This window comes from Capsicum annuum, chromosome 1 (assembly GCF_002878395.1).
Source record: "Capsicum annuum cultivar UCD-10X-F1 chromosome 1, UCD10Xv1.1, whole genome shotgun sequence".
NCBI lineage: Eukaryota > Viridiplantae > Streptophyta > Magnoliopsida > Solanales > Solanaceae > Capsicum > Capsicum annuum.
In genome coordinates, this window is record NC_061111.1 from 141,583,512 (window position 1) to 141,655,600 (window position 72,089).

At 36.6% G+C, this 72,089-nt stretch overlaps 1 protein-coding gene across 4 annotated transcripts; it reads left to right on the forward strand.

Annotated features, from left to right (window-relative positions):
- The first annotated feature begins 35,465 nt into the window (after positions 1-35,465).
- LOC107880050 (eukaryotic translation initiation factor 2 subunit gamma) lies at positions 35,466-50,470 on the forward strand. Of its 4 annotated transcripts, none has more exons than XM_047407654.1 (9): positions 35,466-35,670; positions 40,382-40,492; positions 40,615-40,676; positions 47,230-47,342; positions 47,420-47,522; positions 48,527-48,754; positions 48,842-49,060; positions 49,265-49,525; positions 49,795-50,470. In XM_047407654.1, exons 2-9 carry the CDS (start codon positions 40,387-40,389, stop codon positions 50,095-50,097), a joined length of 1,395 nt encoding a protein of 464 aa, XP_047263610.1. In that variant the 5' UTR covers positions 35,466-35,670; positions 40,382-40,386; the 3' UTR covers positions 50,098-50,470. The 4 variants fall into 4 exon arrangements, with proteins under 4 accessions (XP_047263610.1, XP_047263612.1, XP_016582455.1 ...); XM_047407656.1 differs by having other exon boundaries at positions 35,559-35,670; positions 40,314-40,492; XM_016726969.2 differs by having other exon boundaries at positions 35,562-35,670; positions 40,377-40,492.
- The last annotated feature ends 21,619 nt before the right edge of the window (positions 50,471-72,089 follow it).

Genomic DNA, 72,089 nt, shown 5'->3' on the forward strand with positions numbered 1-72,089 from the left:
CCTCTATGAAAAGATGAGATCAGGGGTTAGGACTAGATTTGAGTAGGCAGAGGCCCGATAGGAGGCTGCACAGAGAGCTGTATTATCTGATCTACATACTTATTTCCAGATACATCTCAATGAGTTTAAGATATGGGTTACAGCCCGATTAACAGAGACACATGCATTGAATCTAGCCCAGATGAGGAAGGAGTTTGATATATTATAAGGTATACTTTCTCGCAGAGAAACATATAGAAGACAATCCCTCGATTATACCTTATGTAGTCCAGATATCACCTCCATATGCATTGAGATGGTTTTATTTCTTCATGGAGGGTGATGAAGAGATCCCAATAGTTGGGGCCAAGAGATGTCACATAGACGTCTTATAGGATCCTAATTTTCCATATGACCAGGCTAATAGAAAGGCCAAACATAATTCATTAGAGACTGTATTTATTAATAGGTAGAGGTACATATCTATAACAGTGAGTGAATCATCTACTAGTGCACCACTACCACCACCACCTCTGCCAACTAATATGCCTCTATTTAGGAATGCTCATGATTTGGGCACCTAGTGCATCCCAGGTATGTTCTTACTTCTCTCTATTTTGTTTTAGCACATTGAGGATAGTGCATAATTTGTAGTTGGGGTGGGCATACCCTGCCACCATAGGTTTTTATTTTCATGCTTTTTTTCCTATCAGCTGTGGTATGGTTGTAGAACCGGCATGTCTAGGATAATTTTATGTCGTATCATATTTTATTTTGTATTGTATTTTGTTTTTTGTGTAATTAGGAGATTTTTATGTATTTAGGGCAGTATTTATGTTTTGATTGATTTTTAATACCCCTCTAAATTTTTGTGTTTTAGAACTGTGTGAATATATACATATGTGAACATTGTGGATTTTGTTATGGAATTAAGATTAGGGATATGATAATCACTTGCTAACAATTGCATGAACTAGATAGGCAATAGCGTGTGATGTAAGTCTGCACCATATGTGTGTGAGATACTACCTAGTTACCTTTGTGTGTTGAATACAAGACTTGCCTTGTTAGTCTTGCTTAGGTTAAAGGATAGTTGGTTAGGAAAGGATCATAGGCCATTTTTATTTTAGTCTACTTTTAGTCTAAATGACCTTCCATGTGTGAATTATATCCCTTGATCCCTGTTTTGAGCCTTATAACCCTATTTTTTTGTTTTACCATTTACCTTCCTATTTATGTTACAATGAACTTATTTTGGCCCTGGTTCTTCTTGGAAATTGTACACCTCAACTCAGTCAAAACGCCTAAGTTGAGTGTGTCTATCATAGGGGTGCACAGTCTAAAATGGGTATGAAGAATGGTAAAATAAGAGAAAAGTTAGTAGGGCTGGGTGTAGTAGAAAAAGAAAAGAAAAATAATGAAAAAGAGAAAAAAGAAAGAATAAAAGACCACACCCAACCTAAATGTGCAATAAAGAATGAAAAGGGAGAAATAAAGGTGGAATAAAAAGAAAATTGGCTAGTAAGTGAGACGCTAAAGTTAGTGTAGTGCCAAGGAGGCTTAGTCACTTGATATGTCCATATGTACCATACCATCCCCCCAAGCCTACATTACAAACCGATGATCCTAATCTAGATTATCTGAATGTTAAGGTAAAGAAAGTAAGGGCAAGCCTATGGTATATGACATGCATTGATTGGAAATTCTCTCCTGAGTACGAGTGTCTCTTGATCTTCCTTGCATTGACATACATTATTTCATATGAGTCAGTGGAACATCCTTATTGTGAGGGCACTTGAGTAATATTGCTAGCTATTTGCTTGTTTTAGGTAGTGTAATTTGTATATATGAGTGGTTTTCTGTTGCTAATGTAATTGACATACCTTGATCCCATTATGTCACATTATTGTGCTTCATGATCATATACAGTTGGTGTATAAAAGTGAGATAGGAGAGGGATGTTATAATTTGAGCTTAAAGTGTTAACTAACTGCCTTAACCAGCTTTTATTATCCTAGTTAAGCATCATTTTTGTTTTTGTTGTGTTTTGTTGCCTGAGGGCATGCAAATGTTCTAAGTTGAGAGTGTTGATGTGCTATAGAAATATAGCACTATCAATGCTTAAAATGAGAAAAATATACAGGTTTCTAATGTTATTTTGATAAATATTATACATTTTGGGTTGTTGCAGGAAATCATATTTGGGATGCTAAGTTCATAAAAAAGAGGAAAAGGGTGTTTTTGGCTACTTTTTAGAGAAATTATGGATGTTCAGGACACTTTTTATCTTGATCATGATCAAAGCATATTTGAGAATTGAAGAAGAGCTGAAAAAATAACACCTAGTACTTACTAAGTCAACATGTAGACCGTAAGTAAGACCTATGGACCGCAAGTAGGCAAAGCAAGTACTAGAAGTCAAAATATCAAGAGCTAAACTTGTGGTATTTTTTCATCCACTACCTGCGCCCTATACTTGCGCCCAGGGTCAGAATCGCAAGTACTACCTGCGCCCAGGGTCAAAGCGCAGGTACAAACCACATGTGGCCACCAATCCTGTTTTCTTCTATTTTATTTGGGCTTTGGTTTTAGGGTTTCCTCATGTACTATAAATACCCTTTATGTGAGTTTTAGCATGAGTTATGCACTTTTGGTACTCATAAACATATTTTGATTCCATGATTTGATTTTGATCTTTGGATTTTGTTGTATTGACTTCAGTAGATTAATTTAGTTACGGTTGTGGGTTTTATTACTTCTTATCATTATGATTTCATCTATGCTTTAGATTATGAATGATATTGATTTCTTCACAAGCATGAACTGCTAAAACTCATAGCTAGGGTTGTGGAAACCTTGGCGGATTGACGAAGTAAGGGAAGTGTGTTGTTATTCTAAATCGATACCCATGCATACATTGCTTTATCTTTATTATAATAGCTTTCTTAACGAGTTCACATGTTAAGATCTATCCAAGATATTACTACTTACTCCAAAAGAGTAGTGACTAGTAAAAGATACAGACAATAATAATTTAGAGTTTAACTATCGATCCACCTACTAGGTAATATCTAAGTAAGATGGTTGGCTTTCATATAATAACTAAATACTCAAAAGATAATAGTTAATTGGGATCAAGATAAGGGTTAGTGAGGCGACATCCTGAGTCTCAAATGGTAAAGGGTGAAATCCTTCTACTCGTCCTAAAGCCTACAGAAAATACATAACTTATCAATTCTGCATGCAAGATATCGGGTTGGTTCAACAAAGCATGATAATCCTATAGAGTTGTGAAGCCATAGGGAACACAATCCTAGTTTCACCTATGACTGATTACAACCAAAGTTAAATAGATGCTTTCTTGAGATTACTATACAAAACCCCCTATTTATTTTTCCTGTTTTGCCTACTGACTACAATTGTTGAGATCTATGATTCCACGTGTTCCCTTGGGATTTGACCCCAACCTCTATTGGGTTGCTATATTTTGAAAACAATCATATTCTCTTCTGAGAGAAGGTGTAGTTTGGACATCATCAGGTAGACCAAGAAAGAAGACTCTAACATAATTATTATAGGTATCATCCCAGTTTGACATCGACCTGCTTTAGTATTATCTAATCTTGGTTTGACTTTATCCTATGTGTCTACATATTTGACTTTATCCTATGTGTCTGCATATTTAGTAGCGGGTATGGATATAATGTCTAAGTCCATTATTTTATTATTTGTGATATTATCCTAGTAGGTGATTCTTTAGTGATAGATCGAGTATGTCGGTCTTGTATTATGACCCTTTGGGGTATGATACTTGGGTGATCTTGATTATTCTAGATATAGTAGATTTTGATATAGTTTGGGGTATAGATTGATTCTTCTTATTATGTTGTCTTATATTATCATGTCAAGATAGTTATATAAGTTATGATGGTCATGCTAAGGTTAGAGTGGAAGGTTACCAAAGGTTTCTATCCTAAGAGAGTTATTTTTTTTCCTTTGGGCTTAGCATATGGTTGAGAAGGGTTGTCTTTCTTATTTAACTTACATATGGGATACTAGTGCCAAAATGCCTCCTTTAGAGTTAGTTGGGGTGGTTTGGGAGTTTATGGATGTGTTCCCTACTGATTTACTAGGTGTTCCTCTAGATAGAGATACTAACTTTGGCATTGATTTGGAGCCAGGCACTCAGCCCTTTTTTGGAGCCAGACACTCAGCCCTTTTTCATTCCTTCTTTAATGATGGCTCTATTTGAGTTGAAGGAGTTAAAGTATCAGCTACAAGATCTGTTGAGTAAGATATTTATTAGACCTAGTATTTAACCGTGAAGTGCTCCCATGTTGTTTGTGAAGAAAAAGATAGGCCTATGTGCATGTGTATATTATCAATAGTTTAAGTAAAAGTGAACATCAAGAACAAGTATCCTCTTTTATGTATCAATAATTTATTTGTTTAACTTCAGGGGGTCTTGGTATTTTAAAAGTTTGACTTGAAGTTAAGGTACCATCAATTAAGGATTAAGGCTTTAGATATTCCTAAAACAGCCTTCAGGACAAAATATGCTCATTATAAGTTCTTGGTGATGTTATTTGGATTGACCAGTGTCCCATAAGTATTTATGGAGTTGATAAATAGAGTTTTTTAGTCATATCTTGATTTTTCTATGATTGTGTTTATCAGTGATATATAGATGTATTCCATAAGTGAGACACATAATGTGAAGTATTTGAGGATCATACTTCAAAGGTTGATAGATGAGAAGTTGTATGTTAAGTTCTCAAAGTGTGAGATGACTTAGTTATGCGGCATTCTTAAGGCAGTTTGTGTCCAAGAATGTTATTATGATTGATCCGACCAAGGTTAAGGTAGTTTGAGATTGGTCCAAGACTACTTGTAGAGATTGAAAGCTTTGTTGAATTAGATGGCTATAGGTAGTTCGAACAAAGTTTTCTCTTCTATTGCATCTCCTTTAACTAAAGTAACTCAAATTATTGATAACTTTAGTGGCTTGATGAGTGTGAAGAGATTTTTTAAAATATCAAGGATTTATTGACTTCAGTGCCAATCTTAGCCTTACCTATGGAGAGTGAAGGTTTTACCTTATATTGTGATGCTTTTTGAGTTAGCCTTGGTTGTGTTTTGATGTATAAGAGAAAGGTGATATTCTATGCTTTGAGGCATTTAAAGTTTCGTGGAAAGAATTACCCCACTCATGAATTGGAGTTAGTAGTGGTAGTGTTTATTTTGAACTTGTGATGGCATAATTATATAGGGCTCATTATGAGGTGTTCATCGATCATCGTAGCCTTCAGTACATATTCAACAAGAAGGATCTAAATTTGAGATAGTGCGGGACTTTGGAGTTGTTAAAGGACTATGACATGACTATCATCTATAATTCGAGAAAGGCTAATATTGTGGTGGATGCCTTGAGTAAGAATGTGATGAGTATGGGTAGTCTTGCTTTGTTGGTGGTTGAGGAGAAACCTTTGGCTATGTATGTTTTGAGTTTGGTCAATAGTTTTATAAGATGATATTTATGATCCTTGTTAGGTTTTTCCTTATATTTAAGCACGATCCATATTGATGAAACATATTAAAGGTATCTAGTTAGCGGATAGGAAGTTATTCATATTTGGCATAAAGTGTTGAGTGGTGAAGTTATGGAAGCAATTTTGATACGAGGTATGTTTTGAGAATCAAGGGTAGGATTTATATTCCTAAAGTTAGTGACTTAGTGCCCAATGAAGGTGAACTACAATATAGAGAAGTTGGTAAAAAACTATATTTGAGAGATAGTTTGGTTGTATAGTGTACCTATTTCCATAATTTTAGATAGAGGTACTCAATTCACTTCATATTTTTTGAGTTCTAATTAGTCAAAGTTGCACACTTAGTTGGAGATGAGTACATCTTTTCATCCACAAATAGATGATGAATAAAAGAAGACTAGTCAGGCTTTAGAGGATATGTGTCTAGCTTGCATGACTGATTTTGATGATTGGACTAGTTCTTTCCATTAGTAGAGTTTGCCTACAACAATAGTGTAATACCCCAAGTTTTTGAGCTCTAGACCCCCAACATATAGTTAATTGAATTAGCTTTCCAATGCCACCAGTTTTGCCTTAATCCGATGTTGTAGTAAAGAATTATGGCTAATTTACTTAGGCACTGTCAAACTGCCAGTGATGATGACTCTGACAACAACTCGTCATCAAGACACCACGAGTCATAGTGAAGACTTATTGTCATAGCAGTGAGGTATAAAATGTTTTAGTCCAGGGATGACGACTCGTGGTCAGACTAAATGAGTCATCAGGAAGGATTTGTTGTCATAACAGTGAAGAACCAAATCCTCGATCCTCTAGTCACAAATCCAGGCCATGACTCATGACCAAACCCTACAAGTCGTAGCTTGAGCTATCGCCATTGTTTCTAGAAAATTGTAAACAAATTCAAAAAGTTTGTTTGGTCTTTTCACACTCTTTAAACACCAAAGCTATGTTATTTTGGGTATCCCAAGGCTGATTATTGTGGTTAATATTCCCCTAAGTCCTCATAAACTCAAAAATTCAATCGACACTTAGAAAAAGGAGCAACTAACTTCTCCAAAGGCAAAATTAGGGTTCTCCAATTTCAATCTCAAATTCCAAGGAATTCTTCAAGGATTTTATCTCCAGATATATGGGTTTTCATCAATGGGTTCCTTCCACCCATTGAGTGCTAAAGATTTCTCCAATATTCAAGTTAAATTCACCCTTCAAGTTTAGGGTTCCATGAAAAGCATGATTTCTATAATTCTTTAGCTTATTTCTTGAATTAAACCATGAATTTGTGTTTCCCATAAGTTTAAGCATCTTCCCATGCCCAGAAATATGAAATCCATTATATTTATGAAATTGTTAATTTTTGGGTTTGAGTTATGAAATTCCCTATCATGTTTATATTTGTATACTGTCATGCTTAGTTGCATTCCTTAGAGATGGTGGGTTATAAACATCTGATACTTAGGAATTCATGCATACATAAATTTACATGTTTTAAGTACTTCAGATTTTGCATATAATGTTATTTTCATATTACTATTATATTGAACATATCAGTTATCAGTGTCTTTCAGTTGGGAGTAGTACTTGACACCAAGCGAACGCAGGAATGAAGGCTTACCCATTAGTTAGGACTGATAGCTTTAGTAGAAGTCCCTAAGTTCTAGAACTATAGTGCCACCATAGGTTATAAGGAGTCACCTGCCAGATTAGGACTGACACCCTAGTCCTTTTGGACACGAGTTTATTGGATTCACGCTAATCAGTGTTCATACCCTTTGCAAGGTACTGAACACCCATCCAATTAAGGTTATAGGTTAGACCTTGATTAGCTCAGATTAGGGTATGTCGGTTAATGATAGCTTCCACAGTCAACTGTTTCAGTTTTAGTCTCAGATTTTGCATGACCTTATATTCAGTTATTCAGCTTATCATTTAGTACATATTTATACTTGGTATTGTATCAATTCACCATGTTTCATGCATTATTCTCAGTTTATGTTAGTTATCTCCCATCTTACATACTCGTCCTATTTAAAGCATTGATCACATACTTTTCATGTGATATATTGTCTTATAATATAGGTTTTGACACTCAGCATCCAAATCAAGTTTAGTACGCTTTCGTACTATTAGCTACAGTATTTGGTGAATACGCATCATTCGAGGACTAGTTATAAGTACTATTTTTCATTATTCTTTTAGCTCAAATAGTGGAGTTAGTTGAGGTCTTGTCCCAAAAACTCATATGAGTTAGAGGCTTTCAGACAGATGTTTAGGTTTTCAATATATTGAGTATACTCAAATAGTCTTATTTTTTATATTTAGTATTTGATATCATTATTATTTATTATCAGTTTATTTTAGTTTAGTTTCTAATCAGTGCATTGCCTCTCCAGTATTCTTACTGTTATGCCAGGCCATGGGTTAGCTTGGGGTCAATCATGACCTTGAGCACTATGTTACGACTAGGGGCAGTCTTAGGTTGTGACAAACTTGGTATCAGAGAAGTCATTTTAAAGTGTCCTAGGGTGTCTGAAAGCCGCGTTAAGTAGATTCTTGTTCATGTATGTGAAAAGTGCCACACTTATGAGTGAGAGGCTATGAAATGTATTAGGAAAGTTTCACTTCTTTCATTATTCATGTAGTGAGATAGAGTGTGAACTCTATTAAAATTATTTTTCTAACTCGTCCTCGACCCGCATATAGTAAATGTCTTCCAAGAGAACTAACAGAGGGAGGAATGGGAATTAGCAAGAACTACCTCTAGCCCTAGTGGCCCCTCTAAATGAATAGGTCTCCCATGCTGATTTTAGGGTCATTTTTACAGCATTAGCCCAGTCAATAATAGCTCAAAATAATCAGCAGGTTGTTGCCCTAGCCAACCCAATCGTGAGTACAGTAGCAACTAGAGTCTGGGACTTTACTCAGATGAATCTTTCGATGTTATTTAGGTCTAATCCTAGAGAGGATCCACAAGAGTTCCTGTATAGTATTCATAAACTCACTGAGATCATGGGTGTCACCTTAACTAAGAGGGTTGATTTAGCTACTTATCAATTGTAAGAAGTGGCTCCCACATGGTTCAAGTAGTGGAAGGAGAATAGAGGTATAGATGTAGGGTCGGTAGAGTGGGGTGATATTCTTGCTACATTTCTAGATAGGTTCTTCCCACTTGAGTTAAGGGAATCCAAAGTGTAGAATTTAATAAACCCAAAGTAGGGCAATATGAGTGTGAAGGAGTATTTACTCAAGTTTACTCTGCTGGCCTGGTATACTCCAACTATGGTTACTGACTCTAGGGCCCGAATGAGCAAGTTTGTGTTAGGTATTTTTGAGGATGTGGTCAACAAGTGTAGTACATCCATGTTGGTTAAGGATATGGACATCTAGATTTATCATTCATGCTCAATAGATTAAGGAGGATAATGATATTGGGTGTATTTATGCATTCTAGCATGACTATTCTAGTCTTTTTAGCCTTGTTTTGAGGATTATTCTATACTATATTGGTAGATAATGAGGTAAATATGTTTAAGTATATGTTTATAATGTTTACAAGGGTTTTCCAACAAGTTGGTATTTAAAAGGGTCAATTAAAGTTCAATAGAGAAAACTAGTCTTTCTAGCTTGAGTTAGCCTCTTGTCTATTTTATCTCATTGGATTCTATTGTGTTCTGTGTGTTTTTTATGGTTTTAAATGTGTTATTATCTATGGAACAAGTTTATAGGAGTGTATAAATTTCAAATGAGTCAAGGGAAGAGTGGAAACTTGAAGTGAAAGATCATGGAAATCATCCTAGTCTAAGCTCTTATTTTTTATTTGTCGTTATAGATATAGTGTTGTTTATGCATTTAATTCGTGTGGTGTTATCCCATAGTATCCTTTATGAGATTAATTTGATGATATATGGATGATATATAGTATTGAAAATCATTGGAAAGACACCACAAGACAAGGGATGGAAGGAGGAAGGACCAACACTTGACCAAAATTTGGAGGACAATTTCCATAACATCTTGCTATTAGCATACGTCGCATGCTCTATTCTTGTGCAATACTAGGTACGACGCATTCTCTAGTCCATAGAAATAGAGGGTGCGACGCATGCTTCACTCCACACCTGGGCGTTTCAAGCTAATTAGACTCCTACACGGACTTGGCTTACCTTTATGCTATATATACATGTTGTATCACATTTTTACACATCTTTTAACATATTTTGGAGATCAAGGGGATACTACAACTTCATTATTAGGTTTTATTAATTTATTTAGTTCATACATGTTTTTAGTTGTTAATTACAACTTTGTGATTATGATTATGACTGTGTGGCTAAATGCCCTTTTTCCGGGGTTGAAGCCAAGAACATGAGTATTATTGTTATGGATTAAGTTTGTTTTCTTTGATTATCGCCACTGGTTGTTTGTTTATTCTTGTTTTAATTATTTTAAGGATTGATCACTCTTAGAATACATATATTGTTGACCTTTTGATCTCGGGAGAAGGAATAGGGAGATAGAACATGGGAATAAACAAAGTATGGTTTGTATTTCTTTGGAATATAAGGAATTCAAATTAGTATCTAGCATAGGGATGTACTTAGATACCATACTTGATTCATATAAAGGATGATATTTATAAAGAATTTAAGTGAACTATTACATCCCCGCTCAACGATGTAGTAAAGGTTCAACTTAGATAAAGGATTAAAGGTTGGGAAACCATAATCATGCAATTAACCCTACGAATCAACAACCAAGATAAGAAAGTTAACGAATGAAATCCAATAGCATAATATGATTGTTCAGAATGCTTCAACCCTGGGTTTTCTCCTATTTATTGTCGCAAGACCTTTACTTTTCACATTTTTTAGTTTTAATTTACAATTTCCAAACTCTTTATTTTGTTACTCTTGCATCAATTGAATATGAATTTTGTGGAAATCAAATCATTGCCGAATTAAGTCTCTATGGGATCGATAACTTGTCTTTCTTGAAGGCCACTATATTACTTGGTAAACCACATACACTTGTGTCTGCGCTTGGGCGCTGTCAAGTTTTTGGCGACGTTGTCGGGGACTTTTTTTTGGCAATTGTTTATTTTAGTTTTACTTAGGTTTATTTGGTGTTTTTATGCTTGGTCTTAGTTTTGTTTTTGCAGGAAATATGTTTTCAAAGTAGAAAGCTGGCAAGGGAATGAGAGTTGGTAGAACCAACCTTCGAACCTAAGCAAGACTTTTACTAACGTAGGAGAGAAGCAATCCTACTCCCGAGAATTCCTCAAATCGAAGAAGACCAAGAGAATACTGCTCCAATGGCTAAAGAATAACTAGCCCGAAGGATAGTTAGGGAAGTGTCAGCCTGCTTCCAACGAACTTGACTTCCCCAATTCAAAGACCGGCAGCTGGGGGGAATTTCGAGTTAAAACACAATATGGTGCAGCTTCTTATTAGCAGTAGACAGTTTTTAGGGCTTTCAAACGAGGATCCACAAGTCCACTTGCAGAATTTCATTGAGCTTGCTGATACATTCGCTCTGACTGGGGTGACTCCAGATTATGTGAGGCTAACACTATTTCCCCATTCACTTTTAGGGGAAGCTAAAAGGTGGTTGAATGCGGAGCCATCCAATTCAATCACATCATGGGATGACTTAGCCAAAAAGTTCCTCATCAGATTCTTTCCATCAGGCAAGACTGCGACACTTTGCAGTGAGATAGTGAGCTTCAAATAAAAGCCTAATGAAAATCTCTATCATGTTTGGGAATGCTTCAAGGATCTTCTTCGGGAGTCTCTACACCACCAACAGTCCAATGAGGTACTTGATCATACTTTTATGGAAGCTCTTGATCACAACACGAAGATTTTGTTAGACTCAATTGCAGGTGGTCAAGTGTTGGAGTTGACTTATAATGAGTTGTACACATTACTGAACTGCATAGCACAAGGAAATCGAGAGTGGCATTTAAATTCTAGAAGTTCCATGAAAAGAATTGCCGGGCGTACTAGAGGCGGACCATTTCACAGCCTTACCAGCATAGGTTTATGCCTTATAAATTTGATCAACATATCATTCAGTAGCATGAATTTAGGAGAAACACAACCTGTAGCCACAGTCAATGCCATCCAACAAGCTATAGGATGGTGTGAGGTCTGCAGAAATAATGGTCATGCAGCGGCCATGTGTTCTTTAAATTCAGAATCTGTGATGTATATAGGTAATTCTTAAAGGCCAAATTACGGTTATACCTACAATATGAAGTGGCAAACTCATCCACCAAATCATTCATGGAATACCCCACAACAACTGGCCCAATCAAATCAGTCAACGAGCAACATGGAAGAGATGTTGAAAAAACTCTTAGCTATTCAAGCACAATTGTTTACGGATATGAAAAGTCAACAAACAGAATTAAAAAATTAGCAAGCGGCCATAAGAAGTTTAGAGTTGCAAGTAGGTCAATTATCATAGGTACTGAATATAAGACAACAAGGTGGTTTGCCAGCAAATACAAAAAATCCAAAGCAGATTATGGCCATCACCTTAAGAAGTGGTAACGAGCTGCAAGGAGAACCTCCCAAGGAAACAAAGGAGGTAGATATTGATATGGTGACCCAACAGGTAAATGACAGAGTTACTAAAAATTTGAGAAAGTCTGAGTACTTGAAAGAAAAAGTTATTGAATCAGAAGTGAAGAAGACACTACCATTACCCTTCCCTTAGAGGTAAATAAAAGTAAAGGGGGATGTAATGTTCAAAAAGTTCTTTGACACATTCAAAGAGCTTCATATTAATTTACCTCTTTTAGATGTTTTGCTGAGTATGCCCAAGTATGCAAAGTACATAAGGGATGTGGTGGCTAAAAAGGTGAAATTGCAGGATGTGGGAGCTATAACACTCACTGAAGCATATAGTGCTGTGATGACACAAGAAATCCCAAACAAATTAAAAGATTAGGGAAAGTTTGCTATCCTTATTCAAATTTGAAGTAAAGTGGTCCATGCACTGAGTGACTTAGGGGAAAGCATAAACTTGATGCCCCTATTGCTGTTTAAAATATTGGACTTGGGAGAACCAAAATCGACCACTGTGGTGTTGCAACTAGCAGATGGGATTTTTACACATCCGGATGGAATAATTGAGGATGTCCTCATTAAGGTTGGTAAATTCTTATACGACTTTATTGTTCTTGTTTTTGAGGTGGATGAACAGGTACTAATCATTTTAGGGCGTCCATTCTTAGCCACTGATGGGGCCATGATTGATGTTAGAGAAGGCACGCTCAAGATGAGGGTATATAATGAAGAGGTAGTATTTGATATTTACAAAGCACCCAATGTAATTTCCCAAGTTAAAGATTTGTGTATGATTAATGTTATTAAAAGGCACAAGTGTGGGGTGGTTGAACCACAAAAGACCTCTTCAAATTACCTGATTGAGCGGCCCAAGTGGAATCCAATATTTCCCAATATGATGAAGGTTAAAGAGAAGAGATATGTTGACCTTGAGAGTGCAAACTCAAGAGGTCAAAAACAAATAAAAAAATAGCTCCCAAAAAGGAGTAAAATGGTTAAGTTGAGTTGGGTCGTGCCATGACACTAAGTCAGGCACAACTTAGGAGGCAACATAAGTTAATTAGGTATGTTTTCTTTTCAGGTTTTAGTTTTTATTTCATGTGGTTTTTATTTTTGGTGGAATCACAGGTTGAGAGAAAGTCTGAGTACCGTAAACTTAAGCTAAGAAGTATGGCAAAAATTGAGTGTGGGGTCCCATGGATCTCCTTTATGTGTAAAGATGCTACTAGCTAGGCCTAGAGGCCTCAGGGAGTATTTCTATCTCTTACTTTAAATTCACTTTGGGGAAAAAATAGGTTTTTAAGTGTGGGGTGGGGAAATTCCCAAAATATGGCTCAATTTAAAAAGTTTTGTGTGAGATATTCTTGTTGGTGCTATATTTTATTACATGATGCAAGTGGATTTGTTTGTAAGAGCATGTCAATTTATGTGAATGACTATTTTTTAGACTCTTAGGCTCATGTTTGTGACTCTTGTACTAATTGGCTTAGTTTTAAATTTGTGCTACTGTTTAGTGGGGAGTCTATTATGATCCTATTGAGCTGAGCATGTATAATTTGTGATGTGAGATTATTGTATATTCCTTGTTACATATGATGTCTAAAACTTGCCCGGTGTGTGTGTAAAGTGAAATAAAGAATGTGGGTTTAGGAGATGATTTAGGCATTTCTTTGATTGCCTTATTTTATACCTTTTATTTGTCTTACCCGTGTGCATTATCCTAATTAACCCCCATTGAGACTTTAGCTTTTTTGTTGGCAACCTTTTAAGTATCCTAACCCCTTCTTTGATAGACCATAATTTGATCCAAAGAGCTCCTAAGTGCTTTAATGAAAAATTAATTGTGTAAGGAGTTTGAGAAATTGAAAAAGAAAAAGGTGAAATTGATGCCTTAAGATAATAGTTATTGGTGTATAATTGATGTGGGGTGGATGGATGTGATATAATTTTTGCTAAAAATACTGCCATGATTGTGAAAAGGGAAAAAGTTGATTCTTGTGGTAGTAAACTATGCCTCCACCATGTGTTTGTGAAAATGCTTAAAAGAAATGGGACAAAAACAAAAGAGATGGGTAGACAAAAATAGTGTAATTTGGTTTTTGGAGAGTGGTTTTAAATGTACAATGTAGTGTATTAAAGCGCTTACAGTGGTTAGTCACTATTCCCAAATAGTTCCTACCCGTTCCTTAGCCTACATTACAACTCGGAAAAGTCTTAATTGATCCTAAGCTTTACATTCTGATATTAGTAAAGTATTACACTAAGGGCAAGCCTATGGTTCATAATGTGTAACTTGTGAATGTTTGTGAGAGTGAGCATAATTTAATTCTTGTACCCACTGTGACAAATTGCATTATTAAGAGTGATTATGGGTAACTTTCTTGTTGTGAGGGGCACATGTTTGATAAATGTGGGTGACTTGTAGGATAACCTTAATTGAGAAATATGCATGATTTTTCCACTAGGTGAGTCAATTCTTGAAGCTCGGATGTTATATAGTAGTGTTCATGAGCTTTTAATCATGTAAATAACATGCTTAGTGTAGTAACTTGCATTCTGTGTAATTATTATAGTACTATCTTAGATTTCTGGCATTTAGAAGAAGTGTAGAGTCTTCATAGTTGATAATTATTATAGTTAAGAGTTGTTCGAAGACGAACAAGGCCTTAAGTGTGGGGTAGTGATGTTGGGTGTATTTATGCATTCTAGCTTCATAATTCTAGTCTTTTTAGCTTTGTTTAAAGGATGATTCTATACTATATTGGTATATAATGATATAAATGTATTTAATCATGTGTTTATAATGGTTACAAGGGTTTTCCAACAAGTAGGTACTTAAAAAGGTCAATTAGAGTTCAATAGAGAAAACTAGTCTTTTTAGCTTGAGTTAGCCTCTTGTCTAGTCTATCTCATTGGATTATATTATGTTCTATGTGTTCCATATGGTTTTAAATGTGTTATTATGTGTGGCAAAAGTTGTTAGGGGTGTATAAAGTTCAAATAAGTCAAGGGAAGAGTGGAAACTTAAAGTGAAAGATCATGGAAATCATCCTAGTCTAAGCTCTTATTTTTAATTCGTCGTTATGGATATAGTGTTGTTTGTGCCTTTAATTAGTGTGGTGTGTTCTTGTAGGATCCTTTATGACTTAATATGATGATATATGAATGAAATAGAGTCTTGAAAATCATTAAAAATACACCACAAGACAAGGGATGGAAGGAGGAAGGACCAACACTTAACCAAAATTTGGAGGACAATTTCCAGTAGCATCATGCTATTAGCATACGTCGCATGCTCTAGTCCTGTGCAATACTAGGTGCGACGCATGCTCCAATCCATAGCAATAGAGGGTGCGACGCACGCTCCACTCCACTCCTATATGGACTTGGCTTACCTTTATGCTATATATACATGATGTATCACATTTGTACACATCTTTTAACATATTTTGGAGATCAAGGGGATACTACAACTTCATTATTAGGTTTTATTAATTTATTTAGTTCATACATTTTTTGTTGTTAATTACAACCTTGTGATTACGATTATGACTATGTGTGGCTAAATGCCCTTTTCTGGGATTGAAGCCAAGAACATGAGTATTATTCTTATGGATTAAGTTTGTTTTCTTTGATTTTCATAATTGGTTGTTTGTTTATTCTTGTTTTAATTATTTTAAGGATTGATCACTCTTAGAATACATATATTGTTGACCTTTCAATCTCGAGAGAGGGAATAGGGAGATAGAACATGGGAATAAACAAAGTATGGTTTGTATTTATTTAAGAAATAAGGAATTCAAATTAGTATCTAGCATAAGGATGTACTTAGATACCGTACTTAATTCATATGTAGGATGATATTTGTAAAGAATTTAAGTGAACTATTACATCCCCGCTCAACGATGTAGTAAAGGTTCAACTTAGATAAAGGATTAGAGGTTGGAAAACCATAATCATGCAATTAACCCTACGAATCAGCAACCAAGATAAGAAAGTTAACGAATGAAATCCAATAGCATAATATGATTGTTCAGAATTCTTCAACCCTGGGTTTTCTCCTATTTATTGTCTCAAGACCTTTATTTTTTGCATTGATTAGTTTTAATTTACAATTTCCAAACTCTTTATTTGGTTACTCTTGCATCAATTGAATCTAAATTGTGAACTGAACTCAAATCATTGCCGAATTAAGTCTCTGTGGGATAAATAACTCGGCTTTCTTGAAGGCCACTATATTACTTGGTAGACCACGTACACTTACGTTTGCACTTGGGTGCTATTAGATAAGATCAAGAAGAAGGAAAAAGAGAGTATGAGGGCAAGGTGGTTTTAATTTCTCTCATCATAGGTCAGATGATGGAAACTGTTCTCAGTTCTGCCAGACATCTTCAGATCCAGCCCCATCTTCTGCCAGTATTTAAGTTCAGGCAGGATACTCGAGATAGAGCGTCAGGCTCTAAGTCCTAGGGTAGTGTGAATAGAGTTCACACCAACCCAGCTTGCAAGAAATGTAATAGGAACCACAAGGGTGAGTTATCCTAGAAAGTCACCTCTATTGATCTTGGGAATTAGATATGACCAAATTTAATGTTATCTTTGGTATGGATTGGCTCCAGTCTTCCTATGCCTTAGTCATTCGTAGAAATAGAGTAGTCAAGTTTTAGTTTTCAAATGAGCCAGTCCAAGAATAGAAGGGTAGTACCTCAGTGCCTACAGGGCAATTTGTCTCTTTTCTTCAGGCAAAGAAAATGATTTCTAAAGGTTTCATTTATCATCTTGTCCGAGTCAAGGATTCAAGTTCTGAAATCTTGAGTTTTGAGTCAGTTCCAGTATTAAATAAATTTCCAAGGGTGTTCTTGAAGAAATTCTTGAAGTTCCTTCTGAGTGAGAAATCAACTTCAAAATAGATCTCCTTCCATATACCCAGCCTATTTTGACTCAACTTTACTGAATGGCTATAGCCAAATTAAAGAATTGAAAGAACAGTTGAAGGACCTTCGAGATAAGGGTTTCATCAGGCCTAGCATTTCTCCATAGGATGTTCCAATTCTTTTCATGAACAAGAAAGTTGTTTCTCCTAGAATGTACATCAACTACCGTCAATTGAACAAAGTCACAACTAAGAATAACAATCCCATTCCTAGGATTGATAACTTGTTCTATCTTCAGGGTGTAAACTATTTTTCTAAAATAGACCTCAGATTCAGATTTCATCAGTTCAGAGTCAAAATTTTGAATACAGCCTTCAGAACTCTGTATGATCACTTTGAATTAGTAGTTATGTCTTTTGTACTAATAAATGCTCTTGAAGAATTTATGGACCTTATGAACAGAGTGTTAAAGCATTACTTGGACATGTTCGTCATAGTCTTCATTGATGATATTCTCGTCTATTCTCGTAATGAAGGAGAGGATGCATACTATTTAAGGCAAGTTTTGCAGACCCTTAAAGATCACCAGTTGTTTGCTAAGTTCAATAAGTGTGAATTTTTGTTAAAATCAGTAGCTTTTCCTTGGTCACATTATTTTCGATGAAGGCATTCGATTTAATTCTCAAAAGACCGAAGCAATAAGGAACTAGCCTAAACCCATCTCTCCGTTATATGTCAAGAGTTTCTTGGGTTTAGCTGGTTACTACAGAGTATTTATGGAAGGATTTTCCTCTATTACTTCTCCCATGTCCAGACTGACTCAGAATAACTTTAAATTTCAGTGCTCTGATTCTTGCAAGAAGAGTTTTCAGGAGTTGAAGACTCGACTTACTTTCACCCTAGTTTTGACTCTACCTGAGGATTCATATAGTTTCATGATGTATTATGATACTTCTAGAGTTGGTCTTGGTTGTGCATTGATACAGTGAGGCAAGTTTATAGTATATGACTCTAGATAGCTCAAACCCCATAAGAAGAACAACTCAACTCATGATCTTGAGTTGGCAGCGACTGTTTTTGCCTTAAAGGTTTGGAGGCATTATCTTTATGGGGTCCATGTTGATGTGTTCATTAATCACAAGAGTCTTTATTATGTGTTTACCTAGAAAGATCTAAATCTTCGTTAGAAAAGGTGATTAGAGTTGTTAAAGAATTAGGATATAAGTGTTTTGTACCATCCAAGTAAGGACAATGTTGTGGCTGACACCCTAAGTAAATTGTCTTTGAGAAGTGTGTCTCATGTTAAGGATGACAAGAAAGAGTTCATTTGGAAAGTTCATCATCTTGCTAGGCTAGGAGTTCAGTTAGTTGATTCGGACGAAGATACTATATGGGTTCAGAATGGTTCAGAATCTTCTTTGGTTGCCGAAGTAAAGAAAAAGCAAGATAGTGACCCAACTTTGCTTAAGTTGAAGGAGGCAGTTCGGGATCAGAAGGTTGAGGTTTTCTCCCAAGGCAGAGATAGCGCTCTTTGCTTTCAGGGAAGATTATGTGTTTCGAATATAGGTGATTTGAGGCAACAGATGTTAGAAAAAGCTTATGGTCCTTGATATTCTATTTACCCAGGAGCCACTAAGATGTACCACGATTTTTGGGAAGTCTATTGGTGAATGGCATGAAGAGAGATATTGTGGAATTTATAGCTAAGTGTTCAAATTACCAGTATGTTATGGTTAAACACCAAAGACCTAGTGGTATGCTACATGAATTCAGTATCCCCACTTGGAAGTGGAAAATTGTAAATATGAATTTTGTCACACGGTTGTCTCGTACTCGTCGTCAGCACGATTTGATTTGGGTAATTGTGAATCGAATAACAAAGTCAGCTTATTTCTTGCCCGTTGACACTTTGGATTCAGCTGAGGATTACACTAGACTCAATCTTTGGGAGTTGGTGAAGTTACATGAAGTCCCCTTGACCATCATTTCAGATAAACGCACCCAGTTTACCTATTTTTGGAAGGCCTTTCAGAAGGGTCTTGGTACCCAAGTTCATCTTAGGACAGCTTGTCACCCGCAGACAGATGGTCAGTCAAAGAGAACCATTCAGACCTTAAAGGATATGTTGAGAAAATATGTACTTGATTTTAAGGTTAATTGGGATGACCACTTGCCTTTGATCGAGTTTTCCTATAATAACAGTTATCACTCCAGTATTCAGATGGCTCTATTTGAGGCTCTTTATGGTAAGAGGAGTAGATCTCTGATTGGTTAGTTCGAGGTTGGTGAAGCTACTTTGATAGGGCCAAATTTAGTTCATGAGGTATTAGAGAAAGTTCAGTTGATTACAGAAAGACTGAAGATGGCCTAAAGTCATCAAAAATTATATGCAGATGTGTGGAGAAAGTAGCTTGAGTTTGATGCTCGTGATTTTATTTATTTGAAGATTTCACCCATAAAAGGGGTAAAAAGGTTTGGTAAGAAAGGAAAGCTCAGCCCCCGTTATGTTGGTCCTTACAAGATTTTGAGTAGGTATAGGAAGGTAGCCTATGAGTTGGAGTTGCCTATAGAGTTGGCATCAGTGTACAGAGTGTTCCAAGTCTCTTTGTTAAAGAAGTCATTGGTGATCCAGCATTTGTAGTTCCTTTAGGAAAGGTTGGCATGAAGGATAGCCTCTCTTATGAAAAAGTTTCCGTTGAGATCCTTGATGGTCAGGTTCGTAGGTTAAGGAATAAATAGGTTACTTTAGTAAAGGTTCTATAGAGGAATCAGTCAGTTGAGGGAGCTTCTTGGGAAGTAGAGGCAGATATTCGAGCCAAGTACCCCTATATTTTCTCTTCGAACCCAATTTCAGCTTGAGGTAAGAGTTTACTTAATTAATTAATTAATTTTTTTCATTTCTATCTCAGTCCATCAAGATAAATCCTTATGTCATGGAATGTATTCATGAGTTCAGTTCGATCCATGCATCATGTCTTAGGTTTATATATTAACTCACGTTTTAGCTCATAAGTGTTTGGTGCAAAATCTCAGTCTCCCCCCACATGTTTCAGCTTAGTCAGTTTCATTCAGGGATGAATGATACTAAGGGGGAGATATTGTAATACCCCCAAGTTTTCAAGCTCTAAACCCCACAAAATATATGCCATTAATTTAGTTTTCCAATGGAATAAGTCTCGCCTCAATCTGATATCGTGACAAAATGTTATGCATATATTTCCCAAAGTATCAGTCAGCTACCAGTGGCTACGACTCATGTGATGACTAGTTACCAGACGAAAAGAGTCATTACAAGGAGTCATCATCACAATAGTAAGGATCCTCAGTCTTAGCGTAATGATAATGACCCCACCCAATGACTCATCATCAGTGACAACAAGTTGTTAGGAGGGACTCGTTATCATAATATTGTATAGCAAAAGAAACCAAGTCTTAGACTATGACTTTACCTAATGACTCATGATCAGTCGTGATGAGCCATTACGACTCAAACCACAACTCATGACCAAATGAATCGTGAGGTAAGTCATAACGATTGGGAGTGGAATTTCCTGCACGATTTCTCAAGTACTTTTAAGTCTTTTCCCAACTTTTAAAAGCCAAAACCACGTCGTTTGGGCTACCTAATGGTGGTATAAAAGACCCAAAATCCCCAAATTCATGATTAAGTCATAATTCCACCAGAGAATCCGAAAAGGGTAATTTTTCTCTTCTCTCCAAGGCAACTAGGGTTCTTTATGTTCAAGCTCAATTCCAAGAAATTCTCCAAGAAGTTTTTCTTTAAGTATTAGGGATTTAATCAATGGGTCCCTTCCACCCATTGAGTCCCAAGAAACCCCTTTACTCTCAAGTAAATCCCCTTTTACCTTGTATTGGGTTCTAGGTCAAATATGAGTTGTATCATCTCTCTCTATTATTTTGTCTATAAACCATGATAACATATTTCACCTATATAATTATGTCTCCATGTGTTTGATAGTTACGAGTGTCCATATCATGATCAGTTATTAAAATATTGACTATTATTCATGACTTTCCCTCTCATGGTCAATCTTAAATATTATCATGACCCATTGTATTAGTTAGAGCTAGAGGGTTATGAACACCTGATACCTAGAAACAGAGCTAGAGGGTATTGAACACCTGATACCTAAAAACTTATGCTTATGTCAGCTTAAATGTTATTGAGCAGTTTATATTGTAAATGTATTATTATTTTTAGCATACCATGATTTGAGTATATCAGCTCATGTTTCAGTTTATACTTCGGTGTTTTCCATTTGGGAGTAATACTTAGAACCAAGTGAACGCATGGATAATGGCACCTCCATTAATAAGGTATGAGACCGTTAGTAGCAGTCCCTAAGTTCCAGAACTACGACACCACCGTAGGTCATAAAAGGTCCCCCATCAGTAGAGGCATGATACCCTTGTCCTTCGAGACATCAGAGTAGTGGATCTATGCCAGCTAATGTTGATACCCTTGGTAAGGTACTAGTACTAGTGTTGGGTGTATTTATGCATTTTAGTGTTACTATTTTAGCATATTTAACCTTGTTTTGAGAATGATCATATGATAAATATGTTGATAATGATATAAATAAGCATCTAAGTGTCCAATTATGTTTTTACAATGTTTAAAGGTGTTTTCAAACAAGTTTGGGTTTAAATGAATCATTTAGAGTTCAATTGACGAAACTAGTGTTACTAGCTTAAGCTAAGTGCTTGTCTAGTCTATCTCGATGGATTCTAATGTGTTAAATGAGTTAAAAATGGTTTAATAGTGAATTTATATGTATAAAAACTTGTTTATAATGTGAAAGGGTTGATTGGATCAAGCCAAGAGTCAAACTAATAAGTTAGAAATCAAAGTGAATGAAGCCTATGCTTAGCTCATGTTTCTAGTACTCCATCTTGGATGTTGTGTTGTTTTGAGTTCTAAATTGTTGTGTTTTATGCTATAGGATGCTTGGTTGATGGATTATTATGATATATTAAGGATATATAAGCTTTAAATCAAGTGGAAATAACTCAAAAAGGTTTGGAATGGATCAATAGAAGCACAATACACAACTTGGACTCAATTTGGACACCTGGAATGTACAGGGCAAGTGAAAGTGTGTGAAGAGGTATCTTGAGGTATTCTACACACCAAAATACTCAGAAGGCACCCAAAACAGTGTGTCCCTATGATTTTCCCACAAAGCGGGCTCTAATCCGGCATAATGGAGCTCGCAGCGCACCCTCCAAGTTAGTGCTCCTGTGCCTTAGAAAATATTTTGTGAACAACTTCCAATGGGAGCCCACAATTGTACCACGACACGGGCTCTATTCTAGGCATGACATGCACGTTGAATCCTTGTCCAACAAGGGTTTGGCTTATCCTTTTGTTATAAATACATCCTTAGACACGTTTTTAATCATTCTTAGACGTCTTGGAGCATGTGGCTAAGAACTCCTTTTCCGGGGTTAAAGCCAAGAACGTGAGTACTATTATTTTGAATTAAATTTGTTTGATAGTTGGTTTTTTGTTTATTCTTGTATTAACTAGTTTAAGGATTAGCTACCCTTAGAATACATCAATTGTCAACCTAGTGATCTCGGGAGAGGGAATAGGGAGATAGAACATGGGAATAAACAAAGTATGGTTCTTGTTTCTTTATAAAATAAGGAATTTGAATTATTATATAGGACAGGGATTTACTTAGATGCCTTACTTGATTCAAACGTAGGATGACAACTTGAAGAACTTAATTGAACTATTACATCCCCCCTCAACGATGCAGTTGTAAGGTTCAAATTAGGTACAATATTAAAGGTCGGGAAATCATAATCATGCAATTAACCCTATGAATCAACAACCAAGAGAAGCAAGTTAACGAATGAAATTCAATAACATAATGCGATTATTCAAGTGCTTTAACCCTGGGTTTTCTCCTATTGATTGTTCCAATAATTTTATTTATGCATTGGTTAATTTTCTTTATTTCTAATATTCAAAACTCTTGTTAGTTACCTTTGCATCAATTAAATCTAAATTGTGAACTAGAATAGAACCGTTGTTAGATCAACTCTCTGTGGGATTGATACTTGGCTTCTTAAAGGCCACTTTACTACTTGATAAGACCATGTATACTTACATGTGCACTGTCAAGTTTTTGGCGCCGTTGTTCGCGACTTGCAATAGGCAACTATTTTATTTTAGTTTTGCTCTTTAGATTTCTTTTCTGTTTTTACGCTTGGTCTTGGTTTTGTGATTGTAGAAAACTGGTTTTAAGGTTAAGAAGCTGGCAAGGGATACGGATTTGGTTGAACCAAGCCCCGAATTTGAACAATACTTCTATCAACAAATGAGAGACGTAATTTGTCTCCCCTAATTTTCGCAAATAGAAGAAGACCAAGTAGTTCCTGCTCCAATGGCTAAAGAACAAGTAGCCCGCAGGACAGTTAGGGAAGTGGCAGTCCCACTTCCAATAAACTTGACTTCCCCAATTCAAAGACCGACTGCTGGGGGAATTTTGAGTTAAAGAACAATATGATGCAGCTTCTAATCACCAGTGGACAATTTGCAAGGCTTTCACATAAGGACCCACAAGTCCACGTGCAGAATTTCATTGAGTTTACTGATATATTTATTCCGACTGGGTGAATACAGATTATGTGAGGCTGACAATATTTCCCCATTCACTGTTAGAGAAAGATAAAAGGTGGTTGAATGTGGATACGGCCAATTAAATCACGTCATAGGACGGCTTAGACATAAAGTTCCTCATCAGATTTTTTCCATCTAGCAAGACTTCGAGGCTTCGCAGTGAGATAGTGTGTTTTAAGCAAAAGCCAGACAAAAACCTTTATTATTCTTTGGAACACTTTAAGGCTTTTTTTTGGGACTTTCCACATTACCAATAGTCCAATGAGGTACTTTCTCATACTTTTGTAGAAGCTCTTGATCACAATACAAAGATTTTGCTAGATTCAGCCATAGTTGGTCAAGCGTTGGAGTTGACTAATGATAAGCTGTTCACATTGTTGAACTGCATAGAATAAGGAAATCCTGAATGGCATTCAAATTCTAGAAGTGCCATGAAAAGAATTGTAGACGTATTGAAGGTGGACCAGTTTACTACTTTATTAGCTCAGGTTGCTGCATTATAAAACATGATTAACACTCAGTTTAGCATCTTGAAATTGGGAGCTCCATAGCCTACAGCAATAGTCAATGCAGTTCAGCAAATTAGTGGTTGGTGTGAGATCTGCGGAAATAGTGGTCATTCAATGGCCATGTATGCTTCAAATTCAGAATCAGTAATGTATGTGGGCAATGCTCAAAGGCCAAATTATGGTAATGACTACAACATGAAGTGGAAAACTCAATTGTGGAATGCGTAACAACAACTAATTTAGCAACCACAGGCACAAAGAAATTAGTCAACTAGCAATATGGAAGAGATGTTGAAGCAGCTTTTAGCTAATCAAACACAGTTGATTGCAGACATGAAAAAATCACAAATGGACCAGAGGAGCTTAGAGTTGCAGATAGGGTAGTTATAGCAAGTATTAAATACTAGGACACAAGGTGGTTTAGCAGTAGATATAGAAAATCCAAAGCAGGTTATGGCAATCACAATGAGAAATGGTAAAAAGCTTTAAGGAGAACCTCCAAAGGTAACTAAGGAGGTAGATATTGACTTAACTCCCCCACAGGTTTCTGAAAAAGTTACTGAAAAATCAAGGAAGTCTGAGTACTTGAAAGAAAAAGTTGTTGAAGAAGAAGTGAAGAAGATGCCACCACTACCCTTCCCTTAGAGGCAAATAAAAGCGAAGGAGGATGCCATGTTCAAAAAGTTCTTTGATATATTAGAGAACTTCACATTAACTTACCTTTGTTAAATGTTTTGTAGGGTATGCCAAAGTACGCAAACTACTTGAGGTATATGGTTTCTAATAAGGTGAAATTATAGGATATAGGGGTGATAACACTCACTGAAGAGTGTAGCACTGTAATAACACAAAAAATCCATAAGAAATTGAGAGATCTAGAGAAGTTTACTCTACCAATCCAAATTGGTAGTAAAGTGGTCCATGCATTGAGTGACTAAGGGCGAGTATAAATCTGATGCCCACATCCTTTTTTGAAATATTAGGCTTAGGAAAGCCTAGACAGACAACGGTGGTTTTGCAGCTAGCACATGGGTCCATGGCATATCCAAAAGAAATAATAGAGGATGTCTTCATAAAGGTTGGTAAATTCATTATTCCTAATGACATTATTGTTCTTCATTTTAAGGCAGACGAACAGGTACCAATCATGTTAGGGCATCTATTCTTAGCAACTAGAGGAGCGTTGATTGATGTTAGAGAAAGCACGCTTAAAATGAGGGTAGAAGATGAAAAAGTGGTATTTGATGTTTACAAAGCACCCAATATAACGTCCCACTATAAAGATTTATGTATGATCAATGTTATTGAAGGGGATAAATGTGGGGTGGTTATTCCACCAAAAACCTATTCAGACTACCTGATTGAGTAGCCTAAGCTTCTACCGCTTAAGCCTGACAAGATGAACGTTGATGAGCCTGAAGAGGCTAAAGTTGAAAAACCCATTGCTCTTGAAAATTCATACCCAAGAGGGGTAAAGAGAATAAGAAGATGGAGACCAAGTGTGAGAAAGAGAAAGAAGGAATATGGTTAAGACGTAGTTGGGTCGTGCCGCGACACAAAATCAAGCACTACTTGGGAGGCAACCCAAGTTAAGTAGGTATGTTTTATTTTTAGTCTTTAGTTTTTTTTATTTCACATAGTTTTTTATTTTTTGTTGAGTCACAAGTTGATGGGAAGTCTGAATACCGAAAACCTGAGCTAAGAAGTATGGCAAAGACTGAGTATGGGGTCCTTGACCCTATTGATATTTAAAGATGCTAATAGCTAGGCCTAGAGGCCTTAGGGAGTATTTTTATCTCATAGTAGATTTTTAAGTGTGGGGTGGGGAAATTACCAAATTTTGGCTCAATTTAAAAAATTTTGTGTAAGATATTTGTGTTGGTGCTATTTTTGATTGCATGGTGCAAGTGTTTTAGTTGGAAAAGGTATGTTGAATGAGTGAATTGCTATTTTTGAAACTCTTAGGCCCATGTTTGTGACTCTTGTACTTGTTGGCTTAAATTTGAATTCATGTTATTATTTGGTTGAGAATCTATGATGATCCTATGTGAGTTGAGCATGTGTCACGTGTCATGTGAGGTATTTGTATAGTCCTTGTTGTGTGTGATGTCTAGAACTTGCCCAGTGTATGTGCAAAGTGAAATAAAGAATGTGAGTTTAGGAGATAATATAGGCATTTCTTTGATAGCCTCGTTTTATGCCTTCTATTTGTCCTACCCCTTGTGCATTATCCTAGTTAACCCCCATTGAGCCTTTAGCTTTTTCTTTGGCAACCTCATAAGTAGCCCAATACCTTCTTTGATATACCATAATTTCATCCAAAAAGTTCTTAGGCGCTTTAATAAAAAATTAATTGAGTAAGGAGTTTGAGAAAAAAGAGGGAAAAGGTGAATTTGATGCCCCAAGGTAATAGTTATTGGTGTTGATAATTGATGTGTGGTGGATGGGAGTGATATAATTTATTCGAAAAATATTTCCATGGTTGTGAAAAAAGAGAGAAATTGATTTATATGGTAATAAACTATATGTCTACCAAGTGATTGTGAAAATGCTTAAAAGAGATGGGGCAAAAACAAAAGATATGGGTGGATGAAAAAGTGTAATTTAGTTGTTGGAGATTGATTTTAAATGTATAATGTAGTGTATTAAAGCTCTTAGAGGGGTTAGTCACTATTCCCAAATAGTTCCTACCCATCTCTTAGCCTACATTACAACCCAGAAAAGTCCTAATTGATCCTAAGCTTTACATTCTAATATTAGTGGAGCACTACACTAAGTGCAAGCTTTTGTTTCATTGTTTGAAACTTGTGAATTCTTTGTAAGAGTGAGCGTAATTTGATTCTTGTACCCATCATGTTACATTGTGCTTTTATGTGAGTGATTATGTGTAACTTTCTTGTTGTGAGAGACACATGTTTGATGAATATGGGTGATTTGTATGATGTCTTTGATTGAATGGTAAGCATGAGTTTGTCAACTAGGTGGGTTAATTCTTAAGGCTAGGATGTTTTGGAGTAGTGTTCATGAGCTTTCAAATTATGTAAATAACATGCTTAGTGTATTAACTTGCATTCTGTGTAATCATTGTAGTACTAGCTTGAATTTCTTACATGTAGTAGAAGTGTGGAGTTTCCTCAGCCTATGATGCTTAGAGTTAAGAGTTGTTCGAGGACGAACAAGGCTTTAAGTGTGGAGTGGTGATGTTGGGTGTATTTATGCATTCTAGTGTTATTATTATAGTATATTTAGCCTTATTTTGAGGATGATCACGTGATATATGTGTTTATAATAATATAAATAAGAATATAAGTGTCCAAGTATGTGTTTACAATGTTTCAAGGTGTTTTCAAACAAATTTGGGTTTAAATGAATCATTTAGAGCTCAATCAAGGAAACTAGTGTTACTAGCTTGAGCTAGGTGCTTATCTAGTCTATCTTGATGGATTCTAATGCTTTAAATGAGTTCCAAATGGTTTAATAGTGTATTTATATATGTAACAACTTTTTTATAATGTGCAAGGGTCAATTGGATCAATCCAAGAGTCAAAACAATAAGTTAGAAATCAAAGTGAATGAAGCCTATGCTTAGCGCGTGTTTCTAGTTCTCTGTCTTAGATGTTGTGTTGTTTTGAGTTATAAATTATTGTGTTTTATGCTATAGGATGCTTTTTTGATGGATTATGATTATATATGAAGGATATACAAGCTTTAAATCAAGTGGATACAACTCAAAAAGGTTTGGAATGGATCAATAGAAGCACAATACACAACTTGGACTCAATTTGGACAACTGGAATATCCAGGGCGAATGAGAACGCGTGAAAAGGCCTCTTGGCGCGTTCTACACACCAAAAGACTTAGAAGGAACCCAAAACAGTGATTCCCCATGCTTTTCCCAGGACACAAACTCTATTCCGGCGCAATAGAGCTTGCGGCGTGCCCTCTATTTCAGTGCTCTCATGCCTTAGAAAATATTTTGAGAACAACTTCCAGTGGGAGCCCGCGGTTAGCCTGTAATGCTGGCTCTATTCTAGACCTTACATGCACGCTGAATCCTTGTCCAACAAGGCTTTGGCTTATCCTTTTGTTATAAATACATCCTTAGACACGTTTTTAATCATTCTTAGACGTCTTGGAGCATTGAGGGGCTGCTATAACTTCATCTATTAGGTTTTTACATTATTTCATCAGTTTTATTTTAAATTATATCATTAATTCAACTTTTTAGATCATGATTATGACTATGAGTGGCTAAGAACTCCCTTTTCCGGGGTTAAAGCCAAGAACACAAGTACTATTATTTTGGATTAAATTTATTTGATTTGTTTATCATTGTTGGTTGTTTGTTTATTCTTGTTTTAACTATTTTAAGGATTAGCTACCCTTAGAATACATCAATTGTCAACCTAGTGATCTCGGGAGAGGGAATAGGGAGATAGAACATGGGAATAAACAAAGTATGGTTCTTGTTTCTTTATAAAATAAGGAATTTGAATTATTATCTAGGACAGGGATGTACTTAGATACCTTACTTGATTCAAATGTAGGATGACAACTTGAAGAACTTAATTGAACTATTACATCCCCCCTGAATGATGTAGTTGTAAGGTTTAAATTAAGTACAAGATTAGAGGCCGGGAGACCATAATCATGCAATTAACCCTACGAATTAACAACCAAGATACGCAAGTTAACGAATGAAATTCAATAACATAGTGTGATTGTTCAAGTTCTTTAACCTTGGGTTTTCTCCTATTGATTGTTCCAAGAATTTTATTTATGCATTGGTTACTTTTTTTTATTTCTTATATTCAAAACTCTTGTTGGTTACCTTTGCATCAATTAAATCTAAATTGTGAACTAGAATAGAACCGTTGTTAGATCAACTCTCTGTGGGGATCGATACTTGGCTTCTTGAAGGCCACTTTACTACTTGATAAGACCACGTACACTTGTGTGTGCGCTGTCAAGCACCTTTCCAACTGAGCTTACAAGTTGGACCCTAGTTTTGCTCAGATTGCAGTATGTCGGTTGTAGTTAGCTCCCACAGTCTCCAATTCAGTTTCAGTTTATGTATCCAGTTTATGTTTTAGTCCAGATATGCATGACCTTGTATTCAGTTATTCAGTTTATTTAGTATATGTTTATACTTGGTCTTGCATTCAGTTTACATGTCCTTGCATTCATGTTCAGTCCTTACATATTGATTAATTTCCCATCTCGCATGTTTCATAATATAGGTTCAGACGGTCAGTACCCGAACCGTACGTAGTTCATTTCAGTATCACTCAGTTGCAATCTTGGTAAGTCCTTATCAGTAGGGGACTAGTTATCAGTTATTTATCTTTAATATTTCAATTATGTGGAGTTAGTTAGGGGTTTGTCCCAACAACTTATTCTAGTTAGAGGCTTTCAGACAATCAGATAAATGTTTAGATTTTTAAGTCTCATTGCGTATTTCAGACCACAATAACATTTATATTATCATTGTTCATTATCAATTTATTTTAGTTAGTTTCCGCCCAATGTTTATTACTTCTCCCTCGGTATAGTTCATGCCACACCATGGGTTATCTCATGGTCACTTGTGACTCGAAGCACTGTGTTAAGACTAGAGGACAGTCTTGGGTCATGACATATAGAATCACCCACGAGAGTAGAGACACATAATAGCACAGATAGTGAATCCCAGGACAACTCTAACTGTGGGGCATAATAATCAAGCACGTAAGAATAAGTGGATCTCAGATCAAATAAGGCAAAAATCGACTAATGGCACATCAAGATCGTACCTGTGATAATAGCATTCAACAACTCAGCCTTGGGTCTAGCAAGTATGGCATATAAATAACCATACCCGCCACTTGGCTAGGATCCTGGCCGATCTCCTGTCGTACCTGACCCTAGGGACCACCCCTACAACCATGCATACCACCTCTAACTGGGGACGAAACTGTTCGAACCGATCAAACACTCTAAACTGAAGGATCTATCTCTTCACAACTGGGTCACTCTTTAGAGAAATAAACAAAAGCCCCATAACTATAATATGCTCCAGGCATTGTACTTAAACTAGAAGCTCTGCCTGAACCGAAATAACCATCACAACTAGAATAACCAGAACATAAACCTCCAGAAGGATGACCAGTTCTCTAGCCAGGAAGATCATTGAAACTGGACCGACCTCCATCAGTAATCTGAAGTGCGACCTGAACGGGCCTACTAGATTGACCTTGATACTGATACGGCTAGCACGGAAGGTACCTACCATGAGAACCACTATCTCTGAACCGTGAGCAACTACGACTCCAACTAAAACTATCCTAACATCGCGGCCTCTTATGAAATATCAACTATAACCATGAAATCATCCATATCATATCATATTACAAATAACTCTCAGCGAAGACACAAATCGAAACTCAATAACATCAATATCATAACATTATTTGTCAGAATTAAATCAAAAATCGTATTATCAATATCATCATCAATTGCCAAACTTGAACCAAAACTCAATATCATCATCAATTGCCAAACTTGAACCAAAACTCAATATCAATATCATAAATAATTGTTGGACTTGAACCAGAACTCTGTATCAATAAATCATCAGGTTTTGCCCGGAATTAACACCAACTCCCAAATACCAAACCATCATAAATATTATATATCTAATCTCCTCAATGTCTCAAAATACGTATTTAAAAAGGTATAATATCCATAAATAAGTCTACAAAAGGTAACACAAGTCTTGTCCTAAGGTGGGTCGAAGGGGCCTACTTCTAATTCCCAAAATCCATTCTAAGTCAAATTCTACTTTAGACTAGGCTAATGTATTTAAATTCAATTCCAGATGTTAAATAAGCCTTAATTATCCAAAATATAGCAATTCCACCTAAAATATGATCAACTAAGTCAATTTCGCTTATATTACAATTTAAAGATAGCCCAAATAGACCAAATAATACTAATTGTGTCAATCTAACCTTCAACACCTAAATTGCATCCCATATCTAGAATAATATCTTAATTATACTACGAAGTAACTCAATATATGAAGAAGGTAATCTAGCACACATGGACGCCGAAGAAAAGCCAAAGAATACGCTAAACTAATGATTTCCCCTTTTAAGAAGCTTCCGCAAGATGTCACGCTATCAAAATCACAATTTACTCATCAAAATGAGAAAAATGATACCCATCTTTTACCATTGTGCTTTGCTTTCAAAAATAACATAAAAATCTCATGTGGTGCTCGTTTATGGAATCACACTTTTCAAACTAAAAAATACCTCTTTATGCTCAAGGAACATTTACCCTCAGAATAGGTGAATTTCGAACTCAAACGGTTCTACAATCAACCCACAATATTCTAGGGATTTTGGAATTTAATAGAGATATTAACTATGGAATTTGATGAAACTTATCAAGAATTTAGAGAAAAAACGTGTTAATCGAGCCTACAAACACTCCGAAATTACCCACCAATGATTCTCATGTGTTAATCGAGTTCTGAAATTACCCACCAATGATTCTCTCTAGTTTTCACACTTTTTAGGTTCTACACACTTGAATATAGAAGAAAAATGGGAGAAATTGAGCTAAGTGAGGTTTTTATAGGCTCCCCAAGTGTTGCTTAAGTGGACATCGGATCGCTTAAGAGGACATCGCTTAAGCGACCAAGTGTCACTTAAGTGATACATGCTAATGCCACCTATGTCGCTTAAGCGCTAAAGGCATTGATTAAGATATACCTGTTGAGCTTAGCCAGGTCACTTAAGCAACCGGCATGTTGCTTAAGCAGCATTCGCTTAAGCGATCCATTGGGTGCTTAAGCGATGCACCAGCACCAACTGTGACTTGGAATTTTCAAGTCTCCATCAACCCCTCAAAATTCATCGAAATTCTGTATACACAAATAAACTTATTGTGTTTACTTATTGTCCTTTAATAGTTTTCTTTTTTTTCTCTACATTTTATGATTTTGATATACCTTTAAATGGCTCATGTTAATTACTAAGGTAATGAACTTTGCGACTAAGTGGAACATATTTTTCATGAACTTATGAGCAATTTTGAAAGTCTTTGGACTGATTAAGGTAGGATTTGATAAGAAAGTTAATTCTTGAAGGAAAATTATGATCTTTGAAATAGAAATATAGTGAAAAGTCTTCTCATACCTTTGACTCAGTGATCTATTATTTTACTTTTCAAAGCTAATAGAATACTCGCCAGTCGATTATCTATTTTCTTTAGTAATTTTTATTTTTGTGCTCAGATATGTTCAAAGAAAATTTATCTAGCAGCTTAGGCACAAAATGAGTTGGGTGAAGAAATATCTAGACTTACATACTAAATAAACAGGTAATGGAGTATTTGTGATTGTAATGGTCTATGGTTTCTCACATTTCAAAGTATTTTTATGTCCCTCTAGGGGTATACATTTTCTATTGGATCTCCTTATAGTCTTATTTTGTTTCTCCATCTATTGTATTTTTGACATATTAATAAATTTTTATCAACTAGATGGTATCATGTCAACTAATTTAATTCCTTAAATATAAAGGAAGACCTTTTCTGTTGATTATGATACTGTTATTTGTATGCTTATTTTTGCTTTTGTGTCATAGGTAAATTAGTTAATGTTAAGTCAAGTAGTGAGTGATGCTAGATGCATAGTAGTTATTGCTAATAGTTGAATAACTTATCATTCTTGACAACACATTAATTATAGTTATTGCTAAGCATGGGCCTTGCCCATCTAGTATATATGTGTGTGTGTGTTAGTGTGTTATAAAAGGTGATTTCGACAAGATAATTTTTTGTCATAATAGGAAAAATTGTAGGAATAAATTGTTATTCCTTTCCTCTACAGAGAAAACTTTCTTCCAAGTCACACCATAAGAGCTATTTATTATCTTTCTTTGATTCTAGATCAAAGCATAACATGTGTCTTGCAATTAAAGTGATCCAAAATTGTATGATGTCCTACTAAACCAACATAAACATCATTTTATTTCATTTAAATTATTTTTTAGTATTTATTCCCCCCCCCCCCCCCCCCCCGTTCACATAATCACTTGGTTTAATTTTAAATTAGAGATGTGTAGATGTATCAAAATATTTTTTAATTTTGTGATTTTAAATATGTAAAATAGGAGTTGCAATTAAAGAATTGCCAAGAAGAAAAAGAAACATTCTTTTTATAACAAACTAAAAAAGAAACTAAGTTAAACAAATTAAAATGAAGGGACTAATAAGTTTGTCTTTTCATTTCTTGATATATTTGCATTTTCACAATTTATAGTATGTGCTTATATAACCAAAACAAAGCAATCAGAATATTCAAATTTAAAGCATGCATTCACTTTTCTATGATTAATAGATTTATAATTGAAACTTTAAGCATTAATTACATGTTGGCTTGCAATCATTTTAATCACCTCAAATATATTACTCTTATAAGTTAATAGGTTTTGTAATTGAAACATTAAGCATTAATTACTTGTAGGTTTGTAGTAATTTTAAGGAAAAGGGACATAGGCTGAGCACTTTGAAAATAAATGACCCACAATTTGAAAATGTGGACAATTGGAGCAAGTCGGCCCAATTTATTTCTGATTTTTAGCCATTTGGCCCAATTGGACAAATTGCAATCTCTATACTCAATTGATACACTTTTGTACCATATTGATACACTTTTATACCACATTGATACACTTTTATATAATTATTGTATAAAATATGTATTTGTATTTAGTATCAAAGATTCATGTATTTGATATCAAATATTGTATTTAATTGATAAAAAAGAAGAGCAACAATTATAATGTTATAAAATCGTATTTGATTGTTAGAAAAAAACACCAATTGGAAGAATAGTTTTTTTTTTTTTTGTAAATGGAGTTGAAAAAAAAAAAAAAAACAGTGAAAAAAAAGACATAAAGATTTGTTTAGAAAAAAAGGGCAAGCAATGAATTTTTAAAAAAACTGTAGCAGCAATTTAAAAAAATAACTAAAAGACAAGAAAAAAACACGAAGGCAGTAGCAAAAAATGGCCTACATGGCTATATTTTGAAAATTCAAAATCAATGGCTACTCGGCAACAATTCTTTTAGCCGAGTGATTATTCTTGTTCATTCCCCTAATTTTAATCACCTCAAGTCCAAGATAAAAATTTTAAGATTTCATTTTTTAAAAATTAATATATAAAATATATTTTACTCATAGTTTTATTTAATGGGTTCGATATTTTCTCAATTTATTTTTTTAAAATTAAAAATCTACCAAATCTATGATTTTAATTAAAGAAACCTAATAATTGATGTTTTTTTGATTTCTAAAAATTCATTAAAATTCATAAATCAGCTAAAGGATTGAAAACTATCTTTTTATAATACTTATTACATTCCTAAATAATCTAAAATTTAAAATTTATTTAAAACATTAACAGAAAATGTATATATTTGTACAAAATAAATAATGTATATTTTCGCTATATTTATTCTAATTGTTATTTTAACAAAGATATATTAAATAATTTTAATTTTTATAATATTGGATTTGTGTTGTCTTCACTAGTGTGTGTATATAGATATATATCTATCTATCTTGAGCTTAGTGCTCGAAAACAACAAGAAATTAGCTTAAGGATTACTAAAAAATGTGCTAATAGTAGTGAAAATCCTGTAGGTAATAAGAAACTTAAAAAATAAAGCCCATTTTTTTTTTTTTTTTTTGAAATCTCACTATGGTAATGCCAATAAAAATTAAAAATGGGAGATCCAAAGTAATGAGAAAATGACTTGTAACTCATACATGTATAATTTATTAGGAAAATAAAGAAGAATAACCAAATGTTATATTAATTAATAGTAATTGTTTTGTATTTATTCTAATTTTTAATTGAAAAAGATCAAATACATGTTACAATTCAAATACTGAGTCGTACACAACACCAACTAATGATATTTGTTTTTTCAGTGTTGAATATGATAAGCAAGGTAGTAAAACTATAAAAATATTAAAAGATAAGCAATGTTTTTGTAATTTAGTAGGTGTTGATCATTAAAATAAAAAATATATTTATGTTATTTGAAATTTTTAAAGTTGAAAATAGAGTTAAGTTGTGTTTGATGATAGTATCTTGGAGTTACAACAGCAACAAGTCCAGTGTATTCCCACATAGTGGGTTCTGGGGGTAAGATATACACAGTCCACATCATTACTTTAGGAGAAACAGAGAATCTTGGAGTTAATATTTATAAATTAAAGATATTTTTTAAGAAAATATAAGAAGCGACTTTCTTTTTTTAAATTAGAATTTTATGACAAGGAGGTAGGTTGTTTTATGAAAATAAAAATTTAGGACTTCTTTTGAAAAAAAGAAGGTTAAAGGGTGTGTTTGGTACCAAGGAAAATGTTTTTCAGGTCTCAAAAAGTAAACATCATCAGCCAAAATTAGATTACACTTCACGCGCTCTCTCATTTGCACTCTTGACGGCTGTCGCGCACCCTTTCCACCTTACTCCGGTAAGTCCACCGTCCTTCTTCCAGTCGACGGCGTTGCCGCTGAGCTTGTCTTCTCCTCCATAGATTTCATTTTCAAATCGAATTTATTTTGTTGTTTTATTTTCACTGTTATTTTCTGCACTTCATTCACCTATATTTACTGTTATATAGTTGTATTCTAGTTTTCATTTCATTACTAAATGTCTAATGGGATTAGTTTGTTTAAAGATTAACTGATTAAGTATTTGGTGAAGTGAGATATTTGCTATTTGGGTTTTTGTGAGTGTTTTGATCTGAAGTCTAAGCGCTCTCGCTTATTGAAATCAGTTAAGTTTGTTTGTCAGCTAAGTTGCGCGGACTCTTCACTTTCGATGCCGCACCCATGTCGGATTCTCCAAAAATACACTACTTTTGGAGAATCTGGCACGCACAACTGATGTTTTTGAAGAGTTCGGCAACATAGGTTGTCAGTTGCTTTGTCTTGACTTGCTATGCTAATTGGAAAGCATATGAATTCCACCAGAAAAGAAATTTCAGATGTGAATTAGGAAGTGAAGAAACTCTAATAGATGACTCATCAATGGTAGTCCTTGCTTTGATCTTGTGACGACATTGCATTTCTATTTTGAAGTACAGTTTTGTGTTAACAATTGCCAGTAGTTTTTGCATTTGTTTGAAATGCAAATAGAAATGGTAGTCCTTGGGATGCACGCCCTATTCATCATGTTCTGGCAGGTAGGGGCTTATGTTTGTGATTTGTTATGCTTGCTTGTGCGTATTGGCTCATTCTATTCCGAGTGGAAGCACAAACAAAATGAGAGAGTAAATGTAGGAAGGGGGAATTTTCTAGTTTTTTTGAGTGGTTTCTTTGTTCTCTTATTTGGACTGAAAGAAAAGAGAAATTTCCCCTAATATATGTTGCAGTTTCTGGCATTTATGTTTGTCACGTTGCCATGCTGTCACCTATCAATTCATGTTTGGCAAAATTTATAACAAGCTCTATCGACTCTAAAATACCTCGTATTACCGGCTTTGGATATGGGGATATTGTGCTGAAACCATATTTACAAGTGAAATAGAAGAACATTGCTCCGGAAACCTTAACAAAAACCTATGGTGTTTATCACTAAAGCAATATCTTCTATGTATCTCTGGTCCAAAAACAGAAAAGTCTAAAACAATTCAACTTAATCCCCTGAATTGAACTGCTAACATCTTGAAAACATCTGGACTTTCTCTCTTTCCATATTGTCCACTAAATGCTTGCGGGGACAATCTGGCATTTATGTTTGTCCCATTGCGATGCTGTCACCTATCAATTCATGTTTGGCTAAACTTATAACAAGCTCTATCGACTCTTAAATACCTTGTATTATTGGAATACATATATATATATATATATATATTATATATATATATATATATAATATATATATATATATAATATATATATATATATGTATATATGTAACTTTTTTTATATATTTAACAAAGCAGCACTCAGGTTGTGCTGAAACCATATTTACAAGTGTAACAGAAGAACATTGCTCCGGAAACCTTAACAAAACCTATGGTGTTTATCACTGGAGCAATATTTTCTATGTATCTCTGGTCCAAAAACAGAAAATTCTAAAACAATTCAACTTAATCCTCTGAATTGAACTGCTAACACCTTGAAAACATCTGTAATTTCTCTCTTTCCATATTGTTCACTAAATTCAAGCGGGGACAATCCCCCATCTATCTCTGTGTGTCAATCCTGCACCTGCTTCGTCCCAGCTAAGCAGGACCTCAGTAATCTTCCTTGGCATTGTCCAAGCAATACCTCTGATGCTAATGAAGATCTTCCACAGCATGTCTGTGACCCTACAGTTTATGAATAAATGGCTGACTGTCTCAGCTTCTTCACCACACATGTAGCATTCCGAGTGAGTATTGATATTTCTCTTGCTAAGGTTTTCATGAGTCAGCACCACTTCCCTGGCTAACACCCAACTAAAACATGCTACTTTGTGGGGTATTTTAACTTTCCAAATCTTCTTCCATGGCGAGTTTACCATCTGCTTATATGCTGAAGAAACCTTGAAGCTTCCGCTACTGTCTACTTGCCGCCAGTGTCTTATCGTTTCCCTGCTGTATACCTTTGAATTCTTCCAGTATTCTATACAACTCTACTAATTTATCCACTTCCCAATCATTTAGATTTCTTCTGATCTGGAAATTCCATCCGTATTGACTATGCTCCATCTACTGTTTTCTCTTGCTGTAGATCTAGGGCATAAATGTTTAGAAACCGATCCTTTAGACAAGAATAGGTAAGCCGTTTGTCCTCCCAAAAGGATGCATTGCTGCCATTAGATACCCTAATAGTGGTGGTATCAGCCATCATTAGAGGCCACTGTGTTCTTATGGACCTCCATAAACTCACTCCATATGGTGAGTTTACTTCCTTTGTTATCCTCACCATATTTAGCTCTTATTATGTCTACCCAGTAAGCTTGAGAATCCTGGGAGTATCTCCACAACCATTTCAGTTTGAGAGCATCACTCTGTCATTTTAAATTCCTGATGCCTAACCCACCTTGTTTGTTCCCACACATCACGTTGCACCATTTAATTAAATGTAACCCTTGTCCCTCCTTATTTATATTCCACTAGAGATCCCTCCTAATCTTATCAATCCTCTGAATAACCCCACTTGGAATGGGAAATAGAGACATCATATAAACCGTCATTGCATCAAGTATTGAATTAATGAAGAGTGATTCCACCCATCTCAATCACTGATTCCCAAATCTCTTTGGATTTTGATTTGGCTCACAAAGGCATTCCTAGGTATGTAGTTGGCCGTGTACCTGTTTCTCTTCCCAAAAGCTGAGTCAGAAGTTTCATATTAGGCACTGTGTTGATAGGATATGAATGACTTTTTCTCCAGTTGATATGCAGCCCTGACATGCCGTCAAACAGAACCAAAATAGTTATAAGTACTCTGAGCTGGTCCTCCTGCATCGCAAGATTAATTCCTCTCTGATTGGAGTGTGTTTGTTTGGTTACTCTTTAGTGATAAGGTTCTGTGAAGAATGAAGAAAAGTCCCAAATTGGTGGTTAATGAGATGGGTGGACTCTTATAAGGCTTGGGCAATCCTTCTCCCTTTGAGCTAGCTTTTGGGGTGTAAGTTAGACGCAAGACCTAATTTTACATGGTATCAGAGCACAACTCATCTCACCCAATGTTGAGCCCCCAAATTAAAAATTTCCCACGCGCCAGATGTCGATTCCTTGGCGTGAGGTGGGGGTGTTAAGAATGAAGAAAAGTCCCTATTGGTGGTTAATGAGATGGGTGGACTCTTTATAAGGGCTTGGGCAATCCTTCTCCTTTTGAGCTAGCTTTTGGGGTGTGTGCGCGCACAAAGACACACACACACATATATATGTATGTATATGTATATGTATATATGTGTGTGTGTATCAGATAAGTAGGTTTGATTCATTAAGCATCCAGAAGATGCAAATGAGTTGCAAAAAATGGAGTTAGCTCGTTTACAAAGTCACATATCTCCAACTAAAATTTAAGGAGCTTAGAAGATCCAAAGACATATGAGAACTATTCAGTTAATAACCAAGCAAAAAGATTAGGCAAACATCTATTTTTCAAAAATGTAGTTGGGATTTGAGATCCCAATAGAGCACTGATGGATTTTCCAACTCTCCACGGTCCCCACCCTCATAACATCTTTGATTTTCAGGTCATTGCCCAAGCCACTCCAAACTTGCACAAGCGCATAACCCGTACACACGTTATTACTGGATAGTGCAAACTAAGTAGCTTACACTTTCTATCGTATGTACAAATATCTACTGGACAATGCAAGAACAGTTCTACTCAATTTTCTGGAGTGTGAGACCTGATAGCTATCCAGTTAAGACATGCTACTTTTGTACATATCTTGGTTTTATTTTCAGGTCCATTCCTTGGTCCCCAACAAATATAATCTGCATTTTCCTACATCTAACTCTGGGTGCGAGCAACTTCCCCAGAAATTCCCGCATGCCATTTAGCTCCAAATCCTTGCAGTTCCTCTGAAATGAACATTCTAGGAGTTGCCGTCTCTCATTGACGAAAGTAGCCTCTGTATTACTTGCAATTTGGAAAAGGACAGGGTAATCCAACTTCATTGTTATTTCCAGCCCATTTGTCCATCCAGAATAATGTTTGTTTTCTATTTCTTACTCTGATATGAGTCATGCTGCTGAATTCATATTGCTTACTAAGTACTAATGTATTTCTATGGTCCTATACCGTGGGAAAAAGAACTGATTCTAGTACACCAGGATCTTGTTTCTCCATGCTTTGCTTCTATGATCTTTCTCCATAAAGCTTCCTCTTCATTATTGTACCTCCAACGCCACTTCATCTCTAGGCTTTTGTTGTGTATTGCCAAATCCCTAATGCCAGAACCTCACACTCCTTAGGTTCTGCATTTGGTACCATGAAATATAGAAACAAACCTTTCTGTAGGAGATTAAAGCGTGTACTAGATAAGGAATGATATTCTTCTTGGTGACTTGGTCAAGCAAATCAATTATTCTTAATGATGAAGCTCCCTTATTTATGATTCTATGCCTTGTGTTTGTTCTTAGACTGATTAGTTTTCTCTAATAAGTCACGTGCAATTTTGTTGAGGACATTCGCTTTCTGTTCCAAATTACTTTCTGGATTATCGAAGAGCAGCCAAGATGTCTCGAAAAGGACTGATGGAGCAGGACCTGAGCAAGTTGGATACAACACAGCTGCATCCACTTTCTCCGGAAGTAATTTCTCGTCAGGCTACGATTAACATTGGTAAACTGTCTGTTGAACCTTGAGTGCTTTGTGGTTTCGTATTCTGTATATTGGAGTGAAATTATTCTGTTTTTTTCTTTCTAACTTTCTTTTTCTGTACTGAATTTAATTTCATTTGCCAGGTACCATTGGCCATGTGGCTCACGGAAAGTCAACAGTTGTAAAAGCTATATCCGGTGTGCAGGTATGTTGTTATTTCAGACTTATAATGGCATTTAATTGAACTGTGCTGGGTTTGTTCTTTTCGTTCATAAGATTCCTGGTGGATGTCGCCGTCTCTTTTGATCACTTTTTCTTACTTGAATACAGATAGTGCGTTGATCTTACTAAAACGTCACCATAGTTTCAGATTGCACCATAATTATAGATAATCCATTATGATTATACCCATACGTTGACTGACAATTTTTAGTGTTTCATTTTCTACAATTGTGTAATTGGTCAATTTTTTGAAAGAAACTGCTTTTCGAGGGTTTCTCATTTTGCTTTTTGTTTCTTGTATGGTGGAAAAAAATAAACTCAATGCAATATTTCCCTTATTTAGCAAGTATACCTATAGCTTAGGTTGCTGCTATACCTATAGCTTAAGTTGCTACATAAGATGGAGCTTATTACAACAACAACAAACCCAGTATATTCCCACATAGTGGGGTCTGGGGAGGGTATAGTGTACGCAGTCCATACCACTACCTCAAAAGAGGTAGAGAGGTTGTTTCCGATAGACTCCCGGCTCAAGATAAAAGGCAGTATATAGAAGCATCCAAAGCATAGAACATGATAAAATAACATAGGTACGACATCCACAAAAAAAATTTTACATTGCCAAACAAAGGACACCGAAGTCCACCTAATTACGGACTACTACTTATCCACACCCTTAGCCCTCTATCCTAATGCTTTTTCTCCATATCTTCCTATTCAGGGTCATTTCCTCAGCCAGCTGTAACTGCTCCATGTCACGTTTAATCACTTCTCTGTAGTATTTCTTCGGTCTACCCCTATCCCGCTTGAAACCATTCAAGGCCAACCTCTCACACCTACGAATTGGGGCATCCGTGCCCCTTCTCATCACATGACCAAACCATCTCAACCTCACTTCTCGCATTTTATCCTCTACTGACACCACTCCCACCTTCTCCCGAATAATTTCATTCCTAACCTTGTCAGCCCTTGTGAATCCACACATCCAACGCAGCATCCTCATTTCCGCCACCTTCAATTTTTGGATATGAGAATTCTTAACCGGTCAACACTCCGCTCCATACAACATAGCAAGCCGAACTGCAACTCTATAGAATTTACGTTTCAGCTTGGGGGCACCTTCTTATTGCATAAAATTCCCGAAGCGAGCCTCCATCTCATCCAACCTGCCCCAATACGGTGAGAGAATCCTCATCTATCTCCCCATTTCCCTGAATCGTAGACCCGAGATACTTAAAACTCTCCCCCTTGCAAACTGCCTGAGAATCCAACTTCACTACCACCTTCTCCTCTTGCCTCGAGTCACTAAACTTGCACTCCAAGTACTCCGTCTTGGTCCTACTCAACCTGAAACCTTTATCTCCAGGGTTTGTCTCCAAACCTCCAGCTTATCATTAACCCCTTGTCGCGACTCATCAAACAAAACTATATCATCCGCGAAAAGCATACACAAAGGCACCTTGCCTTGTATATTCTGCGTCAGCACATGCATCACCAAAGTTAATAAAAACGGACTAAGAGTTGATCCCTGGTGCAACCCTGTCAAGACCGGGAAATGCTCCGAATCTCCTCCCACTGTCCTTACCCGAGTCTTTGCTTCCTCATACATGTCTTTAATCGCTCTGATGTACGCTACCGGGACCCTCTCACCTCCAAGCATCTCCAAAGAACCTCATTAGGGACCTTGTCATAGGCCTTTTCCAAGTCAATAAACACCATGTGAAAGTCCCTCTTCCTCTCTCTATACTGCTCTACCAGTCTCCGCACAAGGTGAATTGCCTCAGTCGTGGAGCGACTAGGCATAAAACCAAATTGATTCTCTGAAATAGACACAATCTTCCTCAATCTCCGCTCCACCATCCTCTCCCAAATCTTCATCGTGTGACTCAACAACTTAATACTCCGGTAGTTATTGCAACTCTGAATGTCACCCTTGTTCTTAAATAAAGGAATCATTATGCTCCATCTCCATACCTCAGACATCTTTGTTGACTTGAAAATATTGTTAAACAAGTTGGTCAGCCACCTCAACCTTGACTCGCTAGAGAACTTCCAAAAGTCTACCGAAATCTCGTCGGGCCCCATCACCCTGCCCCTTCGCATCTTGCGAATAGCTTCACTGACCTCTTCTACCTTAAAACGCCGACAAAAGCCAAAGTCGCGACACTCTTCGGAATGCTCCAACTCCCCTAACACAAGACCTCTGTCCCCCTCATCATTCCAGAGCTCATGAAAATATGACTGCCATCTTTTCTTAATGAGGGTTTAATGCACTTTACCTGGTCCAGATCACAGCCTTCCGCTCCCTAACCTTGGCAAACCTAAACAACCTCTTCTCCCCGCCTTTCTCATCTAACCCCTTATACAAACTCTCAAATGTTGCTGACTTAGCAGCCGTGACTGGTAACTTAGCCTCCTTTTTAGCTAACTTGTACTTCTCCCAGCTCACCCGCTTCTCTTCTTCATCCTTACTCTCAACCAACTTAGCGGAAGCTGCCTTTCTTCGTCTCTACCTTCTTTTTAACATTTCTATTCCACCACCAATTCCCCCGATACTGGCCAGACCAGCCCCTCGAAACATCCAACACCTCCCTAGCCGACTCCTTGATGCAACCAGCAGCCCTATCCCACATACTGTTTACGTCCCCCCTGCACTCCCACACTCCTATCCCCTCCAACTTCGCCCCTATCTCCAAAGCACTAACCGGAGTCAGACTGCCCCACCTAACCCTAGGCTGACCCTTACCACCTCGCCTCATCTTGCCCTTCTTGATAACCAAGTCTATCACCAGGAGTCTATGCTGAGTCGCAAGATTCTCACTCGGAATTACCTTACAATTCTTACATAATGCTCTATCCCCTTTCCTAAGCAGCAAAAAGTCAATCTGAGTCTTGGCTATCCTACTACGGAAAGTAACCACGTGCTCTTCCTTCTTCGAAAAGATGGAATTCACTACCACCAACCCAAAGGCCCTCGCAAAATCCAAAAGCGCAGCTCCCTCATCATTCCTAACCCCGAACCCAAAACCCCCATGCACATCATCGTACCCTAACGGCAAAGACTTGATGTGCCCGTTGAAATCCCCACCTATGAAAATCTTCTCCGAACGAGGCACGCCTCTAACCACCTCGTCCAAAACCTCCCAAAATTTCTTCTTTTCCTCGTCCAGGCCCACCACTACAGATGTTCAAAGTAAACCCCCCCCCCCCCCCCCAAGATCAACTTGATAGTCATAACCCTATCACAGACCCTTTTAACCTCTACTACCTGCCCCCTAAGCTGCTCGTCCACTAAGATGCCTACGCCATTCCTACGTCTTTCACTACCTGAAAACCACAACTTATATCCATCTACATCCCTCGCCTTGGAACCTACCCACTTGGTCTCCTGGACACACGCAATATTAATCTTTCTCTTCCTAGGAATCTTAACCAGTTCTATCGACTTACCCTGCAAGGTCCCAATATTCCACGACCCTACCCTCAAACTATCAACTCTCTTATCCCCTCCCTTAATACCTCGCACTCCGCATCTCGTCCCTAACTCAACACCAGCCCTCGAGCCCACCCCTAGCCCCCCAGGACCCCCAAGGCCCCAGGACATGACCCTATTCCACCATGTGCCACCCAAGCCACTACTCAAGACGGATTACAACGAAGGCTACAAACAACAATAAGCCAATAACAACAGAAGGCACACGCACAAGCACAAAATGCAACCAAAATTCCAGTACAACAGATGCTAGCAGAATAAAGATATAAAGAAATAAATAACAGATAGCGGGCACGCACAAAACACACACAATATCTGCCAGTACGCAAAATCAGGCTCAACTTAAAATCACAAGAAACCGAAACTAAAATTACCAAGGAACTAAACTGTGAGGGCAACTAAATAGTAAAGTTCAGATGTCACCGGGGTTCCGTGTATGTTGGTCACGGCAATTTTACTGTCGAAATTGGTTGCCGGAAATATAGTCACCGGAGAGAGGCCGGTTGTTCGTCGTCAGAATGTCGCCGGAGCTTCTTCTTGACGTTGCCGGGACCTTGTCGCAGGCTGACGTCTTACCCACTGTTTTAACAATTTTTAACTGGTTTTGGCCGGTGCTTCACTCTTCCACCGTCACTGGAGCCGAGCCAGCGGAAGCCTAAATCGGCCGGCGATAACAGTAACTGGCATCGAACTGGGGAGAAAGAAGGGCTTGGGGAGAGAGAGAGGACGGGGGAGAGATAGTGACCTTACCTGTTTCCGGCGTTACTACGCCGTCGCCGGCGTCCGCCGGTCAGTCAAGACCGTTTAAAAGTGTACGTTAAAAGTAGGAGAGGAAGGGAGCTTATTAGAATGGAGAATTTTGGCTAGAGTAATCAACTTTTGAGGTCCTTGATGATATTCATGTGATTGTGACTAGGTAGCTCTCAGTGAATGCTCTAGCATGGTGATGACCAAGTCTTTAGTTCTATTTTTTCCATGGGTAACGTTTAATCTTTATTTATAGAACTAGCATCACCCTGAAGAGTTACAGCCAAATAAGATGCCGTCTTTACAAGTCATGTAAGAGCTAATAAAGTGAACAATGGACAAACATCATATACATTTAATGGAGTCATGTTGGTATTGTCTAGAACCTCAAATATTATTAGGGAGTGTGATTAAAGCAAATGTGGAGAGGAAGACAAGTAGATATCAAAGGAAACAGTAGTAGTACTCATCTGGTAAAATGGGATGTACTTACTCTTACCAATAGACGGGGAGGATTGGGCATAAAAGACCTGAGATTGCATAATAGGAGCCTGCGACAGACGTGGTTATGGAGGTACAGTAATGATGATATGACACTGGAGAAATTTCATTAATCAGAAATCTGAAATGGAATGCCAATGAATCACTAAAGAAGTGACAAGTACTTATGGATGCAGTGTATGGAAGAGCATTAGGTATCTGTGGAATGATTTTTGGGTGAATGTGGTGATTTTAGTGGGGGATGGTAGTAAGACAGCTTTTTGGGAGGACCACTGGATTGGTGACAGTAGTTTGAAATCCACTTCTTCTGATCTCTACTCTATAAGCTCACAAACCCGCAACCAAATAAATAAGTTTGGAATCAAGGGTGGAACCGTAACTTTAGGAGAGCTCTAAATGATTTGGAAGTAAAAGTTTTGTTACCATTGATTCAACTTAAAAGGAACTTTTGGTGGAAAAAGGGGGAAACCAGATACTCAGATGGAGACTCGGTAACAAAGTTAATTTGTCAATAAAATCAGCTTATTGGTTTATGAATTATAATTAGCTCCATGAACAGGGTATGGCCTTGGAAACTGATTTGGAGAACAAAAATTCCAGTAAAGTTATCTTGTTTGTTTGGTTGGTGGAAAGATATTTAACTCAAGAAAAGCTACAGAGAGAGATCCAGATTTGTTCAAGGTGTCTACTATGTGGGTCAGGAGGGTGAAAGCAATGAACGTCTTCTCTTACATGGTAAGACAATAATAAATCTGTGGCTCATGTTCTTTTGTATTTTTGGCATAAATTGGGCTATGCCTAGTTCTACTGTGGATCTTTGAATCATTGGACGAATTTGGGAAAGAGAATGGAGAAGAAGATTGGTGGAAGATCATCCCAGCATGTATTTGGTGGACAATATGGAAAGAGAGGAACTCAAGACATTTTGAAAATACTAGCAATCCATTCCAAAAGATTAGGATGAGTTGTCTTAGTTTGTTCATTTTTTGGTGTAGCAGAATTTGTTGGGGGAAGTAGGAGATTTAGTAGATTTAATTGATTCCACCTAGGATTTATAACAGTGTTCAATTCTGCACATCTGTAATTTATGGTTCACTGTACAGCTAATGTATTGTTTATATTCAAATATACATACTTATTACCTTCTCCCAAGAAAAAAACTTGCTCTGTAGACTCGTTGTGGCTCTTTAAATCTCGAATCCAAACCTCCCTGTTTCTTTGCATATGTTTTTCATTTGACTAATCTTTTCCCTGTTACTTTGCCATACAAGATCTCTGCATAGTTTGTCAATTCTTTCGATTAAACATGGTGTATTTAATTTAGGCAATGAGTCCAGAACTGTGTTCTGAGAATTAGTCTACTACCTAAAGAGAGATATTGCCTTTACTAGTTGGAGAGTTTCCTTGTACATCTCTTTGATACACCATCCTAAATAGAAATAGAAATGGACTTGGCAAAGAGCCAACATTGACCTAAAGTGTTAGCCAAGAGATAAAAAGGCTGATGGGGTTGTCTGTTGACTGGTCTAGAGAGAACGGAGAGCCTCTCTCTCTCTCTGAGTCCTAAAAATCCACACATGATCCCAATAGGTCGTTGGTTCTATTTAATTTTTCTTGTGCAGGCTGCTTCCTTAATATTTGTATGTTACTATGGATAGATTGTAGGAAGTCTAGAACTAACACAAGTACTTGCAAAAAAAATAATATTTCACAGTAATTGAGAAGCCGAGAAGATGTTGCTTTGGGCGGCTTTACGCTATTACCCTTGAAAATAACCATTAATTATTCCCTGCAGACTGTTCGTTTTAAGAATGAGCTAGAGCGTAACATTACCATCAAGCTTGGGTATGCTAATGCCAAGATATACAAATGTGAAGAAGAGCGCTGCCCTAGGCCCATGTGCTACAAGTAAGCTTTTAAATTTTAGAGAAAAGTGTACTTTTGCTTCATCTGATTTGTTGTAAGTTAAACCAAAATCCTTTCAGGGCATATGGAAGTGGAAAAGAAGACAGTCCCATGTGTGATGTCCCTGGTTTTGAGAGCTGCAAGATGAAATTGCTGAGACACGTGTCCTTTGTTGATTGTCCTGTAAGTATTTCATATGCCAATCTACTGTGTAATCTTGTTTGCATTTTGAAGTTGATATACAAAGCGAGAAACCTTTGTTATATACAAGTGAAGATGAATATACCCTAGAATATCTTAGCTATAGCAATTCTGGAAGAAAACCTAAATTGATATATCGAAGACAGCCTTTTCCTGTAATGTTACTGCTTTATTTGTACGGAGCTTCATCCATTCCATCAGAGTTTCATTGTGAAGTTCCTCTTAGCTCTGACTTGTATTTTGAAGAAGGCTAATAATTCCCCTGATTCTTCCTGTTTTTAATTTTTCTTAGAAGAGCAAGTTTCTGTTTGGTTTATTTTATTTCAAGTGTCATTGGTGAATCCCATCTCAGCATTTTCGACCCTACAAGTTTTTAAGCTGTTTATTTTATTGTTCCGTTGACTGAAAATCTCTGCATCTCTTTGATGGTTTTGGTTTCAAATATCTGAGCCCATGTGGTTTGTCAGTTTATTCTAACTTGTCTATGTTTAGATACTGTACTCTTTAGGCGTAAGGGTTCAAGCGAATGACATTTATATCATTAAGTAAAAGGTATTTTTTCATAGAAGGGGAATCTGTTTTTATGTTTCAAATTACCATTGACTGCTTTTTTTTTCCCCCCTCAAATTCTTACGTTTGAAATTAACATTGGATGCGTTCAACTAATTATGGTGAAGATGGCTGAGCATCTCTTCTGCATGCTGTTCCTTTTTTTTTTTTTGATGAAGTCTTTTCTGCCTGCTGGTTATATTGCATCTAGTTTATCTATAATTTACTTCATCTCTTCACGGGTAGTTTGCGAGTGTACATTTTTAGTATTATAGAAGATGTAGTTGATTGATATTATCCAGGTATAAAACTTTCCCCTACATATGGCATGTTGTGTTAGCTCTTTTGGTTCGTTGATGATAAAATTATTGTCTAATATCTATGAGCCATTTGATTTTTTTGGACAAGTGTGTATATTCTGCGTCTTTTGCTTGCAGGGTCATGATATTCTCATGGCTACCATGCTTAATGGAGCAGCCATTATGGACGGAGCATTACTTCTGATTGCTGCCAATGAGAGCTGTCCCCAGCCTCAGACTTCTGAACATTTAGCTGCTGTTGAAATTATGCGCCTCCAACATATAATAATTCTTCAAAATAAGGTTGATCTTGTTCAGGAAAATGTTGCCATCAATCAGCATGAAGCCATTCAGAAATTTATTCAGGTTAGTGGTATATGGTATTGGTTAGCCTTGCATTGTCTTTGTGCATTATCTATGAGGCTATATAGTGATATTCAACACCATGTTCAGGGAACTGTCGCTGATGGTGCCCCAGTTGTACCAATATCTGCTCAACTGAAGTATAACATTGATGTTGTTTGTGAGTATATTGTGAAAAGAATTCCGATTCCTGTGAGGGATTTCACTTCACCACCCAATATGATCGTTATTCGGTCATTTGACGTGAATAAACCTGGTTTTGAAGTTGATGAGATCAGAGGTGGCGTTGCTGGTGGCAGTATTTTAAAGGTGTTTTTAATTTCCTTTTAACTAGCTAATACTCTATGCTCGCTACATCTCGTTGGTCATATAGCTTTGTGATTGACATGTCACATGACAGACCATTCTTTTTATCATCTACCGTAGTGGGGTGCTTATTCTTAGCTGGACATTTAAGAAAATCTCATAGCAGCATTTACATACTAGGTGTCAGCAGTTCGATTCTTTGTGCAGGGTGTGTTGAAGGTAAATCAATTGATAGAGGTTCGTCCAGGTATTGTTGTCAAGGATGAAAGTGGCAACATTAAATGTACCCCCATATATTCAAGAATCGTGTCATTGTTTGCCGAGCAAAATGAACTACAATTTGCTGTGCCTGGAGGACTTATTGGAGTTGGAACAACCATGGATCCAACACTGACACGTGCTGATCGATTGGTGGGACAAGTTCTTGGGGAGGTTGGGTCACTTCCTGAAGTTTTTGTCGAACTAGAGGTAAATGGCTTGTTCAAAACAGTTCAGAATAGGATAAGCTAAAATGTGGCTGTTGATATCTCCTATTTACTGTTTTTTTTTTAAATGAGTATATTATAGTTTTGTACTCTGTTTTCTGTTGTAAAGTATTATCTTTTCCTTTTCCTAATTTGTTGTTTTTAGTTAACTTATATAGTTAAGTTGGCTCACTACTTAAATCCATTTAATTTTCTAAGGCCATGTGCTTGCATATCCTTCATTGAATCTAGTGCTACTCCTTTGCAATGCAGGTGAATTTCTTTTTGCTCCGTCGTCTTTTGGGTGTGAGGACAAAGGACACAGAAAAGCAGGGTAAAGTTTCAAAGTTGGCGAAGGGAGAAATCCTTATGTTAAATATAGGGTCTATGTCAACTGGGGCTCGGGTTGTTGCTGTTAAAAATGTGTTTGCGAAACTGCAGTTGACATCCCCAGTGTGTACCAGCAAAGGTGAAAAGATTGCTCTTAGCCGGAGAATTGAGAAGCACTGGCGTCTTATTGGTTGGGGTCAAATTCAAGCTGGTATTACTCTTGATGTTCCACCGTGCCCCATCTAAGTGAATGGTTGGTGTCAAATTCAAGCTGGTATTACTCTTGATGTTCCACCGTGCCCCATCTAAGTGAATCGAATTAGTCAGTTTCTGAAAGAACGGGAATTAAGTAGTGAAACAGCATAAGACGGTATTAGATGTGGGAAGGCAGGAAGTTGCTGGGAACAATTTTTGTCAGGTGGAGAAGAAAACATTATTTGAAGTTCTCGATACTTTTATGATCTGCGATATTTTACTTTCCCTCTCATTTTATATTCTCCCTCTCATTTTTCTTTGCCTTGTCAAAATGGTGTTGTACCTTGTAATTCAATAGTTTGGATGGATAAAATGAGTTCCATCGGAAATAGTGAGCTTGCGGCAGCATTTGAACCACCTTAAATCTCTTCTTGTTTATAATTGCTTTGCATTATATGCCACTGAAGTGCAGAGATTTTCGAAGACAGATCTGGGTCGGCACTGTTGATTATCGCAGAATATTAATTTCTATCTAAAACTAAGGTTGTAAATCATATGAAGATTACACACGTCATAAGTTATAAGCCTACTGGTTTAGGTAAATATTTGATGTCAAGAGCTTATAATGACTTCCTGATTAAGATAAAGGAATTAGCCGTTTCTCTATATTTAACGACTTGAAATTTGATGAAATATGTGAAATTTGTGGTTTCGTGATTTGACTGTTTTATCCTTCTTCGTAGTTGCATTGTGGTATTTTTGGGGTGTGGGTGTGATTGACACGGTTTCTGATGCATTATGGTATTATTTGTGTGATATTGTGTTTTTTGGAGGCTTCAAGTTTTATTTTTAACTTCTGTTATCTTTTGATCCGTGCGACGGATGGTTGTATGGACTGCGCCAGCAGCTTCGGAACGTCGAATTTTAGGATGGTAATATGGTTGATGTGATTTTTTTGTCTTTTAAATCTTATTTTGATCCCCGATTTGAAAAATTGTGATTGAGTTTTGGGGGTTGACTTTATAAAAATGATATTTTTAAAAATTCTAATATCTCCATTGAGCTCGGAGCATTGAATTTAGTGTGGTTACATAGTTCGTTTGTGTATATTGAATTTTAAGCGAATCTCGGGCACCTCGTTGAAGTTTGTTTTGAACTTGGAAAATTTGGTGCATCAGGTTGCACCAGCAACCTGGATCACAAAGGGTAAAACTCATTTGAGGAATGTGTTTTATGCCTTATGTACTTGGTAAGTTGGTATGAGTATAAATAATAGAAAAATACTTGTACTTAGGCGAAATTTAGAGTTGCGCATCCTGAACTTTGCGGTGGAGTGTGTTGGGGGGGGAGGGGGGATCCTATGACCCTCTTAGATTATTTTTTACCGTATTTAACTAGCATATATTTGTCCCTTATCAAACTTTTTTTCTTACGCGCTCAATGTGCGTGAAATACACGCAGTGGTTTAAGTGCCAAATATATGCAAGCTAAATACGGTAAAAAATAGTTTAGGGGGTCATAGGATCCTCGCAAAGTTCAGGATGCGTAATTGCAAATTTTACTAAAGTATATGTATTTTTCGCACCTTTTTCCCTATAAATAACCCCTTTTTGCTCGATTTTTGCTCGTTTTTCATCTTGACTCTTGAGAGCTAAACCCTAAAATAACGTGAGAGCTTAAAAGTGAAGTTTGTGGGTGATTAAGAAGCTAGATTAATATCTATTTCTGGATTCTATTACAGATTTAAGGTGAGAATTCACCCTTTATCAATTTCTTGATTAATTGTTCAAAAATCCTAAAATCTTAGTACTTGATTTAGCTCCAAATTCTAAACATTTTCACTTGAATAATGTTCTTAATCCTATAATTACTAGTTTTCCCCCAATTTCATCTTCCAAAACAACTTTGATTCTTGATTTTAAAACGGAATTCAAAGGTTTTATTCAGTAAAGCTCAAAAATGATTTTCCTTCGATTTGAACCTCATTTTTGACTCGATTTGACTTGAGTTTTCACCTGTAGATTCCTAAAGGTATGGGGAACACTCTTTTGCAGTAAAGTTATGATTTTACCCTTCTTTTCTAAAAACTCATTTCGGAGGTTCGTTTTGATCTCGAATCAAAAGTAGACAATATGAGGGTTTCGTTAGCCTTGTTTTGATGCATAAAATCTAAATTTCTTGGTTTTAGTTCATTTCGAGATTATTCGTGAGAAGTACAATTTGGTGACTGAAGTGTTGCAGACCGATTTCGGCCTTCGAGGTAGGTTATGTGTTAACTTTTCAGACTCTGCTGGATAGTTAATTCCTATACAAAATACATGTTAAGGGGATGAGTACTAATCATGAAATTGACTATTCTAATGTGTTGTGCCCGTGTGGGGCCTATATGTGATATAATTGTTGTTTTGGGATATTACGTGATTTATGTGACCGTATGGGGTCCTATATGATGTGGATAGCCTGATATACTTATGACTAATTGTATTGTGTTGTTGAAATGCCTAATATAGTACCATTCATGTATAGTGCTGTATTCATACTTTATCGGCATATGAATCATGTGGAATTTCATGGATGGTGGAAAATAATGAATGGATATTGACTCACGTAGTTGTGGAATATCTCATTGTGGTTGGTTGTGAAATTATATCTTATGGTTGTTTGTGGAAATATTCATTGTGATTGGCTGTGAGTATCTCATCCTCATATCATACTCATTCATGAAACAAGTGGTACCATCACGGCAACATCTGAGAAACACCGGCAACACCTTTTATGATAGAAAATGTGACATCTTATAAAACCCTCTCTGAGGGATATGCCAGGGTGGAGATATGCATATGTATATGGATATAGATATATGTATGGATTGTATATGGGTTTAAAAACCCCCAAGGATTTCACATTAGGAGGCCTGCCTTCGTGGGTGAATATGAGGTTGTGCGACAACCTCGTGCATCATCATCATCATCATCACCATCATCACCATCATCTTATACATTGTACTTGCTTTATTGTGTTTATGTTGTGATCAAATTATCATATTGACTTGTCACATATTTGTTTGATCTATCTTTCGTTATTTGTACTTGATGATCTTGTATAAATACGTTTTTTCTTATTTCTACTTATACGTGATATGATGTATGCTTGTGTTCTATCTGGTTATTATTGTTACAAATACATGTGATATATTATAACTATTAGTGCAAGCGGTGTAGGCTACTATAATGGGATGTTTTCTTACATTCCCTTTATATGTATTTTGTATGTTTTATTATCTACTTTTATTGGTCGGTCTATGATACCTACTGAGTACAAGTGGATCGAACTCACGGCTACTGCACCCTTTCAGTGCAGGCCCTAGTACGAGTGCATCCTAGTTTGGTTGATTCGAGCGATGTTTGGTGCTTTTGAGGTAGTGGTTGACTTTTAGGCATCCGAATGTATTCAACTATCTTTCTTATTGACTATGTCTTTACTTTCATTTCAGAAACTGTATTTCTCATCTTATATTTGGACATCTTATGTATTTCTTTTGGATTCATGTTGTACTAGATACATTCTTGTAATGTTGACATCAGGTTTTGGGAGTTATGTCTGTATTGTTGATTATATTGTTTTCGCACTTATCTTATATTGTTCGGCTTTATTCTAGAAACCTTACTTGGGGGTATTTCTATCTTTTTCTTTTTTTTACGTATCAGTTTGGGTGATAGGATTACTTGTCAAGGTATGTCTCAAAAAGTGCCATCATGACCCTTAATTTTGGGTCGTGACACTATACTTGTAGCCTCTAAGGACTCCAAATAGGTGAGAATGTAGAAAATTCCATATATGGAATGGAATTTATTAGACTTGCCACCTAAAGTAACTTTTAGTCAACTTTCCCTCTATACTAGTTGTTCTTTTGTGTTGAGGGAATTCTAACACTTCATATTTTTGGTAAAAATTGTTGATGCCAAGGATGGATGCACCTTGCGGGTTGATCCTAATGCGGATTAGTTGTACACATGAAAATTTTCTAATGTTTCAATAAATACTATATTTGAATTTACATGATTGTAATCCATCAAAATACAACGGATTATAGTTTCACGAGGAAAGAAATTTCATCGAGCCTCTCCCCAATCATACATAAGGCGTTGACAGTACTAGAGCACTTTGCTAACTCGAAAGGCTTTGGTTTAACAAATGAGTTTTGGCTAAATCAATTTTGTTTTGATGGTAATTATGGATATTTTATCACCAAGTGAGAATTATGAATACGTGAGGATTATGAATACAAAGAAAGCAAAAAACATCAGGCAACTGGTCGCAGACCCAATTCCCATCAAGACGACATTGCTCCTATACAATTGGTCAAGGGTAGAAATTAAGAACAAGATTCCAGCTAGTATGAGTTCCATATATGCTTGAACAAAGACCTCTTGGATCACATGCTTCACTATTGTGTTTAGTGTACATTTCGACCCATTAAAGACTTGGTTCCTCTTATGCATTGATGCACTACTGAAATGTTATTACAATTTAGGAAGGAATTGGAGTAGCCTAAAGAGCAAATTAGGAAGAATTACTCTTGAACAGCTTATCCAGAACTCAATTGAGTTGTTATGGAAAGAGAAAAAAGAGAAACTTGCTTATTGATCTTGATTCAATTTTTTCATCTTTACAACTACTCAATGCTACAACTGTTTAATAAGGAAAGAAGAGGAAAAGAGTGAAACAGGGGTTCCAAGAGTTAGTTATTACTAACTATAGTAGTAACTGACCTTAACAGACCCTAACAGTCTTATCAGCTACTGGGACCACGTGCAACTCACGTGACTAACTGATTTTAACAAAATCTAACTCTAAAAAGGAATTACTACTCAATTATGGAAAATCATTACAAATGGATCATATCAAATATCCCTCTCTTCAAACCATTCTTGTCCTCAAGGATCCAAGTGGGGATACTCGACTCTGACTAAGTCCAAATCCTCCCAGGTGCTATCCTCATCAGTTGCATTCATCCATTTGATGAGAACCTGTGCAATGAATTGATCATTTTTGGGAGCTAAACATCTATCAAGAATAGCCTCAGTAATTCGCAAAACAGGACCCAAGTCAGTCTGCACCACAAGCAATGTAATAGAGGCAGTGCTGGAACCTAACTTCTTCTTCAACTGTGAAATATGAAAAGTGGGGTGGATTTTTGAGTTTGCTGGGAGATCTAGTGTGTAAGAAAGCTTGTCAACTCTGACCATAATTTGAAAAGGACCAAAGTATTTGGTGGAGAGTTTATGAAAACCATGATCTCTGAGAGAGTTTTGTTTGTAAGGTTGTAATTTTACAAACACCCAATCCCCAACGGAGTAGTTCCTGTCAGTCCCTTTCCCATCAGTAATAGCCTTCATCCTAGCTTGAGATTTAGACAAATTTGCTTTGAAGACTCACATGGTAGCTTTCCTAGACTGCAAACTTCTATCAACTACATCAATGTGAGAGTCAAAAGCCATGTAAGGCAATAGAGGAGGGGGTTTCTATCCATAGACCACCTCATAAGGTGTCAACTTTACTGCTGAGTGGAAAGAGGTGTTATACCACCATTCTGCCAGTGGGAGCCAATGATGCCAAGATTTGGGTCGTTCAAAGGTCATGCCGTAGGTAGAATTCCAAACATCTATTGACAACTTTAGTTTGTCCATCTATTTAGGGGGTGGTAAGCTGTGGAAGTCAAAAGAGATACCTTTTGTAGTTTAAAGAGTTCCTGCCAATACTTGCTTGTAAATACTGTATCCCTATTAGAAACAATTGACCTGGGCATGCCATGGAGTTTAAAATCTCTATCCATAAACAACTGAGCTACCTCTAATGCAGTATAAGGGTGCTTAAGAGACATAAAGTGTGCGGCTTTGCTCAGTCTGTCCATAACCACAAAGATGACATCCTTACCCGCAGCTCTTGGTAAACCCTCAACAAAATCCATTGAGATATCCTGCCATTTCCCGGTAGGAATAGAAAGGGGTTGCATTAAGCCAGGATAAGCCATAGTCTCACCCTTGCATTTTTGACAGACTTCACAGTGTCTCACAAAAGTATACATATCTTGCTTCATTCTCTTCCAGTAGAGGTCTTGTCTCATTCTTTGTAAGGTATCTTGAATACCTTAGTGTCCCCCAATTGAGCTGGCATGATAAAAATCCAATAACTTATTTCTAAGATCGAGATCATTACCAACCATCAACTTTTCTTTTCTGCTGAGAACACCAGACGAGTACGTATTATATAGTTTACAAGCTCCTGTAGTCTGGATAGTCTGATAAGTTTATGTAGATAGGGGCCCTGAGTCCATGAGTGATTAATTTGATCTAATAAAATTAAGTGCAAGCCTGAGATGCTGCAGAGATGGATCATTTCTTCCCTCCTAGATAATGCATCAGCCACAATATTATTATTTCCCTTCTTGTAAACAATATAATCATAACCAAGCAACTCGACCAACCATTTTTGTTGACAAGGGGTAGTGATCCTTTGTTCCAATAAGAACTTCAAGATGTGATGATCAGTTTTCACTACAAAATGTCTACCAAGGAGATAAGGTCTCCACTTCTGAACAACACTTACTAATGCCAACAACTCCCTTTCGTAAACCGACAATGCTTTGTTTTTGTCTCATAATCCTTGGCTTAAAAATACAATAGGTCGATTATCTTGAGCCAGTACTGCCCCAATACCCCCACTAGATGCATCTATTTCTATCATAAGTTCCCTTGAAAAATTGGGAAGAGCCAACACAGGGGCTGAAGTGATGGCTATCTTTGGTGTTTCAAAAGCGGTGGTGGTAGTGGAAATCCAAGCAAAGCTTCCCTTTTTTAATAGATCATACAAGGGGTATTTGTCAATCCAAAAGGCATTACTAGATATTCAAAGTGACCATGATGAGTTCTAAATGCAGTTTTAGGAATATTAGATTCAAACATTCTAATTTGATGGTACCTTGACCTTAGATCCAACTTGGAAAAGTATTTTGCTCCATGTAATTCATCCAGTAGCTCTTCAATCACAGGAAAGGGAAATTTGTCCTTCATTGTATAATGATTTAGTTCCCTATAATCCACACAAAGTTTCCATGATCCATTTTTTTTCTTTACCATCACAACTGGTGAAGAATAAGGACAAGTGCTGCTCCTAATGACCCCACTGTTGAGCATCTCATTTACCATTTTCTCTATTTCATCTTTCTGAATAGTAGGGTACCTGTATGGACTAATATTGACTGGAGGGGTACCCTCTTTGAGTACAATCTTGTGTTCATGCAATCTAGAAGAAGGCAATTCAGCAGGAACTTCAAACAAGTCCTTGTAATTCTGAAGCACCACCTGCAGATCAGCTTCTTCATCTATATTTTTTGAAATCTCCATAGAACATAAAATAACTGTCGTTTCCTCCACCATCATACCCAGAGATATCATACATAATTCAGAGGGTTGAGCCACGAATTTCTCCATATTTTTCTGCTGAATTATCTTAGTCTTTGTGGGTTGTATTCCCCTAAGGGAAATTTTATGTCCTTTGATACTGAACTATATTTTCAACTTTTTGAAATTCCACATAATGTCACCAAGGGATATTAACCACTGAATACCCAAAACCATGTTACATCCACCAATAGGCAGCACCAACATATCAGAACCAAACGTCATGCCCTACATTTTCCAAGCCACTTTCCTGCAAACATAGTTACTTTAGATATTCTTCCCATCATCTACAGACACTCCAAAGGGTGAAATAGTTATCAACATGCATCCCAACCTCCTAGCAGTGTTTAAATCTAAAAAATTATGAGTGCTCCTAGTGTCTATCAATACATAAAAAACCTTTCCTTTTGCAGAAACTATCACTCTCATGGTCCTAAAGTCATGAATCCTATTGATAGCATAGACTGACACATAAGGCAAAATAGATCCATTTTCATCAGTTCCCAATTCCTGGCCTATCATAGTAAAAAATTCAGCAGGATCCACCATTGATTCTTTTGTTTCCCCAGACTCATCCCCCTTATTCTACTTCTATGAAAAATAACCGTCTCTTTTTCTTACAAACATGTCCAAAGGAGTATTTTTCATCACAGTTAAAGCATAGTCCCTTTCTCGTTCTTTCATCCATTTCAGCAGGGGTTAAAATTTTAGCAATTTTTAGATTTGGTTTGGATATACTAGTAGTTTGTAGTGGCTTAGGAAAATTTTGTATTGGCTTGGATGCCTAATTGGAAGGTTGGGAGAAAGAAAAAGAAGGGTTATTATAGTTGTTTTGGAACTTAGGATTGGTTCTAGGAGTCGGTAAAATAGCCGAACTAGTAAAGGATTTCTTCTGGACTAACAAAGTTCGCTCTTGTATCTTAGCTAAACTCATTGCCTTAGCTAAAGTTCTTGGGCCTAACATCTTTACAGGAAGACCAATCTCTCGTTTTAACCCTCTTATAAAGCAATTGACCACATAATGTTCAGGTAGTTCTACTCGAGTCAGCAATTCATCAAACAAATCTATGTATCCTTGAACAGAGTTTACCTAACATAGGTCTTTAAAATCCCCCATGGGGTTATCGAACAAATCTGTTCCAAATCTCGCATACAAACAACTCACGTATTCCACCCATCGAGTCCATTCTCTTGAAAATCTCTACTTCATAGACGATTGATGCCATTGAAGAGCTTTGCCTTCAAGCTTGCAAGACGCCAATTTTACCTTGGACCCTTTTGGTGTTTCATCAACTTCAAAAAATTTCTCACATTTATAAAGCCAATCCTTCAAACCCTGACCATCAAACATAGGAAATTCTACATGATAACCCCTCATAGGTAGCTGGTAACCTCCATTTCTTAGTCCCTCCTGCGTCGAAGGCTCATTTTCTTCCAAATTCACAGGTCGATAATTTTCCCTATTATTAGGGTTCCGATCTTACTTCCCCTAATGTTAGGGTTTTGATTTGCATTCCTGAGTAACAATTTCTTAATCTCATCTATTGGTTGCGCGACTTTCCCATCCACAACATCACACATTTCATCCATGGAATTGACTATTCCCTCTATCGATCCCTTGAAAGTATTGACCTCTTTATGTAATTCTTGCATCATCATATCATGATCCCCATCAAAATCAGTCAGAGAATCGATGGCTCTGATACCACTGATACACTATTGAAATGATATTACAATTTAGGAAATAATTGGAGTTGCCTAAAGAGAAAATTACGAAGAATTGCTCTTAAACAACTTGTCCAGAACTCAATTGAGTTGTTATGGAAAGAGAAAAGAGCGAAACTTGCTTATTGATGTTGATTCAATTTTTTGATCTTTACAACTACTCAATGCTACAATTATTTAATGAGGAAAGAAGAGGAAAAGAGTGAAACAGGGGTTCCAAGAGTTAGTTATAACTAACTCTAGTAGTAACCGACTTTAACAGACCCTAACAGTCTTATCAGCTACTGGGACCACGTGCAGCTCACGTGACTAACTGATTTTAATAACTAATTACAAATCTAACTCTAAAAGGGAAATACTACTCAATTATGGAAAATCATTACAAATGGATCATATCATTCATACGTGGTATATACACCATTCCAATCCATACGATATATAATGGAGCTTCATCTATTTTTTTTGTGGTGGTTTTCCATCCATACACACTCTGTTGTCCAGTCCCAGAGCGTTCTTGATATTCCTTGACGCTTCTACTACTTTGCCCATATTTCTACCGCAAAAGGACACTGGAAAAACAAGTGTCCAAGACATTCATCAACCTCTTTACATAGTGGACATAGCGAGACCACATCCAAATTCCATTTAAGCAAACGATCCTTAGTATATAGTTTTCCATTTGCCCCTAAGTAATCCATGAATACCCATTTAGGAGGGGTAGGATTATTACAGGTTAATCTTCTCCAACTCACTTTGAAAAATTCTCCTATTAGCTTCAAGAACATATAAGTTAATAGAGAATTTCTTCACTGTCAATTTAATAGTAAAGTTAAGCCCTGCCAGCTCCATATATGAACCGACTTTAATGATTTTTTTACAACCCAAAAGGCTTACTTGGCAATTGTTAAGTATACTGATTCCCCTTTTATATATTATTAGATGAATTCACTGAATCCATAACTTTCCCTTATTATTACTCATATTCCACAATAAATTACACAATGCAGCCTCGTTCTGAAGTTCTATATTGAGCAAGTTTAGCCCCCAACACTTTTAGGAAGGCATAACCTTACCCATGCTATAAGTATTTTTTTAGGTAACTCCACATTTTCTGTCTAGATAAATGTTATACATATCCTGATAATGAGCTCCACTACTTTTTTGGCAATAAAAAGGTCTGGGACCGATATATTTGAATTGAGAATAACACTCTCCTCAACAATTTCATACGGCCAACATATGACAATAGCTTTAATGTCCAAGAAGTGATCCTACCAAGCATTCTAACAAGAAGGGTTGACATTGAACAAAGATAATCTTTTGGAAGTTTGGGGAACCTCTAAGTTCCTAGGGAACAATTCAACTTTTACCTTGCCTATTAGTTTAAGAATCAATTGTTGTATTCCAGACTTTACTCCTCCAAAGTAAATGGATAACTTTTGGAATTTTTCTTGAAGGCCCAAGACACTAAAAAAACTTTGAAACTGAGAGAATAAGCTCTGCAGTAAGCTCAAATCACCTCTACTAAACAATAAGAGGCCATCTACAAAATCAAGATGGACTATCTACAATTTTCCATATATTGGGTGGAGCTTGAATGATTTGTCATATTGGAGTTTCTTCACAAGCCTACATAAATATTCCATAGCAAGGATGAAAGGTAAGGTGAGATTGGATCAATTTTCCTTGTTCCTTTCAGGGAAGTAAATGACACTGATGGCTTCCCATTAATGAGGATAAAATATGCCATTATAGTAAAGCTAAGCATAATCCAATCTACGAAAACTGTAGGGAAATCAAGGAGAAATGATCAAAAAATTTTGTGAACTAGATCTTTGTTTTATCCCAAAATGATTAAAAAATTTTGTGAGGAGAAATCCATAGCTGATAGCCCAGACTAACTGATCCTATTCTGAACCACTAACTTACACCAACTAAGTAATTTTTTTGCACTCTTGGCTCAGGGCTATTATTTCAGGCTTTACTTATTTGGTTCATGCAAAGTTTGGTCAGGTTATCACATTAACTCTCCTAATTCCATGCTGAGATACCAACATTGGTTACCATCCAATTAAGAATACAACAAAGCATATAAACCCAAATTTTTTGGAGGGGTTCATTCAAACAATTCAAAAATAGTTTCACATGCTTTTTTTTTCGAAAATACCAATTTTTCTCATTTTACTTTAAGTTACACACAAAAAAAGCTAAAAATAACAATAAAATTAATTAAAAAACCCTAAAAATGCTGGTTATAACTACGATATAGTAGCCGACGGAAAAAATACGACAACAAATATCCTCAGCTGTGGTACATGCCCACCCCTAGCTTGAAAATCATGTTATGTTCACATTGCATAAAATCATAAAAAAAAATATAAAACTAGGGTGTGGGACATACCTGTAGTGCACTAGGCTCCAACTCATGACATCTGCTTTGTTGGGGTGCAGAATGGACCTTAGTCATAGTAATAGTGGCCTTAGCGGTGGCCGTGGCACTTGTATCAATGCTGACACGAATGGTATTTAGTGAACTCAATGGTGTCACACTCACTACGGCACATGCCATACCCCTACTCCTCAACTCTCATAGTATTAGCAAGCAGGGCCTAAAAATACTAGATATCCTAACTCTATGCCCTACCTTATGGATCTTAGATAACTAGTCTTGCATTGTCTCCTTGCTTGCTTCAACTGCTTGCTTCAAATTATTTAGTTCTCATTGACTTTTTCTTTTCTTACATTCTCTCTCGCCACTACCTTCCAAGATCTATTGTTTACTTTTGTGCCCCATATGTTGGGAATGTAAGCATCTCCTCTACAGCGTTTCCTTGATGACCGACATAGAGGGAGTTGATAAAGCTGAATACGACCTCATATCCATTTCCTCTATAGCAACTCCCAGTGTTGCCATGTCACGATTTGAACCAGGGCCTAGTCATGAAGGGTATCTCATGGTGCAATAACCTTCAGGGTGCAATAAAGATAAAAAACAAAAGTCAACAAAGATAACAATAAGAAAGATATAAAAACCAAGTGATAATTTCAAGAATAAAAATAAACAACCAACCCAAAACTTATCTATAAAGCCTCTAAACCAAGAATACCAAACTAAGTCAGGACATGCCCTCAACTATGACAAACAGGAATTCACAGTTCCCAAAATATGAAAAGAAACCTAATAAAATGGTAGGGTTTTTCAAAAGATAGAGGCTCACCACTTCATAATAACTTGACCACAACCATACCATCTAACGCTGCACAAGAGTAACAAAAAATCCTCTGGATCCTACATCATGAAACAAAACAGTGTCTAGGGATGGTCAGTGGGGCGAACACTGATATGTAACTCAAGGGAAAGAGATAAAGTAGTGCACTTATCAAAGATTAGTCAAACCACATACACAATATTTATATACATGTAAATATAGGATACCGAAATATGGACAAGGGAAATGAATATGCCTGAAGTTTAGAAGAAATCAAAGAGAATTTGAAGTTTGAAGTTTTAATGTTGAACTTCATATATAACCCTACTATCTTTTTCTTGAAAGTTAAAGAGGAAAAATTAAGGTTTGGTTTATGATAACTGATGGTAGATGGGTCATTTAGGTGTTTTTAGTGGTGGGAAAGAGTTTGGAGGGAGGAAAAGACCAAAAAGACCCTAATTAAAATATATAGGAAAAGTCTGGAAACAATCATCATGGCTTGGGTAACGACTCGTGAGGTCCGACCATAAGTCGTGACCTAGAATCATTACTTAGGGATCAAAAATCTGGATCTTCATTGTTATGACAACGGGTCTCTCATAACGATTTGTTAGCGGACATAACGACTCGTCATGAATCATCAGGGTATGGGGCTGAACTCCTGGGCTTCCTTTTGTTGTAACAACGACTCCCTCCTAATGACTCATGACGTTTGACAATGAGTCATTGTAAGAATCATTGCCACTAGCAGTTTGACATCATTTTTCATAACTTGGCTAATTCACTTATTCATCTTTTAGAGGGTCTAAAGTTAAAGAACTCGGGGTGTTACATTATCCCTCCTTTTGGACCATTCATCCCTGAATAAGAAGTTAAGGTACCTTTAACATGATAACAGACAAAATACAAATAGAATCCAAGGAAAAATTCAAAATGCGATAAGAGGGAAATAAAATTCATACCTTAAGTACTTCCATTCTTCGCTGGAAATAAGAACAGGTATTTGACTTTCATATATTTTTCAGATTCCTATGTAGCTTCCTCCATCTTAAGATTTCTCTAAAGCACTTTTACCGAAGCTACATTCTTAGTTCTTAATTGATGAACATGCCTATCCATTATCTCCACTGGGACCTCTCATATGATTATGAATCCGTGACACCAAATTCTCAACATGCACTATGAAACAAGGATCACCCACATACTTCTTTAGCTTAGACACATGGAACACAAGATGATCCAAGCTTGCTGGCAAGTCTAACTCATAAGAGATATTCCTAATTCTCTATACAACCAAACACAGACCAGTGTAATGGGGATTAAGTTTACCTATCTTCCCAAATCTCATAACTCCTTTCATAGGAGAAACCTTTAAAACACCCAATCACTAATATCAAACTCCAACTCTCTCTGCCTCACATCCGCATAAGACTTTTGATGTCTTTGAGAAGTCTTAAGCCTTTCTCTAATTACCTCACATTCTTTATAGCTTGTTAAACCAAGTCAGATCCTAATAGTTTAGTTTTACCTACCACAAACCATCCTATTGGAGACCTGTACCTCTTACCATAAAGATCCTTAAAAGAAGCCATTTGAATTCTAGAATAATAATTGTTATTGTAAGCAAACTCAATAAGAGGTAAGTGGTCAACCCAAATTTCCTTAAAATCAATCACACAGGCACTTAGCATATCCTTTAAAGTATGTATAGTACACTTTGCATGCCCATCCATTTTAGGGTGGAAAGCGATGCTAAGGTTCACCTAAGTACCCAAACCTTTCTAAAATGATCACTAAAAGTGAGAAGAAAACTGCGTACCTCAATCTGATATGATGGACACAGGAGCTCCATTCAGCTTAACTATCTCCTGAACGAACAACTTAGCATAATCTTCTCCTAAGTAGTTAGCCCTCATGGGCAAGAAGTGATTAGACTTAGTTATTCTATCCAATATGACCCAACTAGAATCATACTAATTTTGAGACGATATAAGTTCGTAACAAAGTCCATATTGATTATGTCCCACTTTCACATGGGCAACTCTATCTCTTGAGACATGCCACCAGGCCTCAAATGTTCCACTTTAACTTGCTAAAAACTGTACACTTAGTGACAAAATTTGCCACATCCCTCTTCATATTATTCTACTAGTAGATCTCCTTAAAGTTATGATATATCTTAGTCGACCTTGGATGAACTATATCTAGACTCATGAGCCTATAAAATCCTTTTTTGCATCCTATTTATGTTAGGAACATACAATCTTTCTTGGTACCTCAGAATACCATCTCTCCAAATCTTGAATGCCATAACCTTTTTGCCAACCCAAATCATCCTTGATTTTCATATGTATAGGATCCAAAGCCTACTTCTTTACCTTATTACCAAGAGATGATTTAAACACTTCCTAAACAATCACTCCTTTATCTTCAGAGTCCAAGAGACTAACTCCCAAGTTAGCCGGCCTGTGAATATCCCTCACCAAACTTCTTTTATCCTCATCAATGTAAGATAAGATCCTCACAGACAACCTGCTAAGAGCATCAACAACCACGTTATCTATACTTGGGTGGTAGTAAAGGCTAATGTCATAATCCTTAAGCAATTTGAGCTACCGCCTCTGCCTGAGATTCAATTCCTTCTACATAAACACATACTGAAGCTATTATGATCTAAATTAATATCCATATGCACCTTGTACAGATAATGAAGCCAAGTCTTCAAGGCAAAGACCACAACGGCCAACTTTAGATCGTGAGTCAGGTAATTCCTCTCATGAACCTTAAGCTGCCCGGAAGCACAGGCTACCGCCTTACCATGCTGCATCAATATACTACCCATACCCACATGAGATATATCAAAATACATAACAAATCCATCAATTCTTTTGAGCAGGGTCAAAACAGGCACAAAAGTCCACTTACCCTTTAACTTCTCAAAACTACCCTCACAAGAATCAGAATACAAAAACTTAACCCTTTTTTAAGTCAGTTTTATCAACGGAGCAACAATACATGAGAAACTTTCCACAAAACTCCTATAGTACCCAACCAAGCCCAAAAAGCTCCTAATATTAGTTGGATTTGTGGGTCTAGGATACTTCTTAACTTTCTCAAATTTTTGCGGATCCACCTTGATCCCCTCACTAGAAACCACATGCCCAAGAAAGGTCACAACACTCATCCAAAATTCACACTTAGAAAATTTTACGTATAACTTTTGGTCCTTAAGGGTTTGCAACACAATTCAGAGGTGATTAGTAAGATCCTCTTCACTCTTAGAGTACACCAAGATGTCATCAATAAAGACTACAACAAACATATACAAAGACTATCTGAACACCCGATTCATAAGATCCATGAAAGTAGTTAGAGCATTAGTCATTCCAAATGAAATAACCAAAAACTCAAAATAGCTATACTAAGTCCAAAAAGAAGTTTTGGGAATATCAACCTCCCTAATTTTCAATTGGTGATATCCCGAATGGATATCGATCTTAGTGAAACACCTAGTACCCTGAAGCTGGTAAAAAAGATCATCAATTCTAGGTTGAGGATACTTATTCTTCATTGTAACCATATTCCATTGCCGATAGCCGTTACACATCCGCAGATACCCATCCTTATTTTGCATGAAGAGATATGATCACCCCACAGAGAAATACTAGGATGGATGGTACCCTTATCACAAAGATCCTTTAACTACTTTTTAGATCCTTTAGTTTAATTAGTATTCGGTAGAAGATCAATCCCAAAATCTATTTCCCTATCAGGAGGAATTCCAGAAAGATCATCAGGAAATACTTCAAAAATTCATCAAATAGGGAAAGATTGAAAAAGGGGACTTTCGGAGCTAGAATCCTTAACGCAAACTAGCTGATACAGAAACCCCTTAGAAATCAAATTCTAAGATGTAACATAGGAAATAAACCTCTCTTTGGGTACTAAGGAACTCTCTTTCCATTCAATCACCAATTCATTAGAAAAATGAAAACTGACCTTTCGGGTCCTACAATCCAGAGAGGCATAGCACGAATGAAGCCAATCAATCCCCAAGATTATATTAAAATACACCATATAAAGTTCTATCAAATCCACAAATGTCTCCCTATGAAAGATGGATACCACACAACCCCTTTTAATTTTTCTAGCAACAATAGAATCACCCACCAGAATAGAAATAGAAAAGGGGTTAAAAATATTTTCAGGACCAAAACAAAATTGTACAACCACATAAGAGGTCATATAAGATAGGGTAGAACCCAGATCAAGCAAATAATAAATGTCACTTGAAAAGAGCTGTAACATACCAGTGACAACATCTGGAGATGCCTCAGATTCTCGATGAGTAGCGAGTGCATAGAGGAAATTCTGGCTATTTTCAGGACTTGATATGACACCTTTTGGTGTCGGATCCAAAGAAATGATGACCGAGAACTTATTAGCTCTAGTGGTAAATTTATCTATAGGGATGTTTCAATGCATATGACCCGGCTGACCAGAATTGAAACACAAATTCCTCATTTCCTCACAATAACCACGGTGAAGATTTTTATATAAATGGAAAAGAGGGTAAGGTGTGGATAACTGAGATGCACTAGCTTGAGACTGGGCACCCTGTGCCTTAGGACACTGCCAACCTAAAAATGATGATCACCCAAAGGTTTAGGATAAAGAGCGCTAGCCGACGAATAAGAACTTTATCAATTATTCTTCTTGGTCCACCGCAAACCATTTCTCCCAATGTTCTATTAACCTAAACCTTGCTCTGAATATCTTAACTTTTTGCTCTACCTCTCTCCTATCTCTAACTTTTTCTTTTCTCATCCTCCACCTACTATATATAAACCTCTAGCCTAAGAATATCTATATGATTATTCAACATCGCAACCTTGCATTCCAACACCAAGTCATGAGACAAAATAAAAGAAAAATTTCTCATCCAAGATCTCATATTAGATACTAACTCCGGAGTATAATGGGACAACTGCAGAAATTTCAAATGGGACAACTGCAGAAATTTCAAGGCATACTTCTTTACACTTATCTTACCCTGCTTTAAGTTCACAAACTTCTTAGCCTTATCCTCTGTCAGCTCTTAAGGAAAGATATGATCAAGAAAGAAACCTAAACACTCATCTCACCATGCCAGCTCAACATCATTACTTCTCAGCTCTTCCCATTCCTCATACTTTTGATAATCCATATCTTTCAATTGATATGTAATAAAATCCACACCTTCAGGATCAGTAGCATGCATAACCTTGAAAATCTTATCCATTTTCTTAATAAAACCATGAGAATACTTCTCAACCTTAGATCCTGTAAAGGTTGGGGGGTTCAACCTTATAAACTATCCAACCAAAGTGACCTCAGATAAACTAACAATGAAGCTAACATGATCAGGTCGACGACATTGTGATGCCACCAGTTTAGCAAATATATGAATATACTAATGGAACTCCACATTAGAGATATCTCCCTGAGGTGACTGAGCATGAGTATCACCAACCTGAGAAGCTCGAGAAGGACTGGCAGGGACCTGTAGGACCCTATGTGGAGCGGTACAGTTAGAAATGAGAACCCTATATTGGGTTTGCACTCCATAAATAGGATGAGTTCCCTCCACATCTTCCCAGGTAGGATAGAGGTTCCAACAGAGTTTATACAACCATCAAATCTTTGAAAATGAATGATCTAAAACTTGAGTAATCCAGGTGTTAAAGAAGTTTTAAGACAATTAGACTCTACAGTCCAAAGTAAAACACAAGAAAGGAAAACATTGCTAAATGCCTCATAGCCTCCCCCTTTATAAGCGTGGCGTGCTACACACCTATAAAAGAGACTCTACTCAACACAGCTTTGTAAAAATCCATTGAACCTAAACCTGGCTCTGATAGCAAGCTTGTCATGACCCAAACTAAGGCCTAGTCATGATGGGTATCACAAGCCCATCAAGGGTCGAAGACCACCCCCTTAGCCTAAACTTTAGAGCACAATAAAGATAAATAGAAAATTTCAACCAAGATAAAAATAAGAAGGATAAATAAACCAAGTTACAATTCTAAGAATCAAAATAAACAACCAACCCAATACTTGTCCACAAAACCTCTAAACCAAGAATACTAGACAAAGTTGGGACTTGCCCCCCGACTATGATAAATAGGAATTAACAATTCCCAAAATATGAAAAAAAACTAATGAAATGGTATGGCTTTTCAAAAGATGGAGGCTCACCAATCCACAATAACTCAACCATCGAATCACATCACCTAACTCTATATAGAAGTAACAAAAAACACTTCGAACCCCACATAATGAAATGATGCAGTGTCTAGGGATGGTTAGTGGGGTAAGCACTAGAATGTAACTCAAGAAAAAGGGATAAAGTAGTGCACTTACAAAAGACTAGTCAAACCACGTATTAAAGACTAGTGAAACCACATACACAATATTTACATGCATATAAATATAGGATGCCCAAATAGGGACAAGGGCCATAAATATAAGATTTTAAAATATTAAACCTAAACTATGTAGCTCGCTTTATCCTATAAGAACCCATGGGCTATATAGGTCCAACTCCCCCTATTGGAAGGGGCTTAGTGTGTATTAGCCACATGTATTGAGGAACGGCTAAATACACCAAGGCGATAGCCATCCATAATATAAAGTGTGCATCGAGAACACGATCACATAGACTCTCATGTCGACAAACATGGTTTCCAGTGTTGGTCCCTTCCGAGACTGCACCTTCATGATGAGCTACACAATTCCCTTTAAGCCAGAATTAAAATAGTTTACACATAATCCCAACCACTAAATTGAGAGTTTTTATTAAGGAATTTTCCAATATGGTATCTTCATCCCTATATGCTTTAAAGCTAAGTTAATTATGCCAATAAAATCCATATAACCTTTAGACTACTAAGTTTCATTTAAAATACAAAACCATGGCCACCAAGGCCTTCCAAAATAATTTTTACCCATTTAACATTTTATGCAATTCAATATTTTCAAAAGATAAGTTAAATCATACAAAATATCCAAATTTAAGATCAAGTTTACAAGGTGGGTTGAGGTTAATGCCATTACCATACCAAAATTCATCCATATTATAAAACAAAAATCATTGATTTGCAAATATTGTGTCAATTCCTCTATTCAATTAAAAAATCCACCAATTTAAGCATGAAAGCCCAATTAAAATAAGGAATAAGCAATTCAAGTGTTAACCACCAAAGTCCCTCAACCCAAGTTTAAACCCATCATTCAAAACATATGAATATTGAGTAAATAAGTGCCATATTATAAAAATAAAAGTTTGAAATGAGTAACATTCCTAAATTTAGAGAAATTGAAGAGAATTCAATGTTTATAGGTTGAACGTTGAATTCCTTGAAAGAACCCTACTATTTTTGCTGTGGGAGATAAAGAGAAAAAAGTAAGTCTTGATTTTTGATAACTGATGGTAGAGGGGTCATTTTTGTTTTTTTATTCATGAAAAAGAGTTTGGAGGGAGGAAAAGAACAAAAAGACCCTAATTAAAATATATAAGAGAAGTCTGAGAATCGTCTTCCTGGCTTGGGGAACAACTCGTGAGGTCTGACCATGAGTCGTGACCTGGAGTCGTTACTTGGATATCTAAAATCAGGTCCTTCCCTATTATAACAATGGGTCTATCATAATGTTTCATTGTTTGACATATCGACTCATCATAAAGAATCGTGGTCAAGGGATGAACTCCTGGATATCCTTCTATTGTGAGAACAAGTTCCTTAACTCGTGATGTTTGGAAATGAGTCATTGTTAGAACCATTGCCACTAGTAGTTTGACATTATTTTTTCTAACTTGGCTAATTCAGTTATTCATCTCTTGGAGGATCTAAAGTTCAAAAACTTTTGGTGTTCCGAGCCAACTCCTCATGGACACCAGCTAAATCCAAGGACTGCTCCCCATCAATTTTCTTGTTGATTCTCCTATTAAAACTATCAAAAGGTGTCTACATCCCATACATTTCACCATGAAATTCATTCTTTACCTATTATTGCACCCCTTTCTCTATGTAAACTACTTACTGTTGAAGGGTGACTAATCTGTTTATCACATTATTTATGAACTCCTGGGATACCAAAACATATCCATTGACAGGAGGATGTGGCATGAACAATTTTTAAGTCAGTTGTATTTGGTTTGAATATGGTCTATCAGTTGTTGATATGGTGGCATCCAAAGTAGCTTGCGGCTCGAGCAAATCAGTCGTAGCCTAAGACTCAACTAGTATGTCCGCAAGTTTTATAAAAACTAAGGTATCAAAATCTACTAGTGCACCCAAAGGGAATGTACCCTAAAGTAGAACAACACCAACCTTTTCCCTAGGAATAGAGTTTTATTAATCCCAAATTAAAACCAAATAAGTGGTTTAATGGACTCCAACAAAATTATCTACCTCGAGCAAAATGGGTACCCTATACTCAAAATAAATCGTTGTCACCAAACATGGAAAAGTCAGGCTCGTATCAGTGCTTGCTGCCCTATCTCAAATCTCACATAAAATGAATTTGACAATATCTATCTCAAAACCTTTGATAAAATCTAATATCAAAGCAGTCCTATCGGGGCTCAAAGTATTTGTCACCAATCATCGAACCTAACCTATGGCGAATTATATCTGCCATGACTTTGTCATAAAGTCTTAACACCCTTTTTTTATTTGTGAAGACATACCAACCACCAAGAAACATCTTCTTTGGTAGTAGAAATAATATTTTCAATCCATTTAAAATGCACTAACTTGTCCACAATACTAATCTACATTATTTTGACCTTTCTCATTTCATTAATCTTATGGTCAATCTCCGACATATCAATCAAGGGTAAAATATCAGTCCCATGTAGAAAATATGAGATAGTATATGTAGAGATACTCACAAGAACCCCTCAAATTATTAGTGACTGAAGAGGGTCACCAACCTTCAAAGACAACTATTGTAGATGTGACTGCTTCAATTCCATTTGGTATGCAGCATAAAGTTCATCTTGCTCATTCACTTCATGCATGCCGGGGTATTCTCATCGGTTAACTACTGGAATCAGGGGATCCTCAACCTATAAACCATGTTGGGCTAGTTGTGGAGGCGGTACAATATATGAAGAATTATCAATAACATCCACGTTATTAATCTCAACGAATTCTTCCAAGCTAAATTTTTGACCCTATTTCACTAAACTTGCTACTAGACTCAACCTTATCTCTGCTCTTGGATATACTCTACCTCAATTTTCCTCATTATCAGACCCGAAACTAGACTCTTCTCCCTTTTTAAACAGAGGAAATAAAGGTGAATGCAGTTGTGAGGCTCGAGCACTCTTTATTTTAGGCCTTGATCGACTGCCTCGGGGCAAACTACTCTAAGGTTGGACCATCCCTGATATAGGGTATCCTTCAACTGATCCACTCAACTCTTGCTCTTTTATAGAGGTTTCATCTCTTAGTTAGTGAGTGGACTTTTTCTATTTCTCGAGAGTCACCTTGTCCTCCAGTTTCTTCCCTTTGTGTGGTCAGTCTTTGGTGACATGGTATCCGCGCGGGATTACACATTAGTAAAACCAATCAAAAAAGTAAAGAAAGATAGGAAAAATATT

Excerpts from the sequence above, each read along its gene's own strand:
- LOC107880050 (XM_047407654.1), top strand. The coding sequence starts at position 40,387 with ATGTCTCGAAAAGGACTGATGGAGCAGGACCTGAGCAAGTTGGATACA. Across the intron at positions 40,493-40,614 it reads TCAGGCTACGATTAACATTG|GTACCATTGGCCATGTGGCT; the intron begins GTAAACTGTCTG and ends TTCATTTGCCAG. Across the intron at positions 40,677-47,229 it reads AAGCTATATCCGGTGTGCAG|ACTGTTCGTTTTAAGAATGA; the intron begins GTATGTTGTTAT and ends TATTCCCTGCAG.